The following is a 59,494-nucleotide window of genomic DNA, read 5'->3' as shown; positions in this document are numbered from 1 at the left end:
CTAATAACTTTTCTAATACACAATTTTAAACTAATGTGAATTAAAAAAATTATATATATAAACTGGCATTGAAAAACTATAAAATAAATGTGAATTATAAAATATAAAGTAAATATAACCCACGATATGAATCACTTAAATGACACAAAATTGAAATTTGAATTTTTTGAGCTTTTAAAATATATAAAGTATAAAAAATTTAAATATTGGGAATATAAATTTAATACAAGTTTCTTAGGAATAATAGTATTTTGTATGTTTTGAGTTAATTTTTCAATTATCTATCCTTGCTTGGCGTTAAATGCCTATGAATATTTAAAAGATCCAAATCATTCAATCTACTTTCAGATGATGTATTTCATAGATATGTTTTTCAAAGACTTGCAGGCCCGGCCCCGAGCCAAACCGTATTTTAATTTTTTTAAATATACCCGGGCCGGGCCAGTAATTTTTTTTAAAAAAAAACCCGGGCGGCATGAAAATATTTTTAGAAAAAATGTCCGGGCCGAGCTATATATTTTAAAACCAAATATTTGAATCGCCATTATTAGCTATAAAAATCAAAAATAAATATAATTTATTTTCAAAAAATTTGGGCCGGGCTTGAAAATTTTATTTTCAAAAAAGCCGGGCCGGGCCTGAAATTTAAAAAAAAAACCCGGGTCGGAAAAAATTTTAAAAAAAAATCTGGGCTGTGTCCTGCAAATGGTATCTCTGCAAGGCTCTGTTATTCTTCTTAAAAAAGAGAATGTTCTCTCATTAGTTTACTAAAGAGCTGCTAATATATATATAACAATTTTAATATATTGATTGGGAGTATATTCTAAAATATGTTTGAAATAATGCAAAGCATCCATAGCATTTTTTGGGACTGTATCAACCATAGTTAATCTTTTAATCATAGTTATTCAGCTAATAAGGCATCATAAGATATTTTAACATCTTCATGATAAAAATCTAACAAATATTTATATTTTTTTTCTATCACTATGTGAAAAAGGTTGGTAGAGTGGACATTTGTTTTATAATACTCTTCTACTGATCCTATATTAATGTTTTGACGAGGAGCTTGCTTGCTGCAAGTCGAGGGGGACAAATATTAAACACGTATAGCTCTGCTTTTGACTCAACAATAACATATAAAATATGAAATTCTTCATCAACATTAGCTCTAATTTCCTTGAGTTCTAATAAAATGCTCTCCGTTATTCTCATCTTCTTAATCAAGTCAATGTTATGTTTTTGAAAAGTATTACATAAAATAGTTGTATAATTAAATAATACATTTTAATGAGGAAAGAAATTTGGAATAAGTATTGAATCCAATAATTTTCTTGCTTCTGAGGAAATATTTCTTTCAAGCCATTGTGATATTTCAGTAATAGCATTAATAATCAGCTCTTCTAACTCCATTGTTACTGCTTGATGGCGGAGACTCGATCTCGTTGGACAAGCTTGCAATTTCTTTCTCCCTGTTGGACAAAGAGTTTCAGAGATAATTATTATTTGACTATAAATTTAGATAAATATTACGCCACTAAAATTTGAAAATAATAGGTAAATTACGCCAAGGAAAATTTGAAATCGAAATTAATTGATAAAATAACTTAGTAGATGAATGTGATAAATAAATGTAATTAAATATATATATATGAGATAGGAATTAATATTAACAAATATAAATTAATATTAACAATAATATTTTTGAAAAATATAATCCGGCATCTGCATTTTTTAATTTGGGAGAGGGGGGGTTTGCCCCCCCTCTCCCCCTGCTGCGTACGCCAATGATAATAGGTATATAATAAAAGTAAAGGTGTAAACTAACGCATTAATTGAAATATGTTTTTTTGAAATAAATGATGAAAGATGTTCCTTTATTTTTAGAATATCTTCATATTTTTATTCATTTGAAAAAAAAAAAATATTAATCCGAACTTGTTTTTAGAAAAAGGGATATTTTTCAATCAGTTAATTTCTATGTCACATTTGATATATTTTAACCAGCCAATATTTCTGTCCAAGAGTATATTATTATAATTTTCCGATGCCCTCACTACGCATCGTGACGTCATGTCATCGTAACGTCATGTCATCGTTACGTCATGTCATCGTTACGTCATGTCATCGTTACGTCATGTCATCGGTACGCATTTATTTATTTATTTTTTATTTGTTGATTTTATTTATTTTATACAAACAGATGATCCTATAACTTAAATTTTCTATGCAACTGTAGGAGGCCATATTAAAACCAAAAAGTAATACATTATTTGCTATTGTTGATTATATTTATTTATTTTATATAAACAGATGATCCTATAACTTAAATTTTCTATGCAAATCTTATTATTTTGTCATGATTCTCTAATAAATGCTATGTTCAGACTTTCTCAGTTTCCCTTATTACCAATTTACATGATTTTTTTCAAAATTAGTGCAACTGTAGGAGGCCATATTAAAACCAATTGTCAAAGTATTACATTATTTACTATTACAAATTATTATTATTTTATATAAGAATTTTCAATAAATTTAATATCTCTAGGCTTGGGAAAATTTTTTTCAAAATTATTATGGGTTGGATTGGGCTTAAAAAATATTTCTCAAAATTAATATTGGCTTGGTTTTCAAAAATTATTAGGGATTGAAATGGGCTTGAGAAAATTTTTTTAAATTAGTAAGATCTTGGATGCTTGGAAAATTTTTTCCAAATATTGTAGGCTTGAACATATTTTGGGATTTTTTAATGTTAAATGTTAGTCTTATGTTATTATTTTTATAAAGTAATATATTTTACCCGTAGACTAATTGGTAAATTAGAGATTTTCCCTTCATTAATTATAAATTTAATATCTCTGGGCTTGGTTTCAAAATTATTAGGGCTTGAGAAAATCTTTTAAATTATTCAGATCTTGGATGCTTGGATATTTTTTCCAGATATTGTAACCTGGAACCTAGATTAGGATTTTTTAATGTTAAATGTTAGTCTTATGTAAATATTTTTATAAAATATATATTTTAACTCAAAAAATAGTTTTCAATAACATATAAAATGTAGACTGATTACGCTATGCCGATAACATATGTATCCCTACTAAAGATATCACTAACATTTATTATTTTAACAACAGTCTCAAATAATATGGGAAAAATCAAAATTTAAAAATACTAAAATTATCCTTTCCTTTCTTTCCCTTTTAATTTCTTTTATTATCTTCCCCTTTCTTATCATTTCCCTTTCCTTAATTTCCTTTTTCTTTATCTTTACCCTCCTTTCCCTTTTAATTTCCCTATTTTCTTTCCATTTAATTTTCTTTTATTTACCTCCTCCAGCCGAAGGCTGGGCTTATCAAAAAATAAATATCATTCAATTCTTAATTCAACTCATATTCAAGCAAAAAATTTATACTGGGTCATATGACGTGAAGCCCAATAAAATCTACCAAATGCAAAATAAAGTATTCATCTATATATACTAAAAATGCTTATACTTAGACATGTGCGCCGCCGGTCAAATGCGCCGCCGACGATGATTTTGACCACGCCGACGCCACGCGCCAAAAAATTGTCGGCGCTCAACACGTTGCCGCCGATGTAAAAATTCGGCGGCGTGGCGGCGTGATACATATTTTTTATTATTTATTTTATATATTATTTATGAATATAAGAAAAATATTAAATATTATTTGAATTATTAAAAAATGCGATTTTATTTTTTAAAATTAATAAATATTATTTGCTATAAATTTGATTTGTAACAATCCTTATTCGCTCACTTTGGGCAGGTTTGTGACCAACGTGCTAGATAAAATAAGATTAGGACATTAAATTTGAAAAGGTAAATCTATATTTTATTCTTTTATTTTGATTCAAATAATTTACAACTCGTTATATAAAATTTATTTTTTATCATAATAGAAATTTTATTTAATGATTTTTATTTTGTTGCCATTATAACATATATAAAAATACCAGGACTAAAACAATTATAATGGATGCAGCATTGCAATACCTTGTAACAAAATATAGTATATCCTTGCAAGCAAAACCTTCTTTTGCATGGAAACATTTTGGATCCTTAATATTAAAAACTGACACAAATAATAAGAGAACCAGTGTTGCTACAGATAAAGTCTTTTGTAATCATTGGCGTACGCAGCGGGGGGGCAGGGGGACAAATCCCCCCCAAAGCCAAAAAATGCAGATGCCGGATATATTTTTCAAAAATATTATTGTTTATATTAATTTATATTTGTTAATATTTATTCGTATCTCATATTAAATATATATTATATTACATTTATTATCACATTCATAAGTTATTTTATCAATTAATTTCGATTTCAAGTTTTCCGCCTTAATATTTACTTATTATTTTCAAATTTTTAGTGGCGTAATATTTATCTACCATTTTCAAATTTCTAGTCAAATAATAATTATTTCTGAAACTTCTGGTCCAACAGGGAAAAAGAAATTGCAACCTTGTCTCCAACGAGATAGAGCCTCTTCCATCAAGCACTAACACCTATTAAGGAGTTAGAAGAGCCAATTATTTGCTATTACTGAAATATTACAATGGCCTGAAAGAAATATTTCCTCAGAAGCAAGAAAATTATTGGATTCAATGCTTATTCCAAATTTTATTTCTCATTAGAATGTATTATTTAATTATACAACTATTTTAAGTATTACTTTTCAAAAACATGACAATGATTTGATTAAGAAGATGAGAATAGCGGAGAGCATTTTATCAGAACTCAAGGAAATTAGGGCTAATGTTGATGAAGAATTTCATATTTTATTGTTGAGTCAAAAGCAGAGCTATACGTGTTTAATATTTGTTTCCCTCGACAGCAAGGCAAGCTCATCGTTAAAACATTAATATAGGATCAGTAGAAGAGTTTATCTTAGATGCAGATACATTTATAACCCAAATAAATGAATTTTTAATATATCATGCAGCACTTACATCTGCAAATATTACTTCCACAAAAGCTTTCCCAACCTTTTTCAGATGGTGATAGAAAAAAAAAATATTTGTTAGATTTTTATTATGAAGATGTTAAAATATCTTATGATGCCTTACTAGCTGAATAACTATGTTTATAAGATTAACTATAATTGATATAGTCCCAAAAAATGCTATGGATGCTCTGCATTATTTCAAACACATTTTAGATTAAATTCCCAATGTATTAAAAGGGTTTATAAACTCTTCCCATTAGTAAACTAAAAAGAGAACACTCTCTTTTTCAAGAAGAATAACAGAGGCCTGCAGAAGTACCATTTGCAGGGCACGGCTCGGATTTTTTTTAAAGATTTTTTACGCTATTTTTAAAAAATTTTTTAGGCCGCTCGGCTTTTTTTAAAAATTTACAGGCTCGGCCCGGCTTTTTTTAAAATAAAATTTTCAGACCCGGCCTGGATTTTTTAAAAATAAATTATATTTATTTTTGATTTTTATAGCTAATAATTACGATTTCAAATATAGGCTGTTTTAAAAAATACAGCAGCCCGGCTTGGTTGTTTTTTTAAAAAAATTTAGGTCCGGCCTTGGTATAATTAAAAAAATTAAAATATTGTCCGGCCCAGGAGCCATGCCTGCAGGTCTCTGAAAAACATACCAAGCAGTACAACATGTGAAAGTAGATTGAAAGGTTTGGATTTTTTGAATATTCATAGGCATTTGACGACAAGCAAGGATGAGATAATTGAAAAATTAGCTCAATTCTAACGAAGATTGGATTTTACATTGTAAATATATAACATACAAAATACAATTATTCCTAAGAAACTTTTTGTGTAAAGGCTCAAAAAATTCAAATTTCTATTTTGGGTCATTTAAGTGATTCTTTACATATAATTTTTTTATAATTCAAATTAATTTAAAATTGTGTATTAGGAATAGTTATTAGTCCTAATAAATTTATGCTTGATATTTTTAAAAAACAATAATATTTCTCAAAAAAATTTATTATCCCCCCCCCCCCAGACCAAATTCCTGCGTTCGCGCCTGTTTGTAATATATGCTTGCAAATAGCACTTGATAAAGATGGTGAGGATGAAAATAATTCTTCATTTTCAGAGTAAATTTTTTGATTATTTTATAAATATTAGTAAATTTTTTAATTAATTATCCAATCAAATCTTTTTCAAAAAATATCAGCACATCAAATATAATAAAACATTTACTTGACAAACATGATTTATCATGTAAAGAAGAAATATCTAAACAAAATTTAAAGTTATTTTTCAAACCCATTGTAAAAGATACAACTGACCCTATAAAAGATAAAAAATGGATTCTGGTAAGGAATTATGTTCTCATGTGTTGCAAGGATTTAATGACATTCTCTTCTATAAATAATACTGGAATGCAAGATTTTCTAAAGGTTATTTGTAAAATCATTATAATTTTTTATAGGGCAATCTTAATTTTTATTTGTTAAGATATTTAATTATTTTATAACATCCCACATTTAGAATTTTTTATGGCATAATATTTTATTATTAACTTTTTATTATGTAGAAATATGGCATTATTTCAGATGCCAAAGAATTACCTGACAGAACTACACTTAGCCGGAGTGGATTAGATGATGTTTATTTATCAATGAAAGCATACATATGCCAACAAATTAAGGTCCTAAATTTTGTGCTATAACTTTTGATATGTGGACAGACAAATATAGACGGCGAAATTATATCACCTTTACTTTTCACGAAATAGATAATAATTTTAATATTGTATTTTATACATTGGCGACACATCATGTCACCCAAAAACATACCGCTTAAACTATTCTTTCCGAAATAGAAAAAATTGAAAATGAATTTGATTTAGGGTCCAAGAAAATTCAAATGGTTACGGATGCAGGACCCAATGTAAAGAAAAGTGTTCGTCTAGGAGAATATGACCATCATTTATGTTTGGGGCATGGATTACATAATCTAGTGACAGTCGATGGAATAAAAAAAGTTAATAAAATTGAAAATCTCATTAAAAAAGTTAGAGAAGTTATAGTTGCCTTAAGATTCAAAACAGCGGATTTTGAAAATATAAACGATATAGAAAATAGAAAATGTTTTGAATCGATATCATATACATCGGATATTTTAGATTTGGATGATAGATAATGATCCTTTTTATGAAGATCGTTTGGGGTATGATGATGATAGTGAAAATCAAAAATCATATGAGAAAAAACATAAAACCTTAAAATTAAATGTGCCTACACGTTGGCATAGTATTTTAATAATGCTGGAAAGTGTGACTGGCAATAACAAAAATCCTATAAATATTCTATTAAATAGAATGGAGAAACCGGATCTCAAATTATTTAACTCCGATTGGGACTTTGTGTATGAACTTTTAAATTTTCTTAAAACCTTCAAACAAACTGTTGAATTTTTATCTGTCCAAAAAGGAGTTACTATAAATTTAGCCTTATTATTTCGTAGTGAAATTAAAAATCATTTAATTGTAAAAGAAAATGATAGTCCACCCATAGCATCCCTTAAACAAAATATGCTTACTAAATTTGATCATAGATTTCCAATAACCGATCTTCAGGTAGTATTTTAAAATACATAAATTATTTTTTATACATTATTCTTTCTTTTATTTATTTTACTTAGGTGTTAGGAGCACTTTTGGATCCTCGTTTTCAATCAATAAACATAGTAAATGAATATTTAAAGGAAAAAAATATTACTCCGGTTGAATTTTTATGTCAACACGCTACCTCTCTACGGTCTTACACGGACGAATTAAACGAATGTAAAACGACGGAAGTTGCTTCAAAACTCGATTATCTAAAGTCATTGGCTACGAAGCATTCATCTATTCAAAACAATAACCTGGAACAACAACACTATTTAACTAGTTTAGAAAAAGAGTGTTATTCATTATTTTCGCCTTATAATTTGGAGATAAAAGATGTCTTAGATTTTTGGAAGATAAGAGCATTGGATCTTCCTAAACTTTCAATATTAGCTAGAAAGGTCCTGTGCGTTCCAGCTACAAGCACACCCAGCGAGCGTGTATTTTCTATAGCTGGGCTCACTCTGAACTCTAAAAGATCATTATTATGTCCTTTAAATCTTAATAAAATAATATTTATTCATGATAATTATAACTTAATAAAAATCATTAAATTATAGTTATAAACATAATAAAGTATAAATTTTATTTTATAAGTGTTTCCAATGAATTTAAAAATTTACTTAAAAAAATTTAAGTTAGAAAAATATTTGACGCCGCCGCCGATTTTTGTAGCGGCGTCTAAATCGATTCGCCGCCGCCAGCCGATCATTTTAAAAAAAGAAACGCCGCCGCCGAAAATGCTGTCGGCGCACATGTCTTCTTATACTTCATTTTAGAATACATCTATTTTAGCTTCTGATGGATGATATTCCCACTATTTCTAGATAGGTTAACCTAATATTGACTCCTCTTCAGGTTTAATACATTGTTTTTTAATTATTCTTTTGTTTTTATTATAGATAACAAGCCATGTCCTAACCTCACTTATTTTCATCAACTTTATTAATGGAAAAATATGCAGTAGTTCTGTCGTGGCCTTTATAACAATTCTTACTACCTTTTTATGGTTGAGTTAACATTGTCGTTCATGATTCTATTTTAGAGGGGGCTACCAATGCTGACATTGACAGATATCTCATTTTGCGTTTTTCTTTAACCAGTATCCCAAGGCAAAGGCATATGACTCATCTTTATCAGGACGTATTGTTTTTGTACACTGCTTCAGTGGCGTTGGGGGGCGCACAGGGGCTCGAGCTCCCTTAGCCCCCTAAAGCAAAAAATATTTTAATGGCTCCTTAATATCCCTTTGAACTAAAAATATATTTTTGATTGCCCACTGAATGATTTCTTTTATAATTCCATTAAGTAATATATAAATATAATTTATTATTTAGAAATTACCAAGATTATTTAAATTTTTATTAAATGAATATTATTTTAATTATTGGATTAGATTAATACATATAATTTATATTTTCACTATGTCAGCTTGCAATCAAATTCTGTTTTATAAATATAATATCAATAACTCACTAAATATTAATTTAGCTTTAACAGTTGAAGTTTAATTGACTTTTGTTATTTAAATTATTATTTAACACTAAATAAATATATATAATCATATATTATTTGAAAAGTAACAAATTTAATATTGTAATTAGCCGAGTTCAAAATGACTAATCAACTGTATATTTATTTTGAAATTTTATCATACCTTAAAAATATTCTCAAGGTCCAAATAAGTATAAGAGATTTCTTTATAAAAAGTAAGTAAGTAGACATATAGTTTATAATCCTCTACTATATACAGTTGTTTATAAAATATTAGATATAATGCCACTTTTATAGACGTATTTGACAGTTATATAATATATTACAGTTAATATCATAATAAATTTTACTAATAAATGGTTTTGATAATAAATATAATAACAAATTGCATTCAAGTATTTAACGCCATCTATTTAGATATAAATAATTTTAAAAATTAAACATTTTATTATTCATCTTGCAATAGATGTAATAAATTTCATATCTTTTCTCCTCTTTTTTTACGTGTTTTTAGGAAAGCTATTTTTTTCTTTTTCGAAAAACAGTCTTGAATTAAATTTTTAATACAAGTATATTTTTGATATTATTACAAATACTATTATTTTAAGATATAATATATCAAGGTGGTGCGACAATATATAAAATCTTAATGGTTTCATCATATCATTCTGGTCCTTATTTTATCGTTAGAAAATGTTTCATTTCTAATATGGCATTGCCGTGTAAATAACTCCAGGCTTCAATATATTTGCATAATTATTTCTTCCAAAGATTTTTAGTGTTTTTATTTTATCAATTTATCCAACATAATAAATTCTAATATTAGTTTACATCGTGAGTGTCATGGCTATTACTGCAAATTAACCAGCATCTAGTGTTGCTATGTAATTTAAGATTATTACTACAAAGGCTGATAGCATATAATTGCATATTTTAGGTAAACAATAATGGTAAACAGTGTAGTGGTTTATATATCATTTAAAATGGAAGATAATCTTTTAGAAATTTAATATCTCACAATAATTTTCTCTATTACTTATCTAGCTTCCATCATGTCATCTAAGAGTAAGCTCTAACCACCATAATGATTTGGATTGGTCGTTTATACTCTCTCCTTCAAAAATTGTTGATCTAGTTTAGGCCTATAAAATTTTACTTATTAGTCCATTCTATAAAACATTGTCTAAAATGGTTACAGAGAATTGTACTAGTTTGATAACTTTTTGTCAATGTAAGTTGATAAGAATTATATTATTGCATTATGTGATTTTTTATATGCCAGTTTATTTTGTCTGCATAATATAATAAATGACAAAATATGAAAATCAGAAAAATTAATCAGAGTTAACAAATTTTAAAAAAGTATAATATATTAATATAAAACGGGGGGCTTCGCTTCCCCATAAATTTTTTTTAGTTGAGCCCCCTGAGATTATGAAGGCTAGCGACGCTTCTGCACTGCTTTTGTAATCCGTCATTACTTTCATCTACAACCCTAAATGATATGAAATTGCAGCGTCTACATGGCAGAAAATTTGATGGAGGCAAACCCCTCCAAAATCTACCCATACCCACCTAAAAAAATCCTGCGGCCTTCGGCCGCGAAATTTACAGACCTACGATGGTATAGTGATTTTATTTAAAAAATCTTATCTGCCACCATTTATAACCTTACAACATAATTCTATTTACAATCTTTCAAGCCTATTTAGGGAAAAAAAATTTAAAAATTTGTAAGAGATAATGAACTTTTATTTAAATAATGCAATCTTTTCATAATTTGGTATTCACTTTATTTTCATAAAATATATATAAGTGAATTAAATGAGATAACATATTAATATTTCTATGAAAAAGATCTAAAATATTGTAAAAAATATAAGACGAATAAATTTAAAGAGGTATATTTAGCTTGATTCCACATAATTAAAAACATGTATTGTAAATAGAGCTATTATATAAAATATTAGAATAAAATGAATTATAGTATATTTTGCATTGAAATTATAAAATGTTAAATTAAATATACATTATTTAAAAGCCTATATATTCGCCGTGAAAAAGATACATTAATTATTTTATTAATAATTTGGATAACCTTATTGATGTTAAAGCAAATTGTGTTATAATATCATCAATTGTAAATTTTTCAAAAACATCAATTTCGCTGGATATTAACAGTAAATTTTCCAAAAATGGGTCCGAAATTTTATTCCGCATTCGAGTTTTGTTAATTTTTACTTTACTCATGGCTCTTTCGGCTGAACAGGAAGTTGTAGGAAGGGTTAATAAATATTTATATAATAAATTTAAATTTGAATAATAATTTAATTGATTTAAAAGTCGGTATGGTAATATAAAAGAAAATTTTATCCATTTTTTTATTTTGGTCATGATTTCGCTGTTGATATTTTCTTTGGTAATTTGATCGTTTGCAATACCTTTAATTATATACAATTACAAATAAAATATCAATAAATTACTTTCATCAATATATAACGCGTCATTCTTTTTAACTTTTAAAAGATCTTCGCAAAAAATGATTGATTGAGACTTCAAATATAAAGAGCGAAAATCATTATATTCATCAACAATGTTTTGGACATCCAATTGATAAGTATTACAAATTTCGGATATTTGCCATCCTTCTATTTTTTCATTATCCATAATTCCAGCGGGAGTAAAAATGGATATCTGTGATAAAAAATTTAAACAATCATAATTAAATCGATCATTTAGGTGATTAATTATTGCATTTAGAACAGGGAAAAATATTTCCGTTCTATATCTATAATAATAAATAATAATTTAAATTTTTTTAATTTATTCAACTTGTTTTTTTTTTGTTCAACATAATTATTGAATTCTTTTTGATCCAATTTGAATATTGATTTCATATTATACAAATCAGTTATTACATTATTCTTTTTCAAAAAACTATTAGATAAAGAATGTAATTTTAAAAATATATTGTCTCCATTAGCTATATTTTAAAATTATTTATAGAAATAGTAACTAATATTAACCTTTTAGTTTTTGTAATTTATTTTTTGTATGTTGTATTAATTTGGTTACCAAAGCCAAATCATTACCAACTGCCTGCATTTCAATACAAGCCTCATGTGTACATTTCAATATTTCTTTCAAAATAAAAAGACTTAATATAAAATTTTCATCTTTAATTCTTGATAATAACCCATCGGCAATGGAAGAGGTGCTTGGGTCATTAGAATCTTTTAATTCAACTAATGATGCTAAAATATGTTCATAAACATCTAAAAAGATTTCTACAGATTTGTAGGATGATGACCAATTTCTGAAAATATATAAGTTTCAAGTTTCATTCTTGTTGTGTTTTTAATTCTTTTAAGAGATTTCTTGGACTTTCTCATTTGATATTTAACAAACACACCTTGACGTCTAACTCCATTCATAAAATTATATAACTCATCTAATATTCCCATTGCCTTTTTCATTTCAATTTTGCATCCACAAACATGAGCAACTACTAAATTTAGCCGATGTGCATGGCACCAAATATAGATGGCTTTTGGAGCCTCTTTCAATATTAAAGCCTGCATTCCTTTGTATACTCCTCTCATATTCCCTGCACCATCCATACTTTGTCCAACCAAATAATCAAGAGGAAGACCAAGATCATTAAACTTAGAAAAAACATGTTTCTTTATATTTTCCCCAGTGGTTTCTGATGTTGTAAAAACATGTATGATCCTTTCTACAGGATGTGGATGCAGATCATCTTCTATATACCGTACAAGCAAAGCTATGCATTCTTTTTTAGACACATCATATGTTCCATCTAATATGATGCTATAGGCACGATTCTCTTTAATTGTTTGAATAATGCTTTTTGTTATTTTTATCTTAATAATTTCAGTTATTTTTTTCACGTGGCCATATGACAGTAAATTTATATAAGGTCTCGAAATTTTATCTGATTTTTTTCTCCACAATTTTTCGTTGTTATCCATGTATGCACGTAAAGTTGGAACCGTTTTTGCCATTAATTTTATGAGACACATAAAATTACCTTCATTCGAATTAGAACTCCAAAAGGCTATATTACATTTTATAAGGTACATAATGGCATTGATAATATTATGAACTATATTACGATTTTCCATGATTATATCAAGCTTATTTGATAGCAAATGATCTTGAATGCGTTTATTTGCAAGCCAAGTCATGTTTGCATATTCACAATCTTTATGAAGAGAAGATGCTTCGTGTCTCTCTAAGTCATGCTTTATGTTTTTCCAATTATTTACCCCATGTTGAGTCCAAAAAGTATTGGACTTAGGGCCACCAAACATAATACAATATAGACAAAAGACTTTGTCGAAAGTAGTGCTATAAGATAGCCAATTTCTGGGGTTGAGGGAACCATCTATATTAACCTTTCTATAATAGGTTATATTCATGCTCCTGGTTAAAAATGTAAAAAAAAATATATTGGTATAGAAATAATGGATGGGTAAAAATTAATGAAAATAAATATTATTTAAAACCTCTTGTTAGTAACAGGATATTGAAATTTATTTGTACATGGCTGACAAGGGCCTACAGCAATTATGAAATTTATCAAAATATTTGTCATCCTAAATAATATAAAGTGAAAAGGGTCATTTGGTTCCTTTTTTTTGTATAGCTGAATAAGACTTGGACTTTGAATATCCTCATAATTTATTCCCTTCAAAAGTCATTATATAAATTTTATTTAAATATAATGCCTCATGCAAAGTAAGTGCCTCACTAGAACCGGGGATTGGATGAGGAGATAATACAATTTGTGAATCTTCAATATTGGAGATTTGCTATAAATAAAGAGTATAATTTGTTTACTTATGAAAATCTATTTTTAATATAATTTCAGCCAAATGGTCATTTTATTCTTAGCTACATTATAATTAAGTTAATCAATAAATGTTGGAAATATTTAAATGTCCTAATTTATTTTCTTCAAAAGTTATCATATAATTCGTATTTAAATTAAATACCTCATCATGCAAAGTAAGCGCCTCACTGGAACTGGGGATTGGATGAGAAGATAATACAATTTGTGAATCTTCAATATTGGAGATTTGCTATAAAGAGTATAATTTGTTTACTTATGAAAAACTATATTTTTAATAAAATTTTAGTCAAATGGTCATTTTATTCTTAACTACATTATAATTAAGTTTTTAATAAAGGTTGGAAATATTTAATTAACCTCATAATCATAATTTATTTCTTTCAAAAGTTATCATATAATTCGTATTTAAATTAAATACCTCATCATACAAAGTAAACACCTCACTGGAACTGGGGATTGGATGAGGAGATAATACAATTTGTGAATCTTCAATAACTGAGATTTTCTATAAATAAAGAGGAGTTTAATTTCTTTCCTTATGATAACTATATTTTTAATAAATTTTTAGGCAAATGATAATTTTTTTTAACTACATTATAATTAAGTTTTTAATAAATGTTTTAATTCTACATGAATACATGATTGAGAAAACAGGTATTAAAAATATTATGAAGTCCAACATAAAGTTATCAGGTTACAATGGAAAGATGATACAAGTAATAGGTAAAGCACAAGTGAATGTAGAATACAAAGGGAATTCACATATTTTGAACGCAATAATCATAAACATCAATATGACTTTGTTAGATCATGTAAAAACATTTTTAAAATATACTTGAAAGATACATAGGCATGATAGATGCAGATTAATATAAAACTGCGATCACATGAAGAAATCATAAAACAATATTATAATGACTATAAAAATAAAAACAATATTAAGTATAAATAAAATTGTGAAATTCATGATGAAAGTATATTATCTAAATAAATTCTAATAGCTAAATAAAACAATGATAATAAACATACCTAATATAACACATAATGTAAATAAAGGGGATGAAACTCACACAGCTAACATTTTGAAAATAGTTGATTCCAAATCATATTTTATAAGATTTATATTTAAAAAAAGTAAAAGAATTTGAACTCTTAATTCAATTAAAGATGAAAAGATTTAAATTTAAAAATTCCTAGAAATTAACATTACCTTATTTTACTACATTATATTAACTTAATAAGTTTTTTTAATACTTTGGTTTTAAATTATTATTATTAACTTATTAAACATATTGTTAAATTGAACTTTATAAAGTATATATAGATATAAAAATAGTGTGATAAACAGTTAAAAAACATTAAATAATAATATATATAATTTATTTTCTCTATACCCTGACTACTTTAATATTAATATTATTCTGGTAAAATTTTAAATCAGTTTCTATTAATTCACAAATTTATAGTTACAATAATAAATAAAAATATTACTTTTTGGAAGTAAGATGTTATTGTCTTTTTTTGCAACTGGGTTTCAACTCCATTTGTGATATTATATGGAATATCACAATTTAAAGATACCCAATTATTATTATCTCTTTTGATGGCTACCTTTGTAAATTTCATATCAGCTGGCTTGACATGAGGATGTTTATGTTTATAATGTTCATGTATCTTGTCACTTCTTATTTTAGAAGTTTTGCAATTTTTAATATTGCACTTAACTTTAAATATGGTTTTGTTACTTGGCATCTAGAAAGAAATAATTATTATAATATAATTTTTTACATATTATGTTTTTTATTATTCTTTGCTTGCTGATATATGTTTTTATGCATGACTCAAAAAATTACCTAAAATTTATCCTGCTAAAATCTATAAATTTATTAAAAAACATAATATAAATATATTAACCTCTAAGAAAAGTACCAAATAGGAAATGTGTAAATATTAACTTGATAAAATGCTAAATGAAAATCGTTGACAAAGAAAATTTATATTATTCATTAATTGACAAATATCTTTACTTTAATTGACATTTTTCAGAAAATCAAACGATAACCATCATAATCGTATCAATTAATGGATTTAAAAAAGATTATAATTCAAATCAAAAATTACCCACCAAAAATCAATACCTACCCCCAAAAAAATAAGGCCTACCCCCAAAAATTTAATATCAACCCCTTAAAATCGATACCTACCCCCAAAAATGCTAATATATTTTAGAGGCATTTGTCTCCTACCCCCCCCCCCCACCCGGCCATGTAGACTCTGTGAAATTGTACATTAATTATTTCCTTTCCAGACAATCTTTCAGATTTATTTTGTCGCTTTTTCCATCAAAAATAAAAATGTCAACAAGGATTTGCTCTTAATTTTATCAAATATACAACATAATAATTATTCCTCATTATTTTTAAAAAAAATTAGCCTAAATTTATGTCAATAAAAAATATTTTCTTAAAAAAAATATATATAATTTGCATATAAGTTTCATTAGTGTTTAATGGCATTTTTGTTATTTAAATAGTTAGCATTTTTTTTTTTACTTAACATAAAATATAGACAAATAATTTGGGAAATGCAAGACATACATTAAATTTATCCGAAAAGCTACAATAACCCTATATAATAAACAACAATTTTTTTATATATATATAATTATAATTGATCTTACCAAAAAGTATAAGAGTCGGTTATTTTTATTTTATTTGTCATGATTCTCTAATAAGTGGTTTGCCCAGGCCTTCCCAGTTTCCATTAATACTTAATTCATGTTTTTTTTTACATCTTAAACTAATTGGTAAATCAGATAATTCCCCTTCATGTGATGATAAATAAATTAAAAATTATACTATCTCCGAGGTGGGAAAAAATTTTCAAAATTATATTGGATACGACTGGGCTTGAATCAAAATTTATATTAGCTTGCACCTGACATGATATTATCTATAACAAATTATTAAGGGTTGAGCTGGGCTGGATAAACTTTTTATTAATTATATGCTTCCTAATATTTTGAGCTTGGATCTGGCATGACATCTATTCGTAAAAAAATGAATAAAAATCTCATTCCCCGTCATTTTTGACGGGCTTTCTACTAGTTTTATTAATTTGAATATTATTTATATTTTATAGATTAGCCAGATTAGCTTAGGAATGGATGTTAGAGAATCAGATCGATTAACATTGCAATAATGACCCAAATAAAATAAATAATTTACAATAACATCATATATTCAATAAACTTATTATATCCTTACCATATGTAAAATGCGTTCAAAAAGTTAAATATCATTTTCAAAATATTTCTAATATAAAAGATTATTGTTTGTAATTTATTATACAAATCTTTTTAATAATTTTTAGATAGTTGCATTTCATAGGCTTATTAAATTATCAAAATAGATACATAAAACAGAGGTGTCACTAGTCTTTACAATCTCAGGGGGCCCAAAAAAATTTCAAATTATTTACAAAATTACTTTTTTGTAGCTAACATTTTCTATCAAAACTTGGTAAAAAATAAAATATCAAAATTTTGAAGGGGCTCTTCAAATTTTCTAGGGAGCTTGAGCTCCTGCGCCTCTCCCCCTCCTATAGTGACGTTACCGACAAAAAGGAAATTTCGGTATCAAGGGTTTTATATTTTAATGGTTTAACACAATTAAATTTATATTATATATAAATCTTTTTTATAATAATAATAAGAATTTTTTAAAATTAATATAATTTTTTATTTACACAAAACTAGTAATTTAAAACATGGATAAAGGTATAAAATTAAATATTAAATGAAATTAAAAAATAAAATGTAATCATAAAGTTTTGAATAAACGTGAACGCATTCCTTTATTACAACACTAAATAAAAATATAATTTTTATAGCAATACATTTTGCCATATTTCATCTAAAAATTTAATAGCTAACTCCTCAATAAATTCTTCCAATCCCTAGCCTATCCCCTAAAATGTCTACTCCTCGATCTCCTCGAAAATATTGAAGCTATTACTACCCCCCCCCCCCCCCCCCGGCTCTCTTGTAGACGATAAGCGAGGCTAAGATGTTAGCTTTTCGCTAGGTTTAGCCTCTTTAGAATTCCTCCAAAACCTTGTAAAATGGAGCGATATCACCTTTATTGTTTTGAACTATATTTAAAATAAACACAGCGATGGCGGCATAGATTATCTATAAAATTTAAATATTGAAAAATAAAACTTTCTGCTTATTTATTCCAAGTGGCTAAAAAAATATAAAAATTTTTTGACTCTAAAAGGAAAAGGGCTTTAAATCTAACACTTTAAAAAAATGCAAAGCCCCCCCCCCCTCCCTCCATCATTTGTAATAGGGAGGATTAAACCCCCTCTCAACACATCCACATTTATTTGAATTATTAAACTGGGAATATATAAAATGCAAGAAATAATTTTTCAATTGTTATCTGTAATTTTAAAAATGGATATACAATATTAAGCTTAATATTCAGCCAACGATATATAAAAATTTAAAAAAAAAACTACTTTTGTCTCTACATTACAAAAAATGATGTATTATACATCATTAATTTAAAAAAATGTAACAAATTGCTTTAACAACACTAGTTTTTGAAGTAATATGATTGTGTGTGAAACTTTAAAAGCTCCTAGACTTGCGGAACATTGCTCATATCTCGGCTGAAGTAATAAAATATTTTGGGAGATAAATCACATTAATTTTGAATAAATATTATGGAATATTATTTATAAAAATGAATTGAATGTGTAAATTGAGCTTACAATTTGTATATATTTTTTATATTTTGATGTTGGCATTTTCGACACGGATCAATATCTAATGTATTAATAAAAATAGCAAATGCCAGTTGTTTCGTTAGCAACGACGTTAAATGAAAATCCAACTAAAAATGTTTGCAATCAAATAAGATATAATATGCAATACAATTTATTTTACTATTTTATATATTTAACACTATTATAAGTCCAAATACTATCATAAAATTATTTTATAGACCAATCCAGGCATGAATTCAAGCGATTTGATTGTTAGTTCTAGTCAGAATGATTTAAATATTAGCCAATACCCAAAATATGATACACTTAATGGATTGTATCCTTCCTATAATCAATTCACACACAATCAATCACCTGAAATAATCAATGTTAAAGATAAATACCAGTCTGTTAATTCTCCAATATTGGGTGATAGTAACTTTCCCAATCAAAATACTTTATATAATACTGATTTAAATAATTATCAAAATATCCCTTTAAATAACAACTCTAATTATCAAAATTTTTCTAATTCTTCACAAAGTTATCAACCTTTTGTTAATCCCAACAATAACTATGCTAGAAATGAATATAATCACTTACCTACACCAGTTTATACTACTAATACTGTTTTACAAAATAATATTTCATATAATTATTCCACGACTGTAAACAGCAAGTATCTTAATGGTAATAATTGCCAGACTGAGCCAGTATACAATTCTTTTAAAAACTTATCTCTCCAAAATAATTGTACAAATAATATATATGATAATAACTATTCTCACAATCAATTCAGCAATATGCCCTTAAGTAATGCAGAATATAATCAGAACTATGTACAAGCTCAAACACAACATTCAGCTAACTATCAAAATTTAAATCAATATAATCATTTAGAAAATTCATATCAACAGTCATCTATAAATACAATGCTTCCAAATAAAAATTCAGTAAAAAATATTTATTGAATACTGCACTGGCTCCCATTAATTAGGGAAATTTTTTTTATATTCTGATTTCCAGATAAAAGTATTAAGGGCCTGGTATATTTATTGAAATCTTAAAAATATTACTTATAGTCCACCAGGGCTATATTGAGTGAACTATAATAAGATGTAATATCACAAATAAAACCTTTAGCCTCCTAGCCTGTAGTTTAAAAAAAATAGATTTTATTTATTCTTTCTTTCTATCTTGAATATCACAATTAAAAAAAGGAATTATTTTTTTAAAAAATAAGAATTCAGAAGGCTGAGCTAAATGGAATTAGTCAGAAAATGATTTTCTATATCAGGCATATGTCGCCAAAATTTACTTTGGAAGAGGACAAACTCTGAAAAAATGTAAAATTTATCTTGGAATCGGAGGTCTGCAAGGCCTGTCCTAGCACATTTTGGCCTGTTAACAATTTTCACATAAGTTGCCTTACCTGGCCCACTAAATTTTTTTCAGCCCTGCATGAAATTTAAAAAAAAATTTGCCTGACCTATCCCAAAAATTTCTAAAAAATATTGATCAAAGTCCAGTCTTGGCCCAAAATTTATGAAAAATAAGACCCATCCTTGATTGTTAAAAATTTACTAAACACAGCAAAGTCTGTAATTTTTCTGCAAATTTTCTGGCTATCAGATTTTTAATTTGTAATATTTTTTCATAGAATTAAGCTAAGAAAAATATATCAAGAAATCTTCACTGCCATAAAAATTTTACGAAAAGGTCATCTCAGTTTATAATTTTATTTAGGGAATAAAATTTTATTAAATTATTTTTATTAATAAAAATTATAAAAATATAGAATATTATATTTTATTCTTTATCAATCCATCCTTCATTCATCATTCATCATTCATCATAACATATAATATATTTAATAAGAAAAGAAATATTTATTACTATAAAATAAATAAAAGCATTCTTAACTTTTTAAAATATATTTTAATAAAAGATAAAGGGGAGGGGGTAGAAGTTGAAATTTAAAATAATCTGTTTAAATTGAATATGATTTTTAATCTTACTAACTTTTTTTCATTATAAAGAAATCTTATATAATTAGAAAATATGTATAAAAATGTTATCAAACCAACCTGACCAAATTTTTTTTATCAAATTCCCCAACTTCTCCGAAATTTTTATGTATGACTTGCCCAGCTAATTATAATTTTTGCCTGGCCCCACCCAGCCTGTTTTAATTTATTAAAATTCCGGACTGGCCAGGCTTTGCAGATCTTTACTTGGAATTTTTATTAAACACCTAAAATTTAGTAAGACCAATAAAAAATTAACAAAATATCTAATAGCTAAATAATATACAGGTTTCAGCATTTTTGGAATCAGCTACAATTATCTATGAAAAATCCATTTGAGCATTATAATATATATAAATTTAAGAGAATTATCGAATGTGGAAAAATAGTTCTATATTTATAAAAACTAAAATGTTGAAATAGATTAATTAATGCACAAAAAAAAGTGCAATCTCCTTTGTGATTGAGCTAATTTATTTAATGATTTAATCAGTATTTGGTGTCAAGAGCTAATTTTTCAATGACTTGATCAAGATTTGGTGTCAAATTCCCATGTTCCAACTTATTTAATCCTTTTATGAGGTGGAGTACTTCCACTTCCTAGAAATTTCTTATTCCTGAAGAATAAAAAATGTTTTTTCATGTGTGCAATGCTAATGAATATAGTGATCAAAATATATAATCATTTTAATATAATAGGGAAAAAGTCTTGAATTTCTAAGAAAGGCTTGTTGAATCAAGAAACTTACATTTTATGACATAAAGAGTTACCCAAAAGAAGGATAAAGAGATTTATCATATAAAATAATTTTATACTGATCCTACATTAATATTTGAACAATACTTATCTTTGCATGAGTCAAGGTATCTATGTAAGCTCTGATATAATACTTTCTGCAATTTTCATCAATGATTTTTGGATATTGCATGAAATACTAGTATATTTAAATAATGCATTCTAATGCAAAAAATGATGCTATTTTCTGAAGAATTAAAATCTTTAATTTTTTTTAAAAAAAAATGAAGAGCAAAAAATATTTTCTTATAAATTAGATTCTTAAAAAAATGATAATTTAACTTTAGATTAGAAGCAAATATTTTCTTGTAAATTAAATATATTTAAAGCACACCTATATATTGGTTTGTGCTACCAACTAAGATGTAATGAATACAAATTTACTTATTACTATTTTTCAGAGATGCGTCAATACAAAAGGGGTTTTAATTCTTTTGCCCACTTCTTACTTTAAAAATTTTGTTGTATTATCAAGGACATATAATTATGAGACTAACAAGGCTATATCCTAGGTCTATGTAATGCTAAGTAGCTGGTTTTATTTTAAAAAAATATAACAAAAAAACGAGAATATACTTAAAACACAAATCAAAATAAGGTGTTTTCATTCAAAAACTTTTTAGCCTAAAAGCAATTAAGTATCCAAATTAAGCTGAACTAGTTCACAGCTTTATAGCTTAAAGCTAAAAATCAAAAATATTAGGTGGAAATATGGATTGGGGAAAAAGTTTATATATTTTTATCTTCAAATTCTCAAATAAACTTGTTTTTTTTGTAAGAGATTTCATTTCATTTATATAAAAACTTGGTATCGGGCGATATCATATTGATATTGATGTCATCAAAAAAGTGTTATTTGGTGCCACTGCTATTTTTCAAATATTTATTTATCCTTATTTCATAATTTTTTTTAAAAAAGAAATATGGATACAATAGACCTGTTAATTTGTTTCAAAATTCCCAAATATTTCCTTACGAGGCCGAAAAAGCTCCCTCACCTTCAATACCCGAAAATTTGGAACCTTTTAGTTGTCCCACAGAGTAATTTATTTGTACATTCATCTTATTTTTTTTTAAAAAAATCAATTTAATCTAAATTTAACTCTTTTTTTCCAGATACATGAGATGTTCGTTGAACTCAGTTCCTCAAACCCATTCCTTACTGGATAAAATTAGATTGCCATTTGGGATTATGATACATCCATTCAATGATAAACAGGTTCTATTTTTTTTGCATTTTAGCATAATAAATCTCATTAACTTTACTTCTAAATGAAAGGAAGAGGGGTGGGGGGTGTTATGTTGAAAAAGGAGCACGTTTGAATAATGGATCAGCCTAAGTTATTCCTTGTTGGAAATGTCAATTTTTATAGTACAAAAAAGGCATAATTATTTATCCACGGGATTAGCAATGTTCAATAGATAATTTGTTTTTGCCACCCAACTTGATTGGAAGAAAGTATTTTCCTGATATCACCTGAACCCTAACATAAAATCAATTCCATTTTTCATATTTAAAAAAAAACTAATTTCAATATAATTGTTCACAAAGCTACCATTTCATATAATGTGATTGTCTTATTAAATAACCTGAAATTGTATAAATGACTTCCACCACTTTTTTTAAAATTATGTATTTAAGTGTATTGTAATCTCGATGGAATATGATAATAAGCTATCCTAAATGTAGGCAATACTCAGCCCCAGGTATTTATTTTCCACAAAGGGTCTAGAATGATATTTTATAATGTACAAGGCGAAAATCCAGTGTCTACGGGAATATCTGGTTTTATCTAACACAAAACCGAAAAAGTATCTGTTGAATTGTTAAATGTGTACGAAATAGAAGACTGAAAATAGATGAATCTTGTTAGCGATCAGCAATCGCCTTTTAGTCCAAAAGGGTACTTAAGTTTTTTGACACCTAAGAGAAGCGACGATTTTTGGATTGGCCTTGAGAACCAGAAGTGGAAAACATAGGAAGAGGAAAAAATATATTTTTAAAATATAAATTTCGATCACACCGATTATAATATATATATTTTTATTAAGGAAATTCCGCTTGTAACGGATCAAGTCATGGCCAGGTGCAAAGTTTGTAGAACTTACATTAATCCTTTCGTCATTCTCCTCGACACCAGGCACTGGAAATGCAACGTTTGCTACAGAACCAACGAACGTTACCTAATATAAATAACTATTTTTGATTGTAACCAAGTATATTAGGGGGGGGGGGCTTGGGTATCCTACCCGTTCGCATATTATTCTAACTTGAAATATACAATTAGCGGGGTTTAGCCTGCAAACCCACTAATTTACGAAAAACTATCCCTCCAAACCAATAGTTGAAAAATGTTGTACCTGTCAGTTCACTTGCTTAAATTTTTTTGAACTAATAGCCACCGTTACAAAAAATTTAGACCCACTCACCCGAAAGAATTTATCGACCACCCGTTATTATTTTTTTAAAAAAAAAATAAGATTCTAATAAAAGGAAATTCTAACACATCTTACCTTTTGGGATTTTTTTTTTGATAATAATTCTATAAGTTAATTGTAGGGCGAAATATTTTACTAATTGTAAAATAATCAAGTTAATAAAATATAACTTTATTTTTAAGCCATATCTTGTGATTGAGCGATATTTTGTCGCGCGGTATAACACAGGTCATCCTCAAGGTACCGAACCGAACTGCGAAATCGAAATGAACGATGTATTTGGAACATAATCAAACAGTTACTATAAAGTTTCCAAAGAGGGAACGAACCGTTAAAAGATGTTCCAACCGGTTTAAGCTGTTTCATAATCGGGTTTTTTAGATTATATTAATTTTTTTAAAAATGATTAGCATGATTTGAAATATATTTATTTTGATATATATTTCATTATTTCGTTCTAATAGTGCCCTTAAATTGAGCGTTTGCCTTTTGCCATGAAACGTTCATATCTCCTGTTTAAATTGAATTTTTATTTTTGAATATCATCGGTTCAAAATTTTAACTAAATTATGAAGAAGAATTGATTTTTCTTTTTATTTCATTAATTTCGAAATATTTTATTTTGAAGGAGAAATTATTTTTTTTACATTTTATATAATATAAAATTGAATTTACAAATAATTAAACAACTAGGAAGGGATTTTGGTGCCCCACCCCTCTTCCACTTATTCTTATTTGGGTAACAAGGTTTTATCAGCCTTTTGTGCGAAAAACCCCGAGATTTAAAAGAACGGGTCGTAGACCAACGTGAAAATTGTATGAATAAAAAAAGTAATTGAAAAAAGCAAATTAGTTTGCGTTTTTTAAAGATGGTATCTAACGCCAAGTATCAACTTATTTTCTTTAATTTTTGTTAGGCTTATATATTTTTTTAAAGTTTTTATTTTTGATATATTTGGAGTCAAATTAAAGTAAATGATTATTTTTAAAATGCACAAAAAACCAGAACCGCTATGAAGTTATCAGAGTTGTTAAAATATACTTTTCAAATAGATCTAGTCACTGGTACATTGTCTAAAAATGGATCTAGATACAGATACATCATCTAAAAAATATCCAAATACAATTTTTTATTATCTTATTTAAGGCATGCATAATGCTTTTTGGATTCTATTGTTAAAATTCAAATAGTGAGGTTAAAATTTTATTGAAGAAATATTGGTCTAAAAATGCATTGTAGTCACCCAGTGCTTAAAATAAAATTTGTCTGGTTTGTTTTTTAATGAAATTAAGATACCGATACTTTTTATAAAAATATTGGTTTCAGATACCATATTTTTGTATTTAGATACTTTAACAAATCAGGATGATGTAAATTGTAACAAACCGAGATTATTAAAAAAAATGAACCCTGAATAGTACTAAACCATTACACCTAACGGTTTGCAATATTAAAATAATTTCATTTGATATTCATCTTGAAGTCGCGCGACAAAAATAGCCTTACAAAATTGAACCTTAGGATTTAGCCTTTAAAATAAAAAATTTTTTCACATTTTTTTTGTTAACATAATTTTATTATGATATGGAATAATTTTTAAATAGTATAATGACTGAATATAACAATAAATATTGCATGTTAATTTTTCTGTTCGCCATCAATGTTCGCCCATGATTCTATAAGGACTTTATAGGCATAAAAAACTTAACAGGATATTTTATAAAGCATGATACTCAATCTAAACGCCCAAAGGTCTATACACCATAGATACCGATGTAATAACATTGGAAACCTAGCTGTTGAAAAATGAATTTCATGTCCTACAAGAATCAGTACCAGACATGTATAGAATCACCAAACACCCAAAGTTTACAAATAGAAACCTCACTGAGATTCTAATTAAATAGTATTTTTTTAAAATATATAATTAATGTTCCTTTTCCTGATTTTAAGAAAGGACTTTTCAAAAAGAGGTTAAAAATAATTTAAATTTATGCTTCAGAAAATGTAAGTATAATAAAAAAAATATTACCCTATGTGTCTGTCACAAGATTCAACGATTCGACTCCGATTTTATTAACAAGGCCCTATAGATCGCTAGGCGAACATTGATCCCTTATAAAAATGATGTGCTACTTTGTACTTTTATTATTATATTTGTATTTTGATTTTCATCTATTCCAACTATAGTTTGGTAATTTCTTTATTTTTAGCCGGATACAAACTTAATTTTTTTTAATCAAAAATTATCACCTAAGCCTCGGGGGGTTTTTTTTATGTGAAAAGAATTACGAAAACTCTTATAAACATTTTTTATTAACTTTTTACAATCTTCAAAAGAGTTATATTTCGATAATGATTGGGTATCTTAATAAGTATTTTACTAGGTCAAATCTTAATATAAATGATATATAACCAAAATATGGCTTTGATTACCTCCCCCCTCCATCCACCCTATCTTACCATTACGGAATATTTATAATCGTATTCGTTCACGCGAATTCTTAAACATGTTTCTTATTATACTTTCAGTTCCGGAGGAGTACTACTACGATGCTAGCACCAAGGCATATCTTCAACCCTATCAAAGGGCCGAGCTCCAAAACGCGGCCGTCGAATTTGTGGCCTCATCCGATTACATGGTTTTAATAATTTATTAACCATATCATATTTGATATTTGTTTTTTCCCCCATTAGTTTATCATTTAAGATTATAATATATAAATTTATTAGTATGGGCCCGCCTAAATTATACATTTTATATTTTTGGTTTTAAAAAAAATATTATTTTATTCAGATACGGCCTCCTCAGCCAGCCGTTTATCTATTTTTGTTGGAAGTCACTATACAAGCATCACGCACTGGTATAATAATTTTTTTAAAAAATCAAAACAAATATCAGTTATTCACAATAGTTTAAATTCTCTAAAATGATTTGATGTTTAAAAACTAAACTTATGATAATAAGGAATAAGCTTCCAATCAAAGTTTTACCTTAAAACCAACTATCTGTGCTTCTATAATAATAGGTGTATATATATATATATAATGTTATCATCAATGTGTATGTATATTGTTTAATTAATATTTCAATCAATACAAGTTAATGACCAAATCTTTTGAAATTTATAAAATAGGTATTTTACACACATACTGGGATACATTTTCGGAAAAATCAGATCTTCAAGTTAATAAAACGCGCTCAGCAGATTATTTTCTAACTTTAAACCATTTATATCACGTTTTTTTAAATACGAAAAATTTTATTTTGCCGGAAACGTATTCCAGCATGTGTAAAATATCTATCCTATAAATCAAGCAATTCAATAAGTATTACACATTCCCGGGTAACACATGTAACTCAAAATATTTGTGAAAAATATCATATTTACTATTACATTTCTGCTTGTTTTCGTTTTTTATATCCCAAATTGGAGTTTTTTTTAAAATATAAACAAACTTTGATCTTAGGTATACAAAAAAACTTTTATTTCTTATTTATTTCTTTCTATCTTTGTTTTTAAAAAAAAATTATTATGCAGATTATTTACGGCACTTTTGTCAAGTCCTGGAATCCTGTTTAGACGATTTACCAGGGGATAGCAGAACCCTACTTGGATTTGTCACGTTTGACAAAAGGATCCATTTTTACAGATTCGATCCCACCTCCTTATTCGCAGATGTCTTGATCTGTCCCGACATTGAAGGTTATTCTTTATAAATACGTGGCATATACAATTTTAAATATAATGCAGCATTATTTCTTTGAAATGGCACTACACTAACTACAACATTTCATTAGTTTCATAAATATCTTCAAATCTCATTAATTCCATAAGTTTTAGGGGAAATTAATGGATATATAGAAAATTTTTTACCGGCATCTATACCTGCAACTTATATTTGGACTATGAGTATGTTTATTCATATATTTTTAACCTGGTGGATTTTCAAGATATTTTGAATGTGCTTATGCACAAGAAATCAATCATGAGGGAAATTTAAGAATGGTAAATTGTACATTATATTAAATTCGTATTTTACGAAAATCTTGCTTCCTTTTTAAAATGGAGGGATTCTAGCACAACGCTAGATTAATTAGGAGAGAATTTAATTCATTACAAAATCTTTAAATATAACAATTATTCCAGTAATGAAATAATGCTATGATATTTAAATTGTATACAGAAATGTGTTATCTCAAGATCAATTTTGCGTTATTTTATCCTAATCACTTAAAAACGTTAAACATTTCTGAAATGACTAACTAATATTGGAGGTGAAACATTAAGTGATATTCTGAATTCCCCAAAATATTGAGATACCTTTACTGATTTTCTATAATATCTCTTTTCATTGATAGTTTATTTTTTTGCTTCAAAGGACGTTTCCTACCATGAGCGATATAAAAATAAAAATATTAACGCATTAAGTATTTTAAGCCAATAGAAACGGTCTCGTCTGCAAAATGAATAATTAAAAAAAATAAAGTATGGAAAAAAGCAAACCAGTTTTCTTTTTTTTTTCTTTTTTAAAAATGGTTTCTAACGCCAAGTGGTAATTGGACCAATTTATGCGATACCATTTGAAATGCTTTTTTTTGCAGCACAGCGATGAAACGCTCAATTGTCACACTATTAATCAATCCATTTAATATTTTAAAGAATTGTCTGAAATTATTTTAATTTGAAAAAAAAATCATATTTGATAAATTTTCATAATTTATATATTTTTTTTCATACCTATTTTTTAAAAAAAAAACAAAATAAATCAGAGCCTTTCTTACCAGACGACGAAAATTTGCTAGTGAATTTACAAGAATTCAAAAAAGTTAAATGTTATATTTTATTCATTATGATTTTTTTTGAATTAATTCAAATGGATAAAAAAATTTCCCTGAAAGAATATTACCCTTGAGGCAAAGCTAAATAGAATAAGCACTTATTTTATTATATTTAAAAACATTTGCTTTCCTGAAAAAAATATTTTTCCAATTATCCAAATTTAATGATACTTTTTTTTAAAATATATATTTATTTATATGCAATAAAACCTCTTTATATTTTAACCTCAGAGACATAAAATTTAGTTAACTATAGCGAGGATTAACTATAACTATATCTCTATTTTTATTTTCTAAAACTATACACAATATTGTTAACTTTCATTGGATATTACTTGTATAGCAAAAAAAAAATTATTTTAAAAATTTTTTATTCTATCACAAATAATGTATTGTATAATTTAAAAAATCTGTTAAATTCCAATATTCTTGGCGAAATTGATAATTAAAAACGTTAGCTTAGAAAACACATTTTAGGACACTAGTTTTTATTTTATCCATCAATTTATAAAGAATAAAATAATTTATAAATATGAATGTTACCCATTTGGTATCCTATAAGAATAGAAAAATATAATTACATTGTCGTTCTTCAAGTTCCTTCAAATAGTCAAAAATATTAAAGAGATTATTTTTTAAACAAAAAGAGTAAAATAAGACGCTATTATATAATTGCAAAAAAAGAATTGAGGTCTATAACGAAACATTATGAGATAGAGAGCAGAGATAATTTTTTTTAGCTATACAGGAGTTAGGAGGTTTTACTATAAAAAGTTAACATGAGCTATAAAAAAAAATATATAAACATATTAAAATGTAACGTATAAACTTAAACGTTTATAGAGCAAATTTCTGGGCAGTAAAATTTAACTAGCTGATTTCTTTATTTTTTATAAAAAAAAATGTTTTGTCGAGATTATTTTTATATCCCAGATTTTCTTAAAATCAAAACTAAATTAAAATCTACCAAAAATGTATGCTATTCCAAAAAATTATTACATTAAACAATACAACAAACTAGGTAGAAAATTTCTTTTAATAGTTTGAATAACATTGATCTTGATTAAATTTGTTACCAAAAATATATTCTTCAAAAGAAAGATGTGTTCGCAAAAATAATGTCTTGGAAGACGATACCAATACTTATATCAATACAGTTGTTAATATCTCAGGTAAAACTATTTATAAGGGAATTAAATCATTGATATAACAATGTTTCCTAAAGACGAAATTTAATTATAATAAAATCTTTTAATAAGACTCTTCTTTACTGGTGCTTTAAAATACAAATCTAAAATAAAATAGATCCTGGAGGGGGATCGGGATGCAGATTATGCAGGATTGGAAATGCATATTCTAAGTGAAGTGGAGATGACTTGCATATGCTACCACACAAAATTAGAAGTGTACTGAAAAGAGATCTGCAACTCGGTCTGGGCCAGGACTATTTATGAAAAAAAAAGATAAGCGATTTCCTCAAAGTGAAATTAAGACTCCATTTTATTGAATTTAATAATATTGTCCAAAACACGGATATTTCAAAAAAGGACGTAAAATTGGTTTAATCTGATCCCATACAAAAAAATATATTAATATCCTAGCGAAAATTACCACACTGTTTGGCAAAGGTATGGACATAGAGTACCAACTGCCTAAGGCACCTTGCATATAATAGAATACGCCTAAAATTATCGAAGACCCGTCTGCTGAAACAGGTTATTCCTTAATCTTTAGGAGTGCGAAATTACCTATATCTTTTTAGAATCACACGATCCCTCTTTTAAAGTAGTAGATCTGAAAAATCTAACTCATTTGGGTTCTCCGATTAGCTGTACTGACTCGGTCTTCAATTAAAATAATTAGCTAAATATTCTACTCGGTATCAAGGATTTGCTATAAAAATTACCACTCATCATCCATTCTTAATTAAAACTTTAATCTCTACAATTCAAAATTAATATATCTTCAATTTTTTTATTCAGAATATAACAGAAAATATCAGTTTTAAATAAGTGAGTAAAAATAGCTGTTAAATCAGGGTTAAATTTTGTACAATATAAATTTATCTTCTTTTTTTAAAAAGAGATATAGCATAATGAATACATTTAGTCATGCACACTAAGATACGTGTAGTTTAGAAGTATAGCTTTGAAAAAAAGTTCTGCCTAAAAGTCGCCTCTAAAGGGAACTCATTAATTTAAAAAAATATTGCTCAATGCAGAGCGAACGTATATTCTTTATCCACAAATTAAGCATCGCATATTTTGAAATTATTTTACTATCGTTTAAAGGCCATACGTTATTTTCTAAACCATCAATTACCAGAACTTTGGTGTTTTCCTCTAAAAGACCCATTCACTAAAATCGACGAAGAAAATAGTCAAACGAACACGGAAACTACAACTAATATCGAAAAATCTATCAACCCTTCCACAGGTAAACAAACACATGATATATGTCGTATGGGGATTCGGAATCTCTTGATTTTAAATCCTTTACCGAGGGTGATTTAAAAATTTTAATATCCGTTTTGATCGGAAATGTATTCTAGCATGTGTAGAGTATTTATATTTACCCTACAAATTTCAGCCAATTTTGCCATGCTTTAGAACTACTCCTAATTTACATTAATTTTTATATAGATTTTTCATGTAAATTAAAATATACTAAAATGTATATGGCTAAAATTTATAGGGTAAATACTCTACACATGCTAGAATACATTTTCGGTTAAATCGGATCTTAATTTTTTTTAGGTTGCCCTCGGTAAAGGATATAAAATCAAGAGATTCCGAATCCCTATACGATATACAAATATCAAGTGATCATGCATGTACAAAATATACTAAAAAATTTTTAGAAGCTTTATCCCAAAACTATTGTCTAGACTTGTTGACTTTATTTTGGAAAGTTATCAGAAAGTATCGAAACCGATACAAATTCCAAAATACTAATACATTTTTCTCGATATATAAAATTATCGGTACTTTTTCTAACATTTTTGGAAATAATTTATTAATATATAAAAAACCCATATATATTTTTTAAATAAAGCAATTACTTTTTATATAAAATATTTACGAATTAACAAAAAACATAAATACCAAATATTATTTTTTAACAATAAAACATTTTCAAGTTTTTATTGCAGTCAATAAATAATTAAAAATTGCGAAATCTTGAACTCTTTATGGTAAAATTTTCCATTAATATTATGTTTTATATTTAAATTATTTTTATCAAATAATTTTTAAGTTATTATTTATTTAAGATAAATTGTAAAATAGCTGATTATTGTTAGCGGTTAGCTTTTCTAATTTTTTAAAAAAATATGTCAACAGGGAAGCAAGAAAGATTTAATATAACCAAAGTACATTGGTTTTCATTTACACAACTATTTGTCGCCATTCCAAATAAAACAAATTGTTACTAGATCCTTCACTAGTATGATTATCCAATAGTTAAATTTATTAATTATTTTAAATAATTTCGAAAGGCATTACTTTTATGTATATGAAATAAGTTAGTTTGGTTTGTAATATGTGAGTTAATACTGGCATTTGTAATAATAATATATAAGGACGATCAAATAGTTTAGATTTATTTTCTGGAACACCTAGCATACAACACAGACTTCAATAGCATCTTTGCATCTTTTACTTCGTCTTTGGTAATATTTCTCTTGTTCATTGTTATTTGCCCGCTAAATGATACTCGCGAAGACTAGCAACAATTTGTAACTGTGATTACATGAAATCTTTATTGCTTCCCTTTTGATACATCTTTAAAAAAATATATTTATCATAGAAATAATGTAAGACATACATACTATTGTCTATCAAGGCATATTATTAAAAATTACAAATCGTAGTATCTTTAAATATATGACAACCTGATTACAAGTATTATTTACTACCAAATCAAAATTGATTATAAATTATTTTACGATTTCATGATATTATTGTTGATTATTAAATTCGTTTTTGAGTTAAAAAAAATTATCATTTTAAAATAAACATTCGCTGTGGTGATTGAAGGAAAAAAACATATAAAATACATTAGTTCAACACTACCTTTAGCACCGACTAACAGTTATTTTACATTTTTTTCTTATATTTAAATAACATTATCTTGACATTTTTTTGCGCAAAGAATAATTTCGCCATTTTTAAATAATTTTTTTAATTATTAAATAATTAATTATTAAACACAACACTACCATTTCTTTCAGCCCAAATTAAGCTCTTATCAAGTTTCGAAAATGCATTTAATAGGATAGGGATGTCTCATTAGTAAAAACTTTAAAAATGTTTTATTTCTAAAATCAAAGAATAATATTTGGGATGTTAATTCTTAAATATTTCATATAATGCATACGGCTATTTATTTAGATGTATTTGTTAATTAGTAATAAACTATATTCAAAAATGAATCAAATACATTTGGGGAAAATATTTTATCGGTATCAACGGACCCATTTGAATTTATACCGATACTTTAAAATAACGCATACAATGCTGGAAAATCGAATTTAGAGAATTAAACCATCAAAAGTATCGATTTTTTTCAATATCGATACATAAAATGGTGGAGATAGAAATATTTTTAATTAAAATCGCTATTATATTTCCTTTTAAAGAATTTTTGATTGATAGGGACCAACAACCATAAAGAATCCTAATTTCTTTATTTGGATTTTTTTAAAAACCCACATCTCACATTTAAAAAAAACATAATCCGAAGTTAAAATGATGGACCTCAACGATGGTAATTGTCTAGGACCGGCCTTGCAAATATGTCAAAAGCTCATAAGTCACACTGGCGGTAGAATTTCGATACTATTAAACAGTATTCCTGATACGGGAGAAGGGAAACTGGCTCAACTTAATTGCGGAGATGAGAAACGAGTTAATATAATTTTATTAATATCTCTTCTTTTGAGACGAGATAAAATATGAAGAAAAGAGGAAAAAAATATCATTTGTTCAACTAAAATTTAATCATAATTTTTTTTTGGCGATATTTTATTTATTTACTCCAGAATTCAAACAGTTTAACCTTGGGAGCCAAAACAGATTTTTACAAAAAGACGGCCCTCGAGCTAAGCAACGATCAAATTAGCGCCGACATATTTTTCCTTAACCAGGTCCACATAGACCTAGCCTCTTTAGGTTAGATTCGATTTTTTTTTATTAAAAATATATTAGTAATCTCCACATTTTGATGATATTCCAAACCTTTCCACCTTCTGTAGGAAAAATCTCTGAGCTTGGGTAATTTACTTTTGGTTAAAATCGTGAGTTAGCCGTTTTAAAAAATTGGCAGCCATTTTAAAAATAGGCTAAATCGGGCACATTTAACACTAATGTAGTTTTCGAATGGCATGAAATTCCCATTCTTTCAATTCTACTCATTGATTCATGCATTTTTTTTAGCGACCCTCTCCAAATATAGTGCCGGTTCAATGTACCATTTCCCTTCCTATCACAGTCAAAATAACCAGCTCCAAGCCGAACGATTTACTCAATGCCTTAAAAGATACCTAACAAGGGACATTGGATTCGAAGCCGTAATGAGAGTTAGAGCTACCAAAGGTTTCATTTATTTACTTTTAAAGATTATATAGATAGCCCAAATATATCTTTAACGCAATAAATGGATGTTGCCCCAAAAAGTTGTTTTTTTTCTTCGCAATTGCTTTGATTATATTCCAAATCAATATAGTTAAATTGTGATTTTCTCAAAAAAAATATATAACTTATTTATTTAAACTTACCCTTTCTTCCGCTCTTCCGCACCAAAAAATACTTTCTTTTCAATTATAAAAATGATCAATCAAGGTCTGGCGTTGAAAGGTTTTTTCGGAAATTTTTTTCTGCGTTCTTCAAACTTGCTTTGCCTACCGAATGTCAAATCCGATACCAGCTTCAGCGTTCAATGCGATATAGATGAAGACTTGGTGGATAGTAGCATGGTAGGGGTACAGGTCGCTATTCTTTACACGGTTTCCAAGGGTTAGTTTTTTGTTTAAAAAATTATATTTTTTCTATCATTTTAGGAAATTTTTATCTTTCTTGAATTAATAATATTTGAGGAAACAAATATTTATTTCAATAAAAGTATTCGAGTTTAAAATTTGGTATTTAATAAAGAATCATTTTGATAATTTTATGGTCTAGATTTATAAAAATTAGCACTAGTTCCAGTAAATATATTGGCTTCTTCTAATATTATGAATATATTAAAAATATTATAAAAAAAATAGTTGGAATATCTTTTATCATTTTAAATATTTTGTCTATGTTCATCTAAGTTAAATTTGTATACAAAGCAATTTAAAATTAAAATATATACTATCTTGGTTAATTTGATTTAAAATGTCACTTAAAAAGATTTCATTTAGACCAATAAGGTGGTTCATGTTGGAAATTAAATGTAATTTTTTTTAAAATTTTTAATGTATTAATAATAAATATTATACCATTCATAGTTTGGTTTACCAGACGATAATTAAGAATAATTTGGAATTTAAATAATAATAAAATTCAAATATACATGTGAATATCACATAGATTTGATAGGTTACGTGATCTTTAACGGTATGTAAATCGTCCTATTTTGCCAAAACTCCAATATCGATTTTTAATAACGGCAAACTCAATATTTTATCCAGAAAAATATTACCCAAGCCTGAATATTTTGGTCAGATGGCACACAGATTTGAACATTTATTAACGAAATCTCAAATTTAGATCATATTTTCGGGCTAAATTGTTGAGTTAGCCGGTTATTAAAATAGCTGTCTAAAACAACATTACTCTCATCTTTACACTAACCCGTGTCTTTGCTGTAGTCAAATCTTACCGCTAATGTGGTCCAAAAAAATTACTTCAATCTTTATGGAAATATGGTCTACAAAATACAAATTTTTCATTACAGTAATCATTTCTTTCTAAAAAATTTGATTCTTTAAATGTTTAAAAATTCCTTTAACATTTACACTTGATTTTTTCTTATTAAAGAAGAAACTATTTTTGGTCTGTTATTTCATTTATTTAAATTATTTTTATAAAATGATTTTGATTTGAGGTGGAGCTCTATTTGGTTGGATAATTGGATGTTAGTTAACTTAGGGCTATGTAAATTTGTTAAATTATCGGACCATAAGTTAAATAATTCTAATTTCAATTTCTAAATATATAATAAATATTATATTGAGAGGGGGTATTAATTTAAATTAATATAAAATTATTATCTACTTTAAAGAAATATAATAAAATAAAAAATATAATAAACATTCGTACATATTAAAATTTGCATCTGCTATCTATTAGGCAACCTCTTAATGTCGCGTGACTTGTCAAATTTGGCAGGCTATGTAACAGAATAGCAATTGTGATTATAAAACTCCAGTATATTCAAAGGAAATAGATTAAAATTGTTTTTGTTTGATAGGCGAAAGACGTATAAGAGTCTTGACCTTAGCTCTTCCAGTAACCAATAATTTTGACGACGTCATTAACTCGGTTGATCAAGAAGTTGTGGTGTCACTAATAGCTATTATGGGTAAAAAAATATATTTCTTATTTCTTATTATTTATTTTCGTTATTTTCTTATTCTCTTATTTTTATATTAGCCAGCGATAGATGTTTATCCACCAACCTCCATTCTTCCAGAGAAGCGATGATTACAGCTGTTCAGGACTTTTTATCGGCCTTTAACACTCATGCATATATATCCGTCACTTATTCTAACCTTTTGTGCCCAGATAATTGTTCCCTTTTAGTAGCTAGAATCCACGCATTATTAAAACACGTAAAAATATTTGTAAATATTTATTAAAGTTTGATATCTAAGCGCAACGTCAATCAAAAAATTACGCAATAAAATTTTTAGGGGAGTAGACTGATGCAAAGTGGTTAACAAGGTAAGGAATGAAAAGTATTAACCCCTTAGAACTAAATATTCCAAATTTAATCATAAGATAGATTATTATTCTTTTGTCATATGGACAACTTTTCATCCAAGAGATATTGACCAAAAACTTCTTTTCCTTCTAATTTTATTAGAATCATTTTCATTTAGTTCGAAATATTTATAAGGTATTTTTTGCCTAGTCTATACAAAAATAAAATGGGTAAAATAAACAGACTCATATAACTGTCACTAATCACGGCTCATATATTAATCTAACCTTAGTCAGACATTTCTTCTATGCGGGAATGGGGGTATGACGCAAAATCGTCATTGAAATTTAAGGGGGTACTATGAAGACGCTCATCATTAGAATAAAAAGATATGAAGGAGGGGGGGGGAGTGTATGTAAATGTAAAGTTGATATTTTAATTTAAATATACTTTCGCTATTGAGGGAGTAGAGGAGGTAATATCCTCATTGACCTAGGGGATGTAGGTGCCGGATCTTAGCCCGCATCAATCCTTTACTATACATGCTTAATAGGCTCAATCTTTATCGAAGAGTGTTCTTTTGATTTTATCCATCTTATGGATTTTTTTTTCCTCAGACCGCATTTAGACTCACTTCCAGCAGCAACAAGGATTTAGACGAAAGAGCCTTCGCTTTATATTCCATTCAATCTAAACCCATAGAAACTTTACTGAACGAAATTTATCCATCGTTGTTTTCCGTTAACTACCTAGCTTCAGATGATATTAAAGTATAATGATGTTCGATTTTTATTTATTTCACATTTACTTTTATCGTGTAGAAAAAAATATGTCCTCACTATTAAAAAAAATATCTCTTAAAGTTTTTTTTACAGAGAGAGAATAAGATTAATAGCCGAATTTTTAGAAATACAGAGGTAACATGTGATGTTGTCAAAAGCTTGTTAATTATTCATATTGCTCAAATATACGGTTTTATACACCCCTTTTTTTCTCCAATTTCTTTGGCAGTGACCTCATATTTGTTATTTATAAATAAGGAATCGAGCAACGAAATGTCAAAATACTGTAGCTATGTTCCTGTCTGTCAACTCTCCTCCAAACAGCTAGAAGAAAGGAATTCTTATCTCCTAGATTTGGGCGAGCTTTGCTTAGTACTCAGTCTAAGCAGGTTCACTCCTATACCAATTTTAAAGGATCTGTTTGGTAACACTTTCTCTGGCTCCTCTTATGCCAAATTAGATGAAAATCAGGTTTAAAAATTTTAGAGAAATTAATAAACATTGCCTTTTTTTGTAAATGTTATTAATTACTGAATAATTGGTAGCAATAGGATTAATTAAATTTTTTTTGGAATAATGCTATATTAGTTTAATATCTTATTATTTTATAGTATAAATTTTTTTTAAAGTGCGAAATATCCCCCGAATCAAAAATAGCGGGATTTTTGGATTGCCTCCAAAGTGAAAAACCGTATTTCGTCCCTATCATGATTATCAAGTTCGTATTATCTCCATTTTCAAAACAAAAAATTATATGTTTATTTTTAAAAACGTTTAACTTAGTAGTGAATAAATAATTTCTAAATATATGTGCATGTGCCTTAAGCAATCCGATACATATGTTAATATTCAGAGGGAAAAGTTTCTATAAGAAATATTATAATCTATTTTTTAATTTGCTATCATTAAAATAATTGCCTTACTTAAAAATAAAAGAATTCTATATTCAGATCGGCCTATTTAAATAAATCGGTATTATTACCTGTATTTTTTTAATAAATGATATGATTGTATTAATTTGCAAGTGGATAAAATTAATGGGCACGTAATTATCATTGTTTCTTTTCATTATGGCTGAATGCATATGGTATAATGTACTGGTTATCTCAATATGCAAGCCATTAATAGATCCTAGCTTCTAACATCAGTGATATCAAAGAACCGATCGTCATCAGGTGTACTTTCATATTATATGTGGTCTATAGAATTTATATATATATATATATTATATAGAGACGATGGTCCGAACAAGAATTTTTTCAAAAGTTATATGTACGATGATAGAACAGAATCCTCCATGTCTTACCACGAATTTTTGCTTTACCTCGTTAAAGAGATTATATCCTGATTTTTAAATCAACAACAAAAAAAATGTAATCATTTTATATTTATTTTGCATGATTTAATAAAAGGAATTTTTATTTTTTAAAAACAAGTGGGTCCCGCCTAAGCTAGAAAATTGGCGGGCTATAATCACTTATATTATTCGAATTTTGGCCATATTTTTTCACTTGCAGAACAAATTATTATACCAGAATTCTTGGGTTTGTGCATGACATATTTCATTAAAAACAAACTCCATTTTAGTGTCGAGAAAAAAAATCAAGCATAAAAAATAGACTATCGATTAATATCTTACTACACATCAAAGCGAAAAACGTAAATAGATAAGGCATTTTAAATTAATTGTCGTTCAATTAGATCATAAGGGAAGAGCAAATGACAGTGCGAGCAACCATTGTGAGAATCTTTTCTATAATGGTAGTCCTATTTTTTTTACAGGAATTGAAAATCGTAATTAATATTTTTTTTTAAAAAAAGTCACATTACTAAGAGAATTGATTAGATTAGTAAACATTATATACTAAGGCTATGTCCAAAACATCAAAAAATTAATTTTTAAACTTTCGAAACTTTAATGAATAAATAAATAAGCTATTTTAAATATAAAAATAAAATCCTGTCCATTCTAGAAAATATAGCAAATTTTAAATTTGCTGAGGTTTCGAAACTTTTTGATATTTTATAAAAAGTTTTATTAACCAAATTTTTTTGTAATGTGAACTGTTTTAATGGGCGACAAATATTACAAATAAGGAATTAGGATGATAACCTTTTTTTTTATTTATAGGCACTAAAAGTTGATTTTCTTGACATAGGCTTGGTCCTAGTTCTCTCCTTTAACAACCTTTAAAACGCTCGCAATATTAAAAAGCGATAATTTTTTTACCTTATCTCTGTTAACATTGAACGCGTTTTAAAAAAATCAGCGTTTAAAGAAGTGGTGCGAGGCCTTAGAATAAGCTTGCTTACGCTTGCTGAAATTAATAATTTTCTTGATTTTTTTTAGTTAACAAAATATTTATTTCCATTTTAGGCTTGTGGAATCAAATGGATCGGAACTTGGTGTCACAATTATTATTAACTAAAAAAAACTCAATTCTGAAGGATGAAATTTTAAATAAAATATATTTATATTTTATCTCGACTTTGACATTACCCATAAATTCATATTGATTTCGAAATGATGTCCACAAAACAATTTCCGTTTCTTATGAATTATGACATTTATTTCCTCCAACACTTATAATTTGAATAATAATGAATATATGAGTGGCCTATGTATAACGACGATAGCGTTTTATAGCTTTTATAACAATTTTTTTTTGTTTTTTTATTTATATATTTATTTCTCCTCTCGGTAAATAATCAAATTTTGCGGAGGGATAAAAAAAACCTTACTTTTTAAAACTAATACGAGAATTAAATACTTCGAGAAAAAAAAGATTTGAATATTAACGGCCCGCAATTTTTAAAATGATATATAATTATAATTTTATCTTTGTGTTTTTATAGTTAATCAACATTTTTGATACCATCTGTAAATGAAATAAAATGCCATTTTTTCTCAAATTGTTATGACCTTTTCCTAAGCTTCACTTAAAATTTTTCTTTTCTTCATTTTGAGCATATTTTTAATTTATTATTATTACTAACTAATAAATGAAGGATATGAATATTTGTTAAATTAAAACGTTTTCTTTTTACAAAATACATTCTTTGAAAAAAAAAGATAAAGTAAGAAATTGGGAGGAATCAGTAGCAACTTAATGTTATAATAAATTGCCTGTTTAGCTAAAATACATATTTTTGCAGCGAGTTACCGTTTGACTGATCTCTGTAAGTTGCCCAGTGTCGTCTTCTTCAAATCCATTTGGCCGTTCATATAAATTGAATAAAAGCTATAATTAGTGTTTGAGTTTTATAATTTTAAGAACAAATATTAGGGTTAAGGGTTATAACTAACCTGATGTCATCATCATTTAATGAGAAGCGTTTTGGGATTTCCAAAGTGTTTAGCGAACTGATAATGCTTTGAACATCGAATTTTATATAAATTTTAAAAATATAACTGGTGGATTTTTGAAAAAAAAATTAATATTTTGATACAATTTAGTAAGAAAATACAGTTTCAGTTTTTTTAGGCTACTGAATGAACAGCTAAACCTAATTTAACCGAAAACGATCACCTTGAACCTCGAGTTTTTTAAAAATAAACTCAAACTTGAATAAAGCAGAAATAAATTAACTCGCGCCACAATGCTTAGCAGAATTTCTTCGGCATTGCGCCTGTAGATTAAGACTTATAGAAGTTATTGAAGTCAAATATGAATGCTTTGATGCAATTAATTTCCTAAATTGCAAAATGTTATTGGAGATGTTTGGAAAATTTTTCTAAAAAATATTATGGCATTTTTAGGGAAAACTTTATCAAAAATCTCTCCCCATTGCGCAAAAATTTTATGAAGCTTTTCTGCCACTTTTTTTTATATCAAATTAAGCTAAAATTGTGACAGCGCAAAAATTTTAAATACAATTCGATATGTAGCTCATAAACGGTAAAAACTTAATTTTAAATGTTATAAGATTCACATGGTGATTGTTTTTTTTATTAGACCTCGCCTGAGCTCACTTTTAACCAGAGTTGTACATTTGCTCAAAATAAAAAGATCTGTAAAATTTGAAGATCTTTTATTTTTTTAAAATTTTGTGTAACGATCTTCAAAGATCTTCATGATATTTATTTTTTTACCTTTTTATTAAAAGCCCAGATGTTTTTCAATTTTATTAATATAATATTTCTTTTATGTTTTATATCTCTCCTTCTGCCTTGATGAAAATTGAAAAACATCTGGGCTTTTAATAAAGGGGTAAAAAAATAAATATCATGAAGATCTTTGAAGATCGTTACACAAAATTTTTAAAAAATAAAAGATCTTCAAATTTTACGATCTTCAAAGATCTTGCTCAAATTTTTGAGCTAGATCTCGCTCAAAAATCTTCAAAGAAGATCTTTTGTACAACTCTGCTTTTAACGTTGTTTTTAAAACTATTGCATATGTTAAATATGGAAAAATGATCAATATTTTAACTTTAACATCGTTTTTAAATGCGTTAAAGAAGTGAGATCGGTGCAAGTCTTAGAAGATTATAAATTTAAAAAATATAAGGTGTGAAGCTAGGGTTAGAAGCTTCTAAGGAAAAGTTAATAGATTTGGATTACAGTTCAGAGTGTTAATATTGGTTCAGTATATATATATATATCAGTTTTTTTTTATCTGATAAAATGAAAATATACTTGGACGGTGACTGTTCATCATTGAACGCGAATATAATTATGAAAGTCACGATTGGTATCATGATTAACACGCCCATTATAATCGCAATCATAATTTGCAAGAATACATCAGGATGAGGAAAGCCAGGGACGTTCAAAATATTTTTGGACATATCTCTTAATCGTTTTATAGGTTTTTCTAAGGGCTAGAAAAAAAAATTGAATAAATTTTAACTTTATAAAGGTGACAAGTCTGGCCCGAGTAATTAAAAAAAGATATGAAATGGATTAGAATTCACGAATTAACTGTTATATTATAAAAATTTAAAAACCATTTAGCGCTTTAGAATTGAATAATTTTATGGTCGAATATTAATAATAAGACCATTATTCGAATATTTCTCAAATTTGAAATTAAATTTTAAAAAATAAAAAGTTCCACAAGGAATATGATTAATACTTAAGTTTTTAATATTTACAAATAATGTCAAATATTCTCGAATTGCTAATACAAATAATGAATATACTATTCGACGAATAATTTTTTTTCATTTATTAGCATCCGATTCGATTTTTTGAATCGAATAATTTTATTATTTGTATCTAATCGGATAAACGAATTTACATCTTTATCTTATAAAATGGCGTTTTAAATGTCGATGGCTTACTTTTATACTTTTTATGGTCATAGAAGAAATTTGGTAATGGTGGAAGGAGTTAGGTTTAGAATCTATCAAATGCAATATTTGTTGTTCTGATAAGATATGAAAATCTGATCGATCTACCACTTGCAAAGGCAACGACACGGTTTTTGTCACTATCGTATTGGCATAAACACTTTCCAAAATATTTTTGTTATCACTATTACTATTTGAATCTTCAGGTCCAAGATTCGTCACGCGATTACAATTATTTAACTCCCTTTCCGCTTCTCTAGTTGAAAGTATGATATTGTTGCCCATGATCTTGGACACTATACTGTGGTAGTAAAATTGTGAGTTTAATTTAATAAAAAAATTAATATTACATAAGGTATACTATTATAATAATTTGAAAAAATTATATTGTTTCAATGGGAGGGTTTCCTTTGATCGTAAGATTTTGATCGTATTTTCGTCCATTTCGGTCAAAATGGAAAACATCATTATTAATACAAATTTTTATGCAGGTTATTATTCTAGATATGCATTTATTAAATATATCTGACAATTCCAAGTAATATTTTAACAATATTTGAGATATAATCTTAATTTACAACTATGAAATGGATCAATCAGAAAAGTACGAATTTACGATCAAATGACTTTACGATCATAGGCAAATCGTTTCAATTTACTTGTTGTAATTAGCGCACATTTGCTTCTGACCCATTTTTCCGCGAACATTCATCGTAATAATCAGAGTTCTTCCTTCACCGTAGATCCATACCTTTATTAGTGTCGTATATATAGGTTATATGTTAAAAGAAAAGAATTTGATTTTAAATGGAGAAAAGATCAATATTTAATACTAGTGTATATATATATTTTAAAACGTTTAATATAGTGGAGTCACTGAATTCCTTGGGGCCATTGTTATCTTTAACTTTAATATTTATTTTGAAATAGCCATTCACAAATTTTTCCATTCCTAAGATACGGCTCCTAACTGTTATAATCGAGTCACCTTCTAAATTCGTTTCGCTTTCCAAGGAAAAAAGCTTATTTTCTCCCTTAGACATTTTATTCTCGAAGAATTTATCTACTATTTGTTCATAATTCAAAGTCGATTCGCGGTAATAAGCTATGTCCGATATTTCTAAGCTATAATTGCGACAACAGCGAGCATCCGTATCGTTGTCTAGAATTCTTATTCGCGTAACCACGAAGTTTCTTGTAACTCTCCAATGCAGACCTGAGAAGATTTTAAAAAAAAATTTAATCGAAGGAACAATCCCTAATTTTCCAAAATTATTTGTACGATTGGGGTCCGGTCGATAAGAGTGTTCACCACTCTTATATAAATAAATTATGTATATAAACTAATTGGGAGCCCGGGGGGGTAATTCTTCCAAAATTTCGCAATTTAGATACTTTATATTTTTTATCGACCCTTGGCCTTTTCTCAAAAATGAATCGATTGATATTATATTCGTGTTCGATTATTTTAAACTAATCGAATAATATTTTATTCATAATGCCAATCAAATTGGAATAATAAATTATATTATTCGAATGAATACGAATAATAAATTATTTGACACGTATTCGTTTTTGACCTAAGCCCACGCTATTTATCCGACAGCAAATTAGTCCAAATCTCAAAAAACTATAGTGAACCTTTTTTAAGATGCAATTTTTCCACTAAAGTTTTTTTAAAAAAAAATATGTTTTATTGCAAAATATATAAATTGTTTTATAATAATCGTATAAATTATTAACTTTTTGAAAGATCTTTTATCTAAAAAAAAAATAAGAAAATAATCGTAATTCGAAAAAGAAAGAATAATTTTTATTTTTCATAATTCTGATTACATGCAAATAAAATTGACAACGGCGTATCTGCCTTTAATTGTATTAGAGGGAGGAAGGGTTGGGGACGGGGCAGTGTAATCCCCATTATAGTTATGAGATGACTGATATGTATTAATTGAACTTTAACCTAAATTATAAGTCGATTTTTCAAAGCGTGGAGGATGATCATTTATATCTTTGACCCGAATATCTACAAGTAGCCGAGATAGATTTTGATGTTTAGACAGTTGATTTCTAGTTATACCGTTTGAATCGAAAGAGACGTTACTCGTTAAAAAATCTCGGCAAACTTTTATTAAATTGGGATTTTTATAATCATAATCTTGGTAGATGGTTGGATCACAAGGTTTGTAAGGTGAGGAATTTACTTGAACTAAGGCAGAATAAGAGTTTCTATATTCCCTGTCTATGTATTTGTGTGAGAGGATTTTGCCTAATTTATAAATATAAGAGGAGTATTGGTTTTAATTTTATTACATAAAAAAAATAATAAATATAACACCATTTTGAAAAATTCATATTTTATCATAATAATAAATTTTACCTGAATAATATTCGAGAGAGATATGATTTTCTGGGAAATCAGCGCACAGGAGACAAAAATAAAAAGTTCCATTTGATCCTAAATCTGGGTCGCTCACATTTAATGTCGCCAATTCTCTCATATATCTAATTCCATCTCGCCTAATTCTATCCGCGAATACTATTGGTGTGTTCGTATTTAATCTATTGAAAGAATTTTTTCTTAATTCATTCCAATAACCCAAAGGATCTTTTTGCTTATGTTTCGCCGATTTGTCTTTCAGTATTAGTTTATTTTCGGTGTGTATTATGTATTCATCATCTTCGATGATTTCTAAATCGAAAACAGGTGGCAACAATAAATTATTTTTGTCATTTTGTGACACAATAACTGAAGTATCTTCACTGGGCGGTTGAATCAACATCTGCGCTATATCACGAAATTTGGGGACAGGATATATTCCAAATTTAGCGTTCAGGTTTTTAAATTGATTTTTTGGATCAATGTTAAATCGTGTTCTGTTAGTCTTCGTTGTCACAAACCTGGGCACATTATCATCAATATCCTCCACTTTTACGAATATAAATGCGAAAGCAGATGATAAAATATTCATTTTAACATGTTTGGATCCAATTAAATCCCTAAAAGTCTTGTCTCTCGAAACATTTAAAATTCCAGGGGAAAGATGTTCTCGAGACTCTCTATAACGATTTAAATCATGGGGGATACGATTGGTTTGATGATCTTCAGCAACAGATATCGATCTCGCGATTACTGTAAAATTGTGTCGGTCTTCGCGTTCTCTGTCAAGCGGCTCATCTAAATGTTGGGATGCGCTTTTATCGGAGCTTTGGCACAGTGTCAACCGCCCCGTAAATGTGCCCAAACAAAATATACCCTTGAATGATGTTTGAGAATGTTCTAATAAATTAAAATTATTTTTGACCACTGAAGATTGATTCTGCATGAGTTTGATAATCCGTGTTTTAAAAGGCACTATATCATTTTTGAAAGTTGGGTCCAAGGATTCCTCGGGGTCATAGAATTCGTATATTATCATTCTATTCTCTTCACTTATCTCAAATTTTGAAATAATGGTCATTGAATTATTGATATTTAAAGAAGTATCTCTCTTTTCTCTTTTCCCAATTGTATCTTTAACTATTTCTTTGTTAAGTAGCATTTCCTTATCATCGAAATATATATCGTAGATATTCGCGGTTGTTATCTCATTTGAGTTTTCATAAGATAGTTTGGGAGTCAGCTGATTGCGACTAAAACCATAGCTTTTGGAGTAATCTAAATGTTTGTTCGTCCTGAATGTCATTAACAAAGTTCCGGCCTTTGAATTCTTTATAAAATGATTGTAATAAATAGAATTAATGTAACAATTATTTCTAAAAATAATCAAATATCATTTAATCGAATTTCGAAAAAAAACATTCTGATTATGAAGGATATTTTGCAATTTCCCTAAAGATGTCCTAGCGGGATAGCCCGAACCGGCCCATGGAATTTTTTGATCTTGGTTTTCGGCCCGGTTTGTAAATTTTTCATCCGGTCCGGTTTTTAAAATTTTCTTACAAGTCGTTCAGTCTGGCTCTATATCTTTTTTCCCAACCCGCAATCAGGGCTTTGAGCTCAACCTCACCGACCTCTAATTCCCTAATTACCTATGCAGATAGAATAATCTTTATTATAAAAGGAAATTATGCCAGGTCTTAAAGGGCCTGATTGATATTATTTTTTCGAAATTTAAAAAGTCTGTTATTTATTTCCCCAGAATTCTAAATTACCAGTATTTAAAAATATTTTTTCAATATAATAATTAAATCGTTATTTTATTATTTTCATCAGTATATCTTAGGGTTTTAAAATTATTTTCAGTAAACATCTTCATTTCTGTATTTTAATAGATTTACCAATAAATAAATTTATTTTTTCCAGTTATTGATTTGTAAGTAAATATACATTTTTGTCTATTATTTTGATTATATTTGTAGTAAAATAATAAGCGCATTATTTAAATTAATTTCCACTAAAATTAAATTCATTATTATCAATCATATCGAAATTTAGAGATATTTGATCATGAAAATATAAATTTTAATAACTACAAAAATGTCCAATTTTTTCAAAATTGACACTTGATTTATTGCGCTTATACGATATTAATTTTATATCATAATACTAAATAAAAATAAACGTCACCCTTTTTAAATATAGACAATTATTATTTCTTATTCTAATTATCTTTAATATAACTTTCACATAACAGAAAACAGATACACACGTAATTTTGTTTCATGACCATTAGAGTATGTATTTATAGATTTTATTTAGTTTCTTTCACTCTATATTTATATATACTAGAATATAATCATGTACGCCAAGCTAGTGTTGTTAAGAAGCCCGATTTTGGTCTATTTTTAAAAACGGCCTGATTAAGATTTTAACCAAAATAATATTATGTTAGACTCGAGATTTAGCAAAAAGATGTCCAAAGCTTTCTGCAAACTAAAAGCAAAATCTCCAGATTCTCATAATATTAATTTACGGACCATTTTTAAAAATCGCCCCAAAGCGGGCTTTTTAGCAACACTATTCCTAGCTTACCAAGCAAAATTTATTTAATCAATTAACTAAGTAACCAATTTACAAATTGCTTTGACAATCACAAAATATTTTTTCAATCGAAAATAAAACAAGCAATAATTGTATTTAAAAAATAACAGTTAAAATTTCGTCGAAATAAAAAGTTATAAATTTCGCAAAAAAAATTTTTTTTTAAAAAAAAAAAAAATCCATCAAATAATCAAAAATAGGTAATGATGTCTAAATTAGGAACAGTATATTCTAATTTAGGTTAATTTTATGTGGAAAGATGATCTCTCTTTTTCCAAACCTTGTCTTTTATATATTACCGATATATGATAATAATCCTTATATTTCAAGATTGAAATATAATTATTAAACTTATATTACTTTATTACAGGAATTCGAAACGAATGTCGGCACAGGTTTTGGTTCAGATAAAAATAATTGTTCAGGGTTAAGGTAATTTTATATAAATAATGATATCGGTTCGCTTTTAATGTCTAAAACCCTGTCTGAACTCTACATCGAATTATATATAATATATTTTCATTAAAGGAAGTTAAAAATATTTAAAAAATGTTGTAAAATAGCATTATATATCAAAATTTACAAACATTGTGACTTCAACTTATCAATCAAAATCGATTGATAATGATAATAATCTTTGAAACAATTCGGATATAAATTAGAATCTTAGCAATATACCGACCATCACATTATTTTATTGGCATAAAATCATATGGTTCAGTTTATAAGATTTTTAGCGGTTCGGTTTAGGATCGAATAGAAAATCATTTAGCTTGGTTCGATAAATTTTATTGGCTTTAGGTTCGGTTCAAGTTTGATTTGGATCCCCATTTTATTATTTGAATATGTTTAATAATTTAATTTTAAGACAATAAATTATTAATAGAATTTATAAACATTTTTTTGCCTGCAGAATTTGTAGATCTGTCCTAACCTAGTTCAAAAGGTGGTTCCAGAAAAATTTAGTTCATGACGGTGACAGATTTTTAACCGTCTGAACATCAATTTAGGATTCGATGATCTCTATCTCAAACCAATCACATTATTAGTTATAAAAAAACGTGATTATATTTTTAAACAAATTATTTCTTTTTTAGTGATATTATTTTTTTTTTATACCTATATAAAATTACTAACCAATTTTGGATTTAATAAGTATATTTTATTATCTATATTATACTACTGATGGGGGTCAAAATAAATTATATATTTTTTATTCACAATAAAAATATAAAACGTTTAACCTCGGGTATATTTAGATTAAAGTTGTCCCCGTTAGTAGTTGTCAATGTAATTCTCTCGTCTCTATTTCTAGTTATTTTGATTTCCACGTTAGTGCTAGCTATATGCTCTGAATTTCCATCATCAACTTTTACTACCAAAGCAACTAGATCTTGCTTTAAACCATTATCGAATGGTTTCTTCAATACCAGGATCCCAGTATCAGGATTTATGCTGAAGTAATCTGTTTGTCAATAAAATATGTTGTATATACATATTACTTATTTAATTCTAAAAATGTTGGAATTTGTAAACAATGTAACTTTATTGTAAAATTTTTTTAGCGAATATTTGATAAAATTAAAAAGTGTATGAAAATATATTGGGTAAGTTCATTACTAAAAACTAATTTTGTTGCTAATAGGCCAAACCCATGTTTAAGAAAGAGAGAAAGCCTCCCCCCTCCATCCTCTCCCATATTTTGGTAGCAAACTTGGTTTCCAAACTTGTTTTTAATGGCATAATATTTATTTAAATTAATGTTAATAAAGAAATATTGATCTAAGTTAAATTATTTTATAAACTACTCTCAGCTGTTAAATCATATTCACTGTAAAGGCAGCTTAAGGCCCATTACAAACTAAAAATAGCCTATTTCACTTATCAACTCGAATGAATGCTTGTATAAAACATAATGTAAGTCTAATAAATTTAAAGCTTTGATTCACGAATTTTTTGACTTGGCTCAAGTTGATAATTTTTTTGATTTAGGCTTGATAAAATCTTTTTTTGCACAATTACAAAGTAGGTCCCACTTTTGAACCCGCCCCCCCCCCCTATTTAATGTCCAAAATTATAAACGTATTAGCCAATATAAAACTTTAAAAATACCAGAGTATTTTTGAGATGGAAGGGAATAGGATAACTTAGAATTGATATCGTTATCTGAGGCTTCGACCTTGCATACAAAACTGTTGATTGGAGAAAATTCAGATAAAATGTTGGAATAAACATTTTGTTTAAAATATGGTCTATTGTCATTAATATCCTCCAATATGATATGAATCTGGAGTTCAAATATATTTAAAAATAAACCAAAAAAATAGAATAATAATATTATAATAAAATGTTTATAATATATATATCTAAGATACAAATTTCAATTTAATTCATACTCACCAAAAACTCTCTGCAAACGGTTTGAGGCTGATACATTTGAAACTGAGTGCCCAACTCCTCTGCACAAATCTTAATGTCATTCAAAAGATACTGACTTCGAATCTCGTAATCTAAGTATTGATAATTCTCTATTCTCAAAATGGAACTTTCATTTTTGGGCTCTAAATATGGTCTATTGACACTGTAATAAAAACTTTTATCATATAAGGAATTTTTTTGGAAAGTATATTTATAAGTCTTTTTATCAATCAACATATCTTCATAACTGATGTAAGCCGAATTATTGCGGTCCATACTGGATGACCCGAACAGATATTTACCCTTGCTAGGTTGGAGATATATTTGACTTTCGAAATTGTATACGGGATTATGATTATCGGTGTCATATAAATGAGTCAGATTTACGGGAGTTGGCTTTTCTTTCATATTGACAGACCAATAATATCCTTTCCGGAAAAATGAATATTGATCCCATCTATTGAGTATTTCAAATTGATAGTCAGATACTTTTTCAAAATTTCTGGGATATTCATTAACGTCATTAATATCCAACGCGTGATCATCTTCATTATCAAATGTTGACCTACCGCCAATCCTTGAATCTTCGTGACTTACAAGGTCTACGGAAAACAAATTCTTAGACAAAACTTTATTTGAAGTTACATCCAAAGAAAGTTCAGATTTTAATTTGGCCGATTTAACGTCCGAAAGTTTAATGAATAAAGTGTTAGTGTCAGAATTAAGCTTAAAAGTTTTTTGAATGTAACGGATAAGAGCTGGAGGAATATTTTCGTTGTAATTTAAAGCCAAGACTATATCATTCAATTGCGATGCATCATTCTTCACTATGGATTCGTAATATTCTAGCATAGCGGCGAGGTTCAAATCGCTTGTATTTTGATCGAAGACTGAGATATTTTTTATAGCATTTAATCTACTGTAGATATAAGGATTGATGGCGGGAAATTTATGGAATCTCTTCGCAAATGCGAATGGTTGCAAATCCGGCACACTGTCAGACAAGAATAAAACTGTTGGGGTTGGAGTAAGACTGATAAAAGATTTGACGGGTAAAATGCGAATCAAGATATCCACTGAAATAAAAAAATACAGAAAAATGTTAATTTTATATGACCGCGATATGGTTTTAATTCAGGAACTCCGAAAAAAATATTTTTGCGTTTTATTCCCTTCTCGTTCTGACAAAAAAATTTTGTTCGGTTCCAAATTTCGAAACGCGTTACTACAAGAAAATATAACTTGGTAACAAAATTATAATAATGAAATTTGAAACTTTTTGTTTTATTTTCATAATATTAATTTTAATTAAAAAAAAGTTGAAATTATTTTAAAAATGATTTTTTATAATCTTAAAATTTACACATAATAATAATTAAGTAATGATTATTAGTAAATACTATGTGTGTATGCTTTTGCAAAACATTTTCACATATTTGTAGCAACTTTCTTATAAAATTGTTTGATCTGCTATAATTTTTTTAAAAATAACATATTGATAACATTTAAAAATATAAATATAGCAAGTTAAACAATTTTTTAAGAAAGTTGTTTCAAATATAAGCAAATGTACAACAAATCATATTGATACTTTAATATTGTTATGTGAAGCAAACTGGTAGTAAAGGGAGGGAAATCAATATTTATGAATGGGCTAGTCATTATATATAAAATACTATAAATATTATACTAGCTCTAATTATGCAATAAATTAAATTAACATTTTGATATTATTCTCCTAACTGGGAACTGTTCTTGGAACTTTCTCGGAATTATCGTTTCCGCTCCGACATTACATAATTTTTACCAAGTTTTCTTCCCGGAACGTGTCCGGACATATATAATGGAAGAGTATTACGAGATAATACATCTTATTTCATATGCACGATACTATAAAAATAAATATTAAGATCTATACCTAATAAAAAATTTTTTTTTACCAAGATCTCAGTCTTATAGAAAAAGTATATAGTAAAAATTAAAAGAATAAATATGAATTAATACGATTGGCTGGATATAAGGTATCAGCTTTTGTTAGTATCAAGCGAAGTTTTAGACGCCAAAAAGATGCCTGCCTTACCAAATAAAAAACCTCCGATAACAATTTTTTTTTCGTAATCTCTCGCGAAATAAGAGTACTTTCATCATTTTTAATTAATAAAAGTTTATTATTAGTCTCATTGTTATAATTATAATCTGTATCATTCCCAAGATTGATATTCTTATTAAGCCCAAAAATAAGGCTATATTCATGCTTTCCGGGTATCAGCTTTAAACGGAAAAATTGCTCATTTGGTATATTATTTCTCACGAATTGTGAAGAGTACTTGGAAGAATTTTGTTGTTTTTTTGAAGAATAATCATGATTAATATTGGTCCATATCCGATTACCCGAACTAGAAAAAGCGATTTCTTCTAAAATAAAAGGTGAATATATAATCCAGTTTTTCAGAGAGTAAGAATTATCGGGGTCTAAAATATGTTTTAGTTGTTCATCATTTAAACTGTAAATAATGTGTTTGCCCGAGAATGGATTTGTAATTTTTTCGTATATCTTATCTAAATGAAATGGGATTACAAAAATTATTTTAAAAATAGTATTTGTAGATTTTTAAAATTATGAAATCACTCTAATTTCTTTAAATAAATATCATATATTTAAAAACTCACTTTAGTCTAACTAAACAAATTAGAATATTTGCATTTCAAGATAATTTATTTTTTTTAATAATAAAAACTTAATCCTTTCATTGTAACTTTTCATTAAAAAAAATTGATTAATTGGCATTTCATTTGCAAGGAATCCTTCAATTAACAGTTTGAAAGCAAATTGTCCTTAAATAAGAACTATTTACCGGTTATATTAATGGTGTAAAATCTTGAATTTATCTTTGGAAAACAGCTGGAATCTATGTCTGACAATCTAATGTTAAGATCATTCACGTTCTTCGAATCGGTTCTCACTGGCAAAAGAAACTAAATATTTTGAATAAAAGTTTAATTTTTTAATTTAAATTTAATTCCTATGATAAATATACAATATAAAAAGAGAGTATAGAAGTTTAAATATTGTAGATTTAAGGCGCGAGTTAATTTTTATCTGCTTTATCAAATTGAGTTACACTTACGATAAAAAGAAAGAAAGAAAGAAAGAAAGAAAGAAAGAAAGAAAGAAAGAAAGAAAATCTCTGGTCTAAAAGTCTCTTAAAAGTATTGCCTGTATATTTACAGGATATGATAAAACGCCCTAAAAAAATTATACAATGCATTTAAATTAAAAAATTTAGAAATGATAACACTATTATTATACCAATTTTGATCTATAAGATGCAACTTGTGGTTGTAGTGGTCATACAAAATCGCTCCATTAGAGCCAATTTTTAAAAGGGCGAAATCAGTATTTTATTCAGAAAAATATTTCGCATGCCTAAAGATTTTGCTCATAGATGGAAAGGTTTGAACATCTATTAACGAATTTTTCCGGCTAAAATATTGAGTTAACCGTTTTTAAAAATCGGCTCAAATTAAGCAATTTTGAATCACTAGTGGTCGAAATGTATATAAGGTATTTTTATTAATTTTTTTTGAGGCAGGGTTTGTACTATTTTGGCCATACATGACGTTTTCAGCATCATATGCCTGACTTACTATATTCAATGAATTAATATTTAATTCTTTAAGTTGTTTTAAAATACAATTAGTAATGCTTTAAGCAGAACCTATTAAATTTTCTTGGATTTCTCCACAAAAAATATAACGAATAATTATGCTCAGGTTTTTACAACTTATTTATTAATTTGTATAAATTAATAAAATATTTTTCTAAAAAATTTTTTGTATTTCCATTTAGATTTGATTGTTATAGTGGTAAATTAAAATTTAATAACTAAATAATTTTTTTTTTTAATTTGGGGGCCAAATTTTTTTTTAAGAGGGCCAGGTTTGGGGGACAAAAATTTTTTGAGGAGTCTGCCCCTCGACCCCCTTCTAGCTACAGCCTTGCACTTATATAGCATTTTTTCTAATTACATATTATCGAGCAACAATTGAATATTTGCTCTTTTTAAAATTTTAAAATATGAAAATGTATAACAAAAGATATATTCCCTATATTTAATAATTACTATTTATTAATAAAAAATATATTTAAAAAAAAAATCCCAAAAATATTTAAAAAAAATAAAATAATATTCAACCAATCATATGACAGATAAAAAAATAAAAAAATAATCAATGTTAATGGCCCCCAAACCATAATATCACCCTTTTTTCATTATGCTTATTTTCTTTCATGATTTGTAATGTAATTTTTGGATACCAAAGTCTCATCAAGAATTTTTTCAACCTGATTATGATTAAGGCAAATTTTAGTTTGTCCCATGAAATTAGAAGATGAAAAAGCATCGATACCTAATATCTTAATCTTCTTTTCAATCCTGTTATCATCCAGTCACAAATTACATGATAAAATTTAATTTCTAAATTGGGATAATTTTCTTCGTATAAAACTCTCTACAGCGATTAATGCCAAGGTGATGCTCACTTTACGACGATTTTATTAGAAATGATATTTATTGCCCTTTTGCTCACATAGTATTCTTTTTCCAATATATATTACCTTTTTTCGATCTTGTTAACCTGGTCAAGAGGTAACTTAATGACACAATCTGACTAAAAAAAGGTATACTTAAAAGAAATTGATATATATTATTCAGAAGGGAGTAAGTAAGAACTAAGACCGAGTTTCTAGGAACAGATAGGAGAGATGTGGCAGGCAAAAAGATCAGGCGCTTAACAATCACGAAAAGTTAACGGATGCTCGACGACAATTAAAATAAATTTCGGATTGGCGGTGAAGGAAGGGGGGGAGGGGTGAAGTTAAATTGGGAGGGTGATGGTGGGTTACTCTAACCTCTGCAAACCTAATGACGTTATTACATTATACTTTTTTATCCAGTTTTAAAGGGCACCTGTTTATAAATTATTTTTTAAAAATTCGTTTCTTATTTTAATTTTAATTCATCTTGAGGGAGAGAGTAAGGGAGGGGGGAGGCAGAATTTATGGGCATCAAATATTACTGTTCTGATTTATATTTTAAAAGATTGGCGAATATGCTAAATAAAAGTGCTTATACTTGAAAACTTAATAGATAATTAATAAAATCGAAAATCCCATAAAATCAAACAATCCTTATATTTCTGTCACTCATGCCAATATAAGCCGAGATAAAACTCCATTTAAAAGTATATAAATTTTACCTTTTGGATTGTTAGATCATTTTCGCTTCCTTCTCCGGCTAGAAGTGCTATATATTTGAAATAAATTGTTAAAAATTAAATTATTTATGTTTAATCTTATAATATTAGAGATGGGATTCAAGCCTGACCTATTTTTAAATTTTTTTTGGATCGGATTGGATCGGGTCACATATTTTTAATGCGATTTTTTCTTAATAACACATAAAGAACGGGACATAGAAATGTATTCCCCATTTATGTAGGAGTAAAACAGAAATAAATCTTGAAGAAAAGATTAAAAATACTCGGTTAGGTCCAGTGTAAAACAATATTATGATATAATAATATATATAGCAATTCTTACTTAAGACGCTATAAGTGCGTCAACTTGAATAAAGATTCATCTATTCCTAAAATCACTCAATATATATTATACAAACATAACGTTGATATGCTCTGTTAGATTGAATGGTTATAATATATGATAGCCTAATTTATGAATTGGGATGATTCTAACAACTATACAACTCAAAAAACGATATTTTAGCACTAGATTACGACATATGGAGTGATAATTTCTTTATATTTATATGATTTTAATTCTAATAAAGAATGTTTGAACTATTTAAAAAATATATATGGTACCATGATTACTAATTCGCCAAGAACATGCGTACCTTTGACTGGACAGCCGGATATGGCTTCAAGAAATACGAATGACAAATCAAATTATACCATATTTAGTAAAATAAAAAGGCAATAATTATGTGATTATAAACTACTTTGCCACTACTCACATGTGGACTGCTTCTCCCAAGAACTTTCCGTATTTGACCCTTTCCTATTCATTATATTGAAGGAAAAAATTTAAACATGTTTTATTTACTAGTAAATTTGAAGGAGAGAATTAAAACCGTTATAACATACACAAAGAAATACTATCAAATAATTGTCATAATTCTCGATCAAGTGAAACATATAACATTTCTATCTAATAAAAGGAGCTAATTTAATTAAAACTCCAAAAAAATATATAGATTAAATTGCAGCGAACATCTGCTTAATACATTTCTTCAAAATACTTAAGGAACGATCCTTGAAAATTATGGCTGCTAATATATATCAAAACCTACTTTCTGCTAAGCAACGCCTTACAGCAAGATATTGAAACAAGATGGAATTCTAAACTATAATTATGTTGAAATATGATGCCAATTAAAAAAAAATTTTGTCATTCAAAGGGGATATCAATACAATGGATAACTTGGAAAAAACTATATAGATTTGATAAAGCTAAGATAAAATGGAGATATTAATCCCGCTCTATGTAAAAACCACTTTACTAAAATAAAAAAATTTTCACACTTATTTGAACTCATTTGTATTATATTTAATTTATTTTATCAAACAATTAAATGAACTAAATATGAACCAATATTTTTTGGTTATCTAAATTTAAAATAGATATTTTGCATAAAATATTAATATTTTTGCGCCCTAAATAGTGAAATTTATCCCTTGTGGTAAGATATCGGATAGAATATTCAATCAAAAATATCAATTGTAAAAAATATAGTAAATTTTCAATTGATATCATAGATTTGGATATACAAGACATTTCTCAATATTAAGTTGCTTTTATATATCTTATAGTAAATAGGAAAGATGGGAGAACGATGAGGAGGATGAACAATAAAAGATGAATTTGAAATTTATATGAATTCGAATATAAAAGAATATGCAGAAAATCAAAATCCAAAATAAAACCAATAGTTTTAAATTTTAACTTTATCACGGGGGGGGGGATTTCCAAAATTCGAGGAGTCGAGCCCCTCTCCAATGACGCTATTAAATAAGATATATAGTTTCTTAAACTTAAATGATTTTAAAAATATAATCTTAGAAAAGGTAATTATTTCTTTAAGTTCATATACCTATGTGAATGACTAGGAAATGTATCGAAAATAATATCGCGTTTGAATGCTCACTAAAACACGGTAGCATAGCTATTTCTTTTTTGAACGGTAATATATAAATAATTTTTACGCAATGATTATAAAAAAAATATCTAAAATTGGGATAGAGATAAACGGAATAACATACTTTCAACATTAACTGATTTTTTCTATACAGTATCTCAGTTCAAATTTATACTTAAGCTGTTTATTCGCGCTAACTAAAGATGATATTTTCCTGAGCCACTTTAAAAATTACTAAACGAAAGCCAATTTTTTTCAAAATTAATGTTTACCATATTATTTATATTCAGCAAAAATTTACTATTTTATATAATAGCAACCATTTAGAAGATATAATGCAGTATGATATATTATAAAAAAAGTCGGCTGTTTGATGCTTTATAGTTGAGTTATAGCTCAAAACTTGCGTGAGTTAATTTAGTTTTCTTTTTTCAAAAAAATATGAGACTAAGGTAGGTTTACGGCTAAAAATTAGTTAGCCTTTTTTTTTACTCGGCTAAAAATAGGTAAAACAAATCTTTTTCAAAAAAGAGCGAGCAAATACATAACGATAGTAATTAGGTAATATTTTATTATTTAATTTGTTACTTTTACAAAGAATAATTCCAAACTATATTATAACATGGTTGAATTTGCAAAAAAAAAATTGGCAATTTATTATGAGAATTATAAAAATATTTTTTATTTACGGAAAACTTATTTCTCGAAAAATAAATTTTTTTTTATTATTATTTAAATACCTTAAAGTGATATATTTATAAATTTTAGTAGGTTATTCTCCTTATCAAGTGTGGTATTAATTTTTTTTGAAATATTTTAAAATAAATATAAATGTCAATTACATGATTGTAAGAATACATTGGGTGGGAGGTGTATAGGAACAGAAAAGGTCGAAGCATTGTTGGGGAGCAGACTAAAAGGATCCTGTGAATAAGGGGCAGGATTTGACAAGGAAAAGTTAGAAAATGATCATTCTAAGGATATTGACGTTATATAAACGGGGAATAGAGTAGGACAGTATTCTTGGATCGACAAAATTAGTCTTTTTTAGGGCACCAACTTTTGGTTCAGTGCATCAATTTTTACTTCCTTATTTATATTATTAAAATTTTATTTTATTTTTTGGTAATTTAATTTGGATTTCATTTCTTTTTGCTAGGGCTGCACCGATGGACAATTTTTTCATCGATCCGATGTTTACATTGATTTATCATTATTCTATATGAAATAAGATAATGGATAATAAAAATGTTTGTAAATTTTTTTTAAATAGCGTTTTAATCAGAATATTCACTTATACTGGCTTTTAAAAAAAATTAAAAGTCTGAAATTTTTAGAAAGATTTTTAATTATAAGATATATAACATAGACCCGCAGGCTCGGCCCGTTTAATTTTTTAAAAAATATCCCTGACCAGGTGGTATATTTTAAAACCAAATGTGTTAAATCGTCATTATTAGCTATAAAAATTAATGTAATATATTTTTAAAAAAATCAAAGCCAAGCAAATGGTCCTCTGCAGGTTCCTGATATATTAAATAATGTCTTATCTTATTAAGTTTTAACCCTTAGACAATAATTATACATATAGTTCCATATTTTTAATGATGATCAGAATTTTCAATTATCTATTTTAGACTTTAATACAAATAATTACAAATGTTAGCGCATATATATTTATATTAAATTTTCTATATATAACAAACGATGATTTTATTTTGAGAATAAAAACAAAATAAATTTAAATTATAATATTGTATATTTTTCTTTATAAAGGCAGAGCATCAAGTTTACGTGATTATGTTGTTAAGTGGCTCGATTTGAGCCGATTTTTAAAAACGGTTAACTCATATTTTATCCAGAAAAATATTAAGCAAGCCTGAAGATTTTGATCATAGATAATAGCACAAAAATATGGCCATCTATTAGAGAAATCTCGAGGCTTAGACAATATTTTCTGGCCAAAATATTGAATTAGCCGTTTTTAAAAATGGGCTCAAATACAGCGTTAAAGAAAGGTGTCTATATCACCAGT

At 27.2% G+C, this 59,494-nt stretch overlaps 2 protein-coding genes and 1 long non-coding RNA gene across 3 annotated transcripts; 2 read left to right on the top strand and 1 right to left on the bottom strand.

Moving 5' to 3' along the window:
- The first annotated feature begins 7,261 nt into the window (after positions 1–7,261).
- On the top strand, positions 7,262–8,820 carry LOC135924446 (uncharacterized). The gene is made up of 3 exons (XM_065459503.1): positions 7,262–7,576; positions 7,642–8,046; positions 8,710–8,820. The coding sequence occupies exons 1-3, from the start codon at positions 7,262–7,264 to the stop codon at positions 8,818–8,820; spliced, it is 831 nt and encodes a 276-aa protein (XP_065315575.1).
- Positions 8,821–18,834: 10,014 nt separating this feature from the next.
- LOC135924445 (protein transport protein Sec24A-like) lies at positions 18,835–40,497 on the top strand. Its single transcript, XM_065459502.1, has 21 exons — positions 18,835–18,885; positions 18,989–19,702; positions 22,492–22,613; positions 22,689–22,791; positions 23,625–23,751; positions 26,545–26,654; positions 26,810–26,876; positions 27,555–27,719; positions 28,787–28,842; positions 31,147–31,291; positions 33,599–33,762; positions 33,897–34,026; positions 34,291–34,449; positions 34,696–34,869; positions 36,311–36,421; positions 36,493–36,671; positions 37,381–37,533; positions 37,804–38,016; positions 38,175–38,263; positions 38,779–38,918; positions 39,923–40,497. The coding sequence occupies exons 1-20, from the start codon at positions 18,835–18,837 to the stop codon at positions 38,891–38,893; spliced, it is 3,147 nt and encodes a 1,048-aa protein (XP_065315574.1). The 3' UTR covers positions 38,894–38,918; positions 39,923–40,497.
- A 137-nt stretch (positions 40,498–40,634) lies between these two features.
- LOC135925483 (uncharacterized) lies at positions 40,635–42,290 on the bottom strand. The gene is made up of 3 exons (XR_010571653.1): positions 42,185–42,290; positions 40,853–40,918; positions 40,635–40,747 (listed from the first exon to the last, which is right to left on the bottom strand). It is a non-coding gene; the product is annotated as an uncharacterized LOC135925483 (long non-coding RNA).
- Between the last annotated feature and the right edge of the window lie 17,204 nt (positions 42,291–59,494).

The sequence above is a fragment of the Gordionus sp. m RMFG-2023 genome, chromosome 2 (genome assembly GCF_954871325.1).
Source record: "Gordionus sp. m RMFG-2023 chromosome 2, tfGorSpeb1-WG-v2, whole genome shotgun sequence".
Lineage (NCBI taxonomy): Eukaryota > Metazoa > Nematomorpha > Gordioida > Chordodea > Parachordodidae > Gordionus > Gordionus sp. m RMFG-2023.
This window is presented reverse-complemented; position numbering and strand designations above follow the sequence as displayed.

What these genes read in the sequence shown, in the direction of transcription:
- LOC135924446 (XM_065459503.1), top strand. Translation starts at nt 7,262, where the DNA reads ATGCTGGAAAGTGTGACTGGCAATAACAAAAATCCTATAAATATTCTA. An exon ending in TTCCAATAACCGATCTTCAG is followed by an intron (nt 7,577 to 7,641) that starts GTAGTATTTTAA and finishes TATTTTACTTAG; the next exon opens with GTGTTAGGAGCACTTTTGGA. An exon ending in CAAGCACACCCAGCGAGCGT is followed by an intron (nt 8,047 to 8,709) that starts GTATTTTCTATA and finishes TTCTTTAACCAG; the next exon opens with TATCCCAAGGCAAAGGCATA.
- LOC135924445 (XM_065459502.1), top strand. Translation starts at nt 18,835, where the DNA reads ATGCCAGTTGTTTCGTTAGCAACGACGTTAAATGAAAATCCAACTAAA. An exon ending in ATTTACAAGAATTCAAAAAA is followed by an intron (nt 28,843 to 31,146) that starts GTTAAATGTTAT and finishes TATCGTTTAAAG; the next exon opens with GCCATACGTTATTTTCTAAA. An exon ending in TCTTTACACGGTTTCCAAGG is followed by an intron (nt 34,870 to 36,310) that starts GTTAGTTTTTTG and finishes TTTGTTTGATAG; the next exon opens with GCGAAAGACGTATAAGAGTC.